Source organism: Chenopodium album, chromosome 14 (genome assembly GCF_948465745.1).
Source record: "Chenopodium album chromosome 14, dcCheAlbu1.1, whole genome shotgun sequence".
NCBI classification, from domain to species: Eukaryota; Viridiplantae; Streptophyta; class Magnoliopsida; order Caryophyllales; family Amaranthaceae; genus Chenopodium; species Chenopodium album.
Genome location: NC_137847.1, coordinates 19,316,823 through 19,388,911, shown reverse-complemented (window position 1 = coordinate 19,388,911; position 72,089 = coordinate 19,316,823). Strand labels below are relative to the sequence as shown.

Here is a 72,089-nt window from a genome sequence, read left to right as displayed (position 1 = left end):
GATAGGCAACAATGATTGACCCGTGAAGGTTACACCCCATTCATAATCCATGATATTACTAACTCCATATGGTTCGGAACCACGAAAGGAGGATCGGGGATGATGGTACGAAGCGAGTCATGGAGTCACATTCGTCCGTATTGGCCTCTACTCGATTCTTATAGTGAAAAGTGATTCCTGCGATCTCCAAGGCATGCAAACAAAATATTCAATTTGCTCCAAACTATTATTAGGCTAAATTGGTTGAATATTAATGCAACACATAATTCTAAAATATTAGTGATCACTTGATTTAATAACAAGATTAAAAAGGAACCTAAACCGGTTGTCCAAATTATCTTATTAGGCGTGATTTTCAATTACGTATTCCCTTTAAACATGCAATATGGTGATCAATAATAATATAATAGAATTAACATTAATATTGGAAGCAATTCAACAATAAATTGTTAGTCAAATCAAATATAAATTAACCTAATCATGATACTAGCAATATAAAAATAAAATAAGTAATTAAAATAATTAATTACTCACATTAAGTACGCGCGTTCCTTAAAATTGCTACATCATGAATAAATTGTTAGTAACTTCAATAGAATATAAATCAAATGGAAATTAAATTAAATTAAAATAAATTAAAAATAGAGATAATTTGATCCAAACCCTCAGTCAATTATACCTTTAACGCCTTGGTTTAAGGACAGAACCTCGGGTTAAGTATGGACTCCTTGGAGTGCTTAGGGAAGGAATGATGTAAATAGGAATATAGGTTTAAGATTTAGAATATGAGAGAGAGAAGAGAATGATTTTTGGTGTAGAAGAGAGGAAGATAAAATGATTTTGTGGTGTAGAAGAGAGGAAGAGAGAATGATTTGGTGCCCCAAACTGTAGAAAGGAGGGGGGTATTTATAGAGAAAATGAGCTGAGTGAACACACGGAACCCTAAAAAGATAAAACCCTAAAAATAAATACCGCAACACGTCAGCATATTGCCGTGACACGGTATAATTTAGTGTGACGCGGGAAAGCTGCAGCCCTAAAAAGGATAAAACGCGTTCAAGTTTACGCGGATAAAACACGGGAAAATCCAGTGACATGGCGCATGTACCGTGACACGGCAGAAAATGTCGTGACGCGGCAAAGTCCACCGTGGCACCGTGTCACAGTGTTTTATTTTTTCAAAATGCGTGAAGAATTGCGGAATATACACGAAAAATGCAACGTGACATGGTGTGGAGCACCGTGTCACGGCACCAAGCACCGTGCCACGTAACTTCTTGCCGCGTCGCGGCATTTTAGCTGCTGCGCGGTAATTCCAGTTTTTTACGCGTCTTAAAAACTACGATAAATTTTGATCCGTAACTTGGAATAAGGAATATAATATATCATTGGAAAGCTTATCAAGTCTACTTTCCAACCCAATTTGAATCAGGTCAAAATGATTTTTATATTTTAAGATATGGCTATTTTAGTGAAAGGGTGTAGGTTTTGGGCCGAGTTTAGTATTTTGCTCATATCTTCTTCGTTTTAAATCGGAATTGGGCTTATGATATATTATTGGAAATCTTATTTCAATGCCTATCCAACCAAATAATAATTGGATCAAAATTATAGGGCCACAAAATCAGTTTCTCTCGATTTTGTGATGTGGACACGAAAAGAGGAAAACAACTTATGGTGTAGGGAAATGAGCTAGGAAATGGATTGGTTTATGAAATGTATTGAATGGAAACATGGATTTAAGCACTCCAAATATTAAATACTCAACTCGACCAATAATGGCGGTGAAAGGTTGTTCATCATCGGGTTTGGTTTTGGGGAGACATTTTTAGGTGTCTACAGACCTCCATTTTAACATGATAGTCAATAGTATACTCCGAAAGTAAGGATGTTTTCCTGGAATGACTTTAGGAAAGAAGAAAGGAGTAGCAACGCAAATGGGATCGCCTGACCTTCCTAAATTAGATACTTTTGGACTTGGTTTCGAACCGACTCCGAAAGACTATAAGCAAGCCCGGGAAAAGGTTAATGCACGAAGGAATACTCATACTCAAAAGAAAGTAATCCCAATGGACCACTATCCTCTCACTCTAAATGGTCAATTCATAAGAGAAGGTGAGGACTACCCATGTTACAAATTTCCTGAGCCCTTTGTCAAAAATGGGATAAGATAACCTGGGTTCGAAATCTTCTTGGATTGCAATTTCTTAGATGATATCCCAACTCATTCATAAGGAGAAAGCACCTCCATGATTTGACTTTAATTTCATGGGATTACTCTTTGGCTACGAGAAAAATGAGCCTAAGCGTATCGACGACAATTCTGCTCTTATTCAAACAACCTTGCAAAGCGAAGATTTTGATCCCACAAAGCTCGTTACTCCGGCAGAGGGATTAGTTCAAGGATGGCGAAAGATTGTGAAGGTGACTACACCAAGTGGAAGAAAGATTTCCATAACAACAGGATAAGGACCAATGTTCGACGAGTCTGAGTCATCTGAGTCTGAGTTAGAATTTGAGTCTGAATTCAAGTCTTCTGTAGTCGAGTCCGCTAAACCTTCTGTAGTAGCATCTCCTTCTCTCTCTTCTAATTCAAAATCTACTCCTAGGATAGTTAGTAGTCAAGTCCCAACGGACATTTCCTTATTTGATATAATGATTTCTAAATTTAATAACATGTCTTCTTCCGCTTACTCCTCGTGTCATTCCCTTACTCAAGATGATGAGCATTGATTAACTAACAATGAAAGTGACAAAGAAATAATTAAAGTAATGGAAACACTTGAGAATAAAACACCAGTAATTGAAGATACTGAAACGGTTGATATCTCAAAAGATCCAACCATTAAAAGAGAAGTTAAAATTGGTCTAACTCTTAGTGAAGAAGAAAGAACCGATTTAACAAATCTACTAAAAGAATTCATAGATGTGTTTGCTTGGTCATACGAAGATATGCTAGGAATAAATAGAGAAATAGCTCAACACACAATACCACTAATTCCAAGAATGAAACCTGTAAAACAAAAGTTACATCGAATGAAACCCGACGTAGCTCTTAAAATAAAAGAAGAAGTTCAAAAACAAATAACAACAGGTTTTATAAGGGTATCCAAATACCCTGAATGGGTCGCAGATGTGGTACCAGTCCCTAAGAAAGATGGAAGGGTAAGAATGTGTGTCGACTACAGAGATCTAAATAAGGCAAGTCCAAAGGACGACTTCCCTTTACCACACATCGATATTTTGGTAGATAATACAGCGAACCACGCACTTCTCTCGTTTATGGATGGGTACGCAGGGTACAGCCAGATTCTTATGGCAGAAGAAGACATGGAAAAGACTACATTCATAACACCATGGGGCACTTACTATTACATGGTAATGCCATTCGGGTTGAAAAACGCGGGTGCCACTTACCAAAGAGTAGCGAATGCCTTACTCCATGACATGATGCACAAAGAGGTAGAAGTCTATATGGATGATATGATTGTAAAATCAAAAGATCGTCCAAGACACCCAGTAGCATTAAAGAAATTCTTCGAAAGGCTAAAGAAATACAACATAAGGCTAAACCCATCTAAGTGTGCTTTTGGAGTCATCTCAGGAAAACTTTTGGGCTATGTCATTAGCTCTAGAGGAATAGAGATAGACCCAACTAAGATTAAAGCAATCATGTCAATGCCGCTGCCCAAGACCGAGAAATAAATTCGAGGATTCATTGGTCGGTTGCAATACATAAGTAGGTTCATATCCAAGCTAACCACGATATGTGAACCAATATTCAAGAAAATAAAAAAGAATGTACCAGTAATATGGGACGATGAATGCTAAAAAGCCTTTGAAAAGATAAAAGCCTATTTTGCTAATTCTCTTGTATTAGCACCAGCGCTTTCAGGAATTCCTCTTCGATTATACCTGACGGTCACCAAAGAGACAATGGGAGCTATGCTTGTGCAAGAAGTAGAAGTTAAAGAGAACGTCATCTACTACTTAAGCAAAAAGATGCTCGAGTATGAAGTACGCTACACACCACTTGAGAAATTGTGCCTCGCATTAGTGTGGGCCACAACCAAGTTAAGACACTACATGCTCGTTCATACAGTCTATGTAGTATCTCGAATTGACCCACTAAAGTATCTCTTTGAAAAATCTACACTTAACGGGCAAATATCGAGATGGATAGTCAACTTAGCCCAGTTTGATGTAAGGTTTACGCCTCAAAAGGCTATCAAAAGATAAGTAGTGTCGGACTTATTAGCAGATTTCCCAATAGAAGATTCGACACCAATGCATGAAAATGATTTTCCAGACGAAGATTTGATGGTTACAGAAGATGATACTTGGACATTATACTTCGATGGAGCTTCAAACCAAAAAGGTTGTGGCGTAGGGGTATTACTAGTATCACTTAAGGAAGAACACATCCCAATCACCATAAAGTTAGACTTCGACGTTACCAACAATGCTGCGGAATATGAAGCTTGTGTGGTAGGCCTCGAAACTGCTTTGGCATTAGGAGTAAAGAAACTTCGAATATTCAAAGACTCTTCTTTAATCGTCAATCAGATTTTTAAAAGATGGAAAGTAAGGAGTGAAAGCTTAGCTCCTTATCAAACATACCTGGAAACTCTTATTAATCAACTCGAAAAGGTGGAATACACATATCTACCAAGAGAGGAAAATCAATTTGCTGATGCCTTGGCAAGACTAGCCTCAACGGTTAGAATTCCTTAGGAAATTGAGCAAATGCCTCTAACAATACAGAAAAGGCATAAACCAGCTTACATCCAAGCTATAGAAGATGATGAGGTAGTTCAAGAACAAGAAGAAGAGGAAGAACCTTGGTATACTGACATCCTCAACTATGTCACCAAAGGAGAATATTCACTTCACGCTGACAGGAGAGCGAAACGAGAGTTAAGACTTTTGGCTTCCCAATATGTGCTCATAAATGACGAGCTATACAAAAAGGTACCTAAAGGTAGAGCTCTCCTATGCGTAGACAAAAAGGAAGCCCAAAGGACAATGAGAATAATCCACGAAGGAGTATGGAACCCATATGAATGCAAAATGTTAGCCCAAAAAATAATGCGTCAATGATACTATTGGACTACCATGAATAGGGATTGCCATCAATATGTAAAAAGATGCCCTAAATGCCAAATATATGCTAACTTGCAGCATGTTCCTCCATCACTCCTCTACACCTATACATCACCATGGCCATTCTCAACATGGGGTATAGATATTATTGGAAAAATTACTCCTCCTGGGACAGGAGGTCATGAATACATCCTAGTAGCTATTGACTACCTCACAAAATGGGTTGAAGCAGCATCATATGCAAACCTCACCGCAAAACATGTAGCACTCTTTATCGAAATAAACATAATATGTCGGCATGGAGTCCCACATGAAATGATAAGTGACAATGGAACTCACTTTCAAGCAGAATGTGAAGAATTGCTTCAAAAGTATGGTATTCAACATCATCATTCTTCCCCATATAGGCCTCAAGAAAATGGTGCAGTAGAGGCAGCCAATAAGAATTTAAAGACTATCATCGAAAAAATGACAGAAAATTACAAGGATTGGCCTGACAAACTCCATTTTTCTCTTTGGGGTTATCGCACGTCAATTCGCTCATCCATAGGAAATACGCCATTCTCCTTAGTCTATGGGATGGATGCCATACAACCTATAAAGTTAGAAATACCTTCCCTACGCATCGCGTTAGAAAGTATGCTCGATGAAGTTGAATGGACTAGAGCAAGATATGAAGAGCTAATTCTACTTGATGAAAAACGACTAGAAGCTCTACATCATACTCAATACTATCAAACTCGTATGGCTAGACACTTTAACAAGAAGGTCAAGACAAGAAACATCAAAGTCGGAGACTTAGTGTTAAAAGCATTAAGGAAATTTGTTCTAGACCCAAGAGGCAAATTTAGGCCTAATTGGTCCGGACCATACATTGTCAAAACTATCCTATCAGGAGGTGCCGCAAAACTAACTGATATGGATGGCAATGAATTCTCAAATATGACGAATCTTGACCAACTTAAGAAGTTCTACCTGTGATAACTTGAGTAACATACTAAAGAGAGCTACGTTTGGCCTGATTCCTTAGGAAAGGATACATAGGCAACCCTTTATAGGGCACGACCACTTTAATTTTTACAAATCTCGCATCCCCGCATCAGTTCACCAACACAGAACAAACAGCGCAGAATTCAAGTCCAGCGCAGCACGACAATAGCTGTCGCCCAACGACAGGATTCAGCGCACCGCGACAGGTTCGTTGCACTGCGACAAGTTCAAAATTCCAGCGCCAATATTTCTTCGTCGATCTGGGCGAATTTCGGTGTATTTCAAGAATTTTCGGCTTCTGTACTCGAATAATTTTCGAAATTTAATTCAAGTCGTTTTCATTGCTTTAATAATTAATTCAATGTAAAAAAGTCAATTTAAATTAAAAAGCTGGAAATTGCATTAATAAAAGTAAATTACATTATTGATGGAATTAAAAATAAAGGCTTAAAAATAAAATTGAATTGAAAATAAAATTGACTAATAAATTGATAGTAAAAGCAATGCTCTAAATTCTTCATCATCCATCTCTTTCACCAATAAGGATCCCTTAGAAGATCTGCACAAAATTTTAGTATCAATAGTTTCTCCAATAGTCATTACACCATGTTTCTTTTCAACCCATATTTTCTTTCCTATAGAATAAGTTTTTCCTTTCTCCTTGCCCTTAGTAGTACTTTTCTTCTTAGGCATAACAGGGGTCTTGAGTTCAACTCTTTCACCTAAGCATTCTTAGGAGGAATTTTCTTATCTCCTAGGCGATCTTTCACATTAGTCATGCTCATCTTTCGGACTTTGTTCTTGCTTCACATCCCTAGATAAACAAGGATGAACCTTTTGGGTAACAACTTCCCACAAAGGTCTAGCACACCAATAGTTATCAAACCTTTCTATGTCTTGTGAAACTGGAAATTCATAAGGACGACGAAGATCTCCGAAAGGAATAATGGTTTGAGCAAGTCCATATTGTCTCTTCACTCTAGAAGGGCAATAAAAGGTCAACTTGGACAAACTAGGAAGACGGCAAAAAGGTTGGCTATTGACACCAACCATCTTCTCAATCTTCCACCAAGGAACAACCCATTTAATGGCAAAGTCGCAAGCTTCAAAGATTCTACTCCACTCCTGGCGGCCCATCTTTATGGAGAAACGCTTCCTCCTCCTTACAAAGCAATTTGGTGTATATTTTTCAACATTGTCAGGAGGGCTGATTAATTCAAGCCTCTCCATTAGCCATATCTGCAAAAAATTCAATGCGACTAATTAGTATTACTATAAAAAATTAAATATTTTTTATTTATGTAATTAAAAATATTAATTTTCTACCTGTAATAATATGGGAGAACCTCAAAGAGGTGCTTTCGGATTTCTTTTTAGCCCATCTAAACTAAGCATAGTTTCTCCAACAATTAATGGCATTAGATTTCTTCTTGATTCAACTTGCTCCATGACAAACACTAATATTGCTTGGCCCTCACGAATATTACCACTAGTGAGGAGATATTAGCTAAACATGCAAAAGAGGAAAGCCCTCCTCTTATAAAAATGAAAAGACTCCGAGCATGGTCTATAAAAAAAAACGTGCAAATTCGTTCAAATTAACCACATTCCCATGCACTATGACTTTTAAATCCCTATCCCTAAGGTTAGGAAACGCTCAAAATCTTTATAACAATATTCGCTCACCTTAGGAATTACCGCAAGATCTAAAGAAGGGAAGCCAAGAATGGCACTAAATTCTTCCGGTAAAGGGCAAATTTCATCATGACCTAATCAAAAACAATGAGTGTCTGAATCCCAATACTCTAAGGCGGTATGAATAAAGTCTATGCTAAGATCTACCCCCTTAATGCCAAACAGACCCCCCAAGTGGAAAAAGTCAAGCTCTTTCCTCTCTTTAGCAGTCAAAGACTGACACCACTCACGAGTAAAATCGCTAAAACTCTTACATATGATTACTTGATGGAAAATTAAAGCTAAAATTATTTTTTCAGTTCGGATTATACCGAAATCGACAGTTTTAGGGGCTATTTATAAACAGAACTGACGCAAACCAAATCCCAAAAGGATTCGCGAAAATAAAACCAGCGCGCCGCGACAGGAGCGTCGCGCCGCGACAACTTAATTCTTCCCACGTCGAGACAACGCGCCATGCTAACCGCGTTTTTTCCAACTTCGACTCGGCTTTATACTTTGACTTTACGGTTTTTACCTTTTCAAAGCCTTATCCAACCATATCAAACCTTATTTTTGGCAAATTTATTCCAAACACTTACCCCATATTTGATTATTTTGAGCTTAATAAAATTTAAGCTTATTTTTGTTTTTCATTCTTTTTTTTTTGGGGGCGAAAGTCGGATACCCTCCATTAATAATAAAAATGACGGAAATTTTTTCACACATTCACATATACATAAAATGAAAAATAAAAGTGCAAAAAGATAAAATAGACATAGTAATCATAGAATATATATACAATATGTCTAACATAAGTGTCGAGTCATATAATACAAATAAGCAAAGTCCTACAAAGTCAAAATAAAAAATATATACAGGTACAACTATGGCGGAGGACGCAACTCTAGAGGAACTCCAAATGTATCAAAGAACTGCAAAGTCCGAGGAGTCAATCCCTCACCAACATCAAGATCACTAGTAGTCGGAAGCAAAAGAGTAAGGCCAGCCCATCCTGGCTCAACCTGCTGAGTTCTCGGCTGCTGCGACGACAAGCCAACCTCGTACGTCCCACCATCCACAAAAGGAGCCGATGTCGCGCCTCCCTGGCCTGTCGGCCTCCTCGATGCACCCTCGGAAGAAGACCCGGAACCCTCCCGCACTGCAGTATGGTCCGACTCCGCTCGACCGCACTGGTTCCCGACCGAAGTACGACGACGCCTCGAGCCGGATCTGGATCTCTCCCTCTGATCCTCGGATATCGTACGAGTGCGTGTCAGAGGAACAGGATGAAACAGAGAAAACAAATCAATTCAAGCATGGGAAAATAAATGAATAGAGTAAGCAATATTGTCAAGTGAAATACCTCCATGCCGTCATCACCACGACGACTCGATGACTCAATCTCACGAGCTAGTAACGAAAGGCGTCCATGGCTCTCGCCATCCTTGTCATCACCTCGCGAGAAAACTTTCAAGCAATAAAGTTAGGAACAATATAAGAACATGCATGCAAACAAAGTAATGATAAAAGACTTACTGAGGTCTGGTTACAAGGTATCGACCTCTCTACCAAGCGCCAGGGCTCGGGGGCCAGAGGAATCATCTCCTCGACCGGGCCGAAGGACCCCTTATAGGTGATGGACAATGGTGGAGGTACAAACTCCGCAGCCGCTGTCGCAGCCTGTCAAAATAAAACCTAGGTGATTAAAATATGCTAGGGGGCTATTAAGGGAATATCAAAAGGCACAAAATGTACCTCCGCCTCCTCTGACAAGCAAGGTGGTGGAGCCAAACACGACAAATGACTCTCGCCATAACTCCGGTTCGGATGGCTATGATGCTGCCAATCCGTACCAGTTGACGATTGACCTATATGAACTCTCATACTCGTCTGGTCCAACATGTGCCATGGGGAACGAGCAGGAACAACAAAGGACTCTGAAGAGTGCTGAATTGCAACTCTCTCACCCAGATACACCACAACATCTTATGCTCCCTGAAAATAGCGACGTTGAGCTGTATACTGGACAGCCCGTGCAGGAAGGTCGAAATCGGCCCATGGCCGAAATTGGACCTCAAGTCCCAACAACACGAACATCCATGAGATAAGATCCTACTAAAAATAAAGTGTTAAGCAAAGCATACCGAGAGAAGCAACTCTCGAACACGGGCAGTAGCAGTCTGGTCACTGTAACAGCCTCCCCAACTAACAGCAATGGGGAGCCCTCGAGGCGAAATCCTCGCCGGTGAAAAAGATGGGAAGTACTCGTAAAACCAGACCAATAATAAACAGGAAGCGTCAGCAAATGCTAACACATATCTAAAGAAAACTTTAGTAAGGAGGAACAAAGTATACCTATATGATCCTCCGGAAACTAGAAAGCCTGACCTCCTCATCAAAGCTGCGATGGCGAGAAGCGAGTCACAATCCAAGGAGGAAGTCAGCATAGGCCATGCTGGCCCAATCATATGTCCCGAGCATACGAAGGTCACGAAGAGCAGACGGGTAATAGAGTAGCACTTGGCTACCCTTGTCAAGGGAGAAAGTCCCTGACAAAAGGATCAAAGGAAAAATGCGCACCCGCTGCTCCAGGGTGGTCGCATCATCTCAGAAAGCCTTTACGAGCATAGTCCGACGAATGCATTGGCTACTAATCTATAACGGCCGAGCCTCGCCGCATGCTCGAACAGCGATAGAACCGATCAACTCCTCTACCTCGGGAGAGAAAACAGTGATATCGCTACCAAATGGAACTGTAGCCGACCGGAACTCTAGTCCGATAATGAGAGTGAAGTCGACAGGAGTGATAGTCATCTCACCCTAAGGAAAGTGAAAGGTGTTGGTGGTGTCCCAAAAGAACTCCACCAAGGCTCAAATCAGGAAACGGATCGATGTCAAAGAATAGAGAGCCTGAGTGGCCTGCAACAATGGAGTTAGACCACAAGACTCCCATAGTCCACGCAACTCCTCGTTGTTGCGAAAATAAGACTCGTACAGCTGCCCGATGGTTTCGTTGCCCGAATCGTGGCAACAAACTCGCTCGCCGGTCATCCCGAGTCGAACTCGCTCCGAGATGTGAAACAGGGGCGCAAAGTACAACGTACGCCCATCCCACTCAGGGAACTCCCCTAGACTGGTAGAAGTACCCTCGCCGACATCGATAGGCTCGTCTTCTCGGTGAGCCATGCGAGAGCGCGAGCCGGAACCACGTCGTCGAGACATGCCAATTATGCAAGCAAACAGTAAAACAAAGTTTCTATAGTATCTAAGGTTCGCCTAGCCGTATGATACTATGTTCGCCAAAAAACAGAGTACGTAGTACTAAAACAGAGCATGTTTTTTATTCGAGCAGAAATAGCATTTTCGAGCAATCAAACAATTTCTTGCAATACTAGGACAAATATTGTGACAAATTGAGCATGAATAGCTAGCCAAAACATGAAGAACAAGCCACATTGTTCTCACGAACTCAAGGAGTTCAACAATGGGCAAATCGTTCATTTCTTCACCAAATTGAGTCAAACAAGTCTCAAAACACTCCCAAGATTATATACAAGCATAATAAAACAATTTCATGGCAAGAAATTCAACAAACAATGCAAATTAAACAATATAAGTTCAGAAATTTTTTAAATTTCGTGAGTAAACACGAACAAAATAAAGAGAGCTTGAGCGGAACTTACATAGATCGACAAACTAGAGATAACAAGCTTTGATTTGCAAAAGATTTGAGTGAATTTCATTGAGAAATGAAGAAGAACGAACGATTTGGAATTCGAGCGAAACCGAGCGTGAAAATGGAGCAGTAGCGAAATAAAGAAGGAGAAGGGGTTTAAATCCGAAAAAACTCGACTTCGTCGCGCCGCGACAATACATGGCAGCGTGCGCTGGCTCCCTTTCTTCCGTGATGCAATCTGTGGCCCACATTAGATTTATGTAGACCTTGTTCAACAATTTTGGGTTCCTTGGTACCCCCAATTAGCCCCTATAAGCAAATTGACATGATTAGTAGTCGGCTCGATTACAATAGCAGTAGGTGATCGACATGATGATGATCGTCTCACCTAGCTTAAGCGCCTAAACATTGGCTCATCGCAGGCACCAAGATATTGGTTCATAAAGCAAGCACAAACATCAAACTCACAGCAAAATTACAAGCAATGGCACAACAAGCATTCCAACAAAGCACCAGCAAACTGAGGATCAACAAGCGGTGATCTTTGATAACTTTCCTGAGATGGTTATCACGTAGAATTCTGATTCTTGTCTATCGTTTCCGGACTACTTTCTCTATAAATAGGGTCGATATTCTCCGTTTTTAAATCATCAACAATCATCCAATTCTTCTCTTCTCTCTTTTAAGCAATAACTTATTTTTTCTCTCTCTTTCTAGCCTAGCCTTTTTCAAACACAATTCCGCATTCACGAGTTTTAGACACACCTAGCCAAGCTCGAAGTTGCCTTCGCCCTAGACGTGAAAGGTTGATAATTTCTGAGGGTTTGGTCCCAAATCCCTATTTCAATTATTTAAATTAATTATTTAATTTAATATTTTCATTGAAGTTATTAACGTGTGTATTGTTTTGATATAAAGGGATACGAGATAACAAAGTAAGTTGTTTTATTGCTATATCTTTAGAAAGCATATTTATATTATTTTAATTCCTAGTATCATGTTAGGATGTTTTTATTTCTTTCTACTATCATGATTAGGTTGCTTTCTATTTCTCCTATCATGTTATTATCATGTTAGGGATAAAGCTTTGATCTTTAATGTTTAGTGACATGCTAGGATTTGTTATTAATCTTGTTAGTATCATGCCTTGGATCTTGCTAATAATATTATTATGCTTTATTGAATATATTATGATGAATGTTATTGTCATGTTGCTTGATATATTATTGTTATTGTTTGATCACGCCCTGTCTTGCAGGATTAAAGGGAATTTGTACTTGTAATCACGATTAATAAGATAATTAATAATCTTGTTTAGGCTAATATGATTATAATTCAAGTGATCGCCAATAATAGGTTTGTTTGTGCATTAATATTCAACCAACATAGATTAAACAGGTTTAGAATTGATATATATTGATTGTATGTTAGTCAGAAAGCGCACATGAATATGAGAAGAATAAAGTAGATGCCTATTATTAGGGCAGGTTCAATCTCTTTTAGGATGGATTTGTACCTTCATCCCCGAATATCCAGTCATGGTTCCAGACCACTATGGAGTTAGCGATCTCATGGATCGTGAAGGGGTGTAACCTTCACCCTGTGAACGGTTTACAAGTTCCTAAAACTTGTTGGCGACTCTTTTGCTCTAACTTCCTTCCCTTTGGATGCCACCATACTTAAGTGTATGATCACAGTGGGGCTCAAGTGTGGGATGCTTGAAATATTCCCTACAGTAACTAAGAAAAATTACAAAAGAGTATTAATTCTAAGCTTGAAGATTATCCAAAACGAAACTCCTAAACCGCCTGAAATTACGCACGCCCGATCGGGCAAAGGGTTGCCTGATCGGGCTCGCCTTTTTCCTCAAATGCTCATTTCTGGGCAGCCGCCCGATCGAGCCAATGGCCGCCCAATCGGGTCCGGCTTTCTCTGGCCGAAACCTTGAGCTTCTCTTCTAAATCTTTTGGGCTTCAAATGTCAAGGCCCAACTCCTTCTTCTCGGTCCATAACTCAGACCAATCCCACGATCCAAGCCCTTAGTCGCCGATACTATCGGTCTTGGGCTACGATCAACGGTCATAATGTGCTACAAACTCCAATATCCCGCAGTGGTCGGAAAATCATAGGAAAAACCGACAAATTCGGGAAATTCCTACAAAACAAATGCCAACTCTACAAAACACTAGAAACCACACATTAGTGCTAAAAGTAGCTCCGAAGAGCTCAAATAAGCATATAAATGACCGTGGAACGGGGGATAAAATAGCATATAAAACAAAAATATCAGGTACTTGGCTTGCTCATAATATCTCTTCTCACACTAAATGGGAATTTTCTTGGATTTGGAAACTCGATATATCTCCAAAACTGAAAATTTTTGTTTGACAACTTCTTCATAATGCTCTACCTACTAGGGCTAATCTTGCTCATCGTCAATTGGATATTCCTTTTGTGTGCCCCCTTTGTAATTGTTATGATGAAACTCTAGATCATCTTTTTCTATCTTGTTCATACACTTCTCAATTTTGGCATGCTGATGCTACTAGTCGTGGGATTGGTCGGGTCCCTTTAAATACTGGTATTTATTTGCTTTTTAAAGTTTTAAAGGGTAATTTCTCACTGTCTCTAAAAAAGGTTATAACTTCTTTATGGAGTATCTGGAAAACTAGGAATTTAGTGATTTTTGATGAAATTGCTTTTTCTCCTATGACTATTTTTTCTCGTGCCCAAAAAATTTATCATGAATGGCAGTTTCGTTCTTGTCTCGACTCTTTAGATACTCCTACTCTCGCTCTTCCTTTTCATCCTACCCCAAGGAGTATACGTGTCTCGTGGTCGGCCCCTCCTCCTGGTGTTATTACAATAAATTTTGATGGTTCTGTTCGAGATGGTTCAAAGGCTGTAGGCATTGTTCTAAGTGATCATTTAGGAAATAATGTTTGTAGCCGTTTTTTAATATTGGTATGAGTACTCCTCTTATTGCATAAGCTACAACCCTTCGTAATGGTATTCTTTTGGCGCAGGCTCATAATATTTCAAAAGTATTTATTGAAGGGGATAATTTGCTTATTATTAATATTTTGCCGGGAAAGGCTCAGTGCCTGTGGAAAATTCAGCTTTTAATGGAGGACGTTAAGGAGCTGATTCAAAATTTGACCTATGTTGATTCGCGTCACATTTATAGAGAGGGTAATAGAGCAGCAGACTATGTTGCTTCTTTGGGCCATTTTATGCAAGCTCACCAAGATATCGATCTATTTATAGATAGTAAATTTTCTTTTTTTATTTATTCTGATAAGTTAGGGTATAGTCTTGAGAGAAGATTATCCTGACTTCTTGTTCACCTTTCCATTTAAAATATATATATATATATATATATATATATATATATATATATATATATATATATATATATATATATATATATATATATATATATATATATATATATATATATATATATATATTAAAAGAAAGGAAATTTTGAATTTTTGTACTTCAAAAATGGACCCTATTGACTTTTCGTACCCGTTTAAAATTTTATATTATTTTGGTACCCATTAGAGCTGGTTATTGCACTACCCCCTATTGACTTTTCGTACCCGTTTAAAATTTTATATTATTTTGGTACCCATTAGAGCTGGTTATTGCACTACTAAAATTTGGCCAAATTGCGACCGCCTCTAATGGTCGCTGAAAATAGAAAAAACGGTCGCTAAAAATAGTTAACACCACCACCTTAGAGGAGAGAAACTGACGCCAACAACACCACCGACGCCGCCGCCTGCCGGAGAAGAGGAGAGAAACCGAATGCATTATGTATCAGATCCGAAGAGAAAAGAGAAGGAGAAGGAGAAGGAGAAGAAGCTTGGAGAAGAGGAAAGGGAAAGAGAAGGAGAATGGAGGAAAAGCGTGAGAAAAGAAAAGGGGAATGGAGGACAAGGAAAGAGAAGAGAAGAGAAGCGGCCGTCCTAAAGAAAAATTAGGGTTATAGTGAGTTGAACACCCTTTTTATACTTGTATTTATTTTTTTAAAATAAAGCTTTTGCGACTGCTTTTAGCGGTCGTAAAAGTTTTATTTTTTATTTATAATTATTTTTACCCATTTTTTTTATATTTAAAAACAATATTTTAATCCCTTCGCAAAACGATTGCAAATCTAGCCGCTTTTAAAACAATCGTAATTTTACGACTGCATACATACCGGTCGCTGATTTCCTATTTTGCGACCGTTTTTATGACGGTCGTAAAAAAACGGTCGCAATTTGACCGAATTTTAGTAGTGTTGGGTAGGGTAGCCCAATGATAATAAGGTCATGACCATGCTTAAAGGACTTTTAGTGAACAGAGCTTTTAACGGACATGACCCTTATTGGGTAAAATCAATATAGGGCCAAAATGTTTTTCCAATTTAATAGACAAATATAATATATAATGTAAAAGTAATTACATTGATAAATTTGCATTCATATATACTTAATAATGACTTTGCTCAATATTTATTTTAATTGATATTTAATTGGCCCGCCCATTACCGACCCGTTATTGATCCACGATCCGCATTAGCCCGATCCGCTATTGACCCTATAAAATGTGACCCTATTTGACCTGACCCGCATCGACCCTGACCCGCCTCGCCCAATAACCAGGTTTAGTACCCATCAAATTAAAAAATTATAGGTTTTGATACCTCCATCCATGTTCTGTTAACTTTTCCGTTAGTGGGGCCCAGCCATAAATCTGCCGTCTCCCAGCCACCCTTAGCCCCCCCTCCTTGTGCAGCTGCCGGCAACCCCGAGAACAACCGCCACCTCCCAGAGTCCCAGCCACCCTTAGCCCCCCCGTGCGGTTGCCGGCAACCCCGAGAACAACCTTCAAGCCACCAAAACATTGATTACCACACCGAAAACCACCTTCCAGCCACCAAAACACCGATTACCACACCGAAAACCACCTTACAGCCACCAAAACACCGATTACCAGGCACGCAACCCACCATAACAGCCTGCCGTCGTGGCCAGGCCGAAGCCCAGCCACTGCAGTCGACCCGCTGCGGTCATGCACGCAGCTTAGTAACCACAGTCGCCGACGATTGGGCTTCGATTCTAACATACTCCAGCCGCCACCACCACTACTCGAAACTCCGTAATTTACCTCCCCCACTCTCGAAAAACCCCAAACACTCATCCCCGAATATCGAAAACCCTAGCGCTAGAGTTTCGGGTAGAGGAAGGAGTGATTCGGGGTTTAAAGGAGGGAGGGATGGGTTTTTGTGGTGGTTTATGTAACACCCCCAATTTACTAACTAATAATAAACAATAAATAAAGGAAAAATAGAAAACCTTTAAATAAAATTTGCAGAAGCATACACCTAAAACAGAGGTATTATTGCCACACTCAACAACCTGTCAAGTATTAAGGCTTACAAAATCCCAATAATTACAACTCAATAAACTAGGTGAGCTATTAGTACAAATTTACAAACTCGTTATAGCATACTAATCGAAACACTTGAGCTCCTTTAGCTACGATCACTTAATTAACCTGGTTAGAAAATCTTGACTGCTCGCCATTAAGGACAAATTCCAAAATAGATCGTCACAGGGCCATCATAAGAAAAAGAAATGGCCGCAAACACAAGTAGCACAACAAACAAACAAACACACACGTCAGCAAAAAGCTGAGTAATCACCACATACCAGAATGCAGAGAATAATAGAATAATTAACACTATTAATTCAATTAAACAATGTAGTTCAAAACTACATTACACGTTATACTCTGAAAGTAACCTTTGTCAACTCAACCTCAAATACTAATACGATCTTTTACTCAATTAACTTATATATCTCATAAGTGTGCCACGCTCTTTGTTTTATACCTAGCCTTGGACATGAGTAATTCGAACAACAAACCAACAAGTATAAAACTTAAATACTCTCAATAACCAGAAAACACCTTGAACCAAACCACATACGGGAAAATTTCCACTAGAGGGGACCATTGAAAAATAAATAATAAAGATTGTACCTCATTCTTAACTCACGATTATCATACTCTTACCAACATGCCAAGGACTAAGGTATATAACGTCGAACCTCAAACCAAGAACAAAATAATAATACTCACCCTTTGATCTCGTGCAATCGTACTCTGATCAAATAATCATTCGCAAAATAATAATTTATATCTCAACAATGGCACAGGTACCCAAATAATATAATAATTCAGTTCACAAAATATCTCAACTCTTAGGGAAATAAAACTAGTTCCCAAAATTAATCAAATCTTAACCCAAAAATAATACTCTACATTAGTAATCCTAAAACCTCAAGAACAATACTCCCTATAACAACAACATTAAAGCCCTAGAATAAATAACACAATCAATTAATACCAAATCACATAATATAACACTTTAATCACATATATATAAATCTTGAACATACAAATAACAAATCATAAAATTTACACTTAATAATACAAAGTACAATTAATAGAAACAATAATTTATAATTAAACAACTCCAAGAATTAAGATTTGTGATTACAACTCTAAAAGATGATATTGTGATTACCTTTCGATAAATTACAATCAAACCACAATATTCAAGGCAAAGTATATTGAGCGCCATGGCAATTTGCGAGCTTTGATTATACAAATCTGATGGAGTTTGGAGAAAGTATAACTTTTATGAAGGATAAAGTTTGGGGTTGGATCATGGAGTTCACGCACAAAAGGGATACGGCAAACCCCTTTTTTTTCATTAATAAAATATCTTTTGAGGGTTAATAACAGTTTATGTATGCTTAAAATTGTAGAGTCTGATCTAAAAAAAATAGGGTTTTAAAACTTTCCGAACTCTAAATAAAAAATATGAGATTAGGTAAGTTATATAATAAATAAAAGTAAACTATTATTTTTATAAAATATATTATATAAAATCATAAAATATTCGGGTATTACAGTTTACGTGGTCGCGCTAGAGTTTCGGGGAAAGGGGAAAAGGGGAAAACTGGGGGTTGGGTAGAGATTGGAGAGGGAAAGGGAGGGGATAGGGTCGTCGGTGCCGGGGGAACATTAGGGAACCGGCAGCCGGCATAGGGAGGGGAAGGGTGGCTAACGGAGAGGGGGGAGGGGTGGTAGTGGCTGGTTTTTTTTTTCTTCTTTTTTAAGTTTTTTTTTTTAAAAAAGTTTTTTCTTTTACATAAATTAAATTATTAAATAATGGACCCCACCCGATTTATGTTAAGTGGTACCAAAACCTCTATTTTGTAACTTTGATGAGTATCAAAATAAAATAAACTTTTAGATGGGTATCAAAAATCAATAGAGGTCATTTTCGAGGTACCAAAATTCAAAATTAACTTGTGTTAGAATTATGAACATATATTTTTAAAATTGTGAACATTAATGAATATGAACATCCATCTCTTGTTTAACTTTACAAAATATAATGTAACTATGTGCTTTTTAGATTGAAAAAACATCTTTTAAAAGGAAACTACCTTGATTTGTTTAATTTTCTTGAATGAATGCGTTGCAATTCGATGAAATATACAATTTAATACCAATTAAATCAACAAAATAATTTTTAATAATGAACAAAATGCTAGTGTCTAAAACTATTAATGCTAATGTTGATTGAACATCTTTTACTATAAAAATGAACATTTTATACAAATGTGCCAACACAAAAATATGTATTTATTAAAAAAGAAAATGAACATTTATTTTATAAAAATGAACAACATATTGCATGAAAATGAACTTTTGGTTATTGAGAAATACAAATGTAATTGAACATTCGTAATATAAATGAACATCTAATTTCATATTGTTGAATATTTAAATTAATAAATAAATAATATTTTTTAATAACTTTATACAAAAATAAACATACACTTCTAAAATGAACAAAATTGTAAAATCTATAAATAATACTAAAATAACAACTGCATACATCATCGCTAACCCCAAATATACACATGTAACTCTTTCATGAAAAATTTTCCCGCCTAAATAATAGCATCACAATTTTATTTTATTTTATTTTTTGGTTAAAGCTGTTTTTATTGTTTGACTATTTTTTTTCTTGTGGATAAGTGTTTATATTACTCTAATACTATTTTAATTTTGAGTAAATTTATTTGGCATTTTTTATTGAATAATATAATACTTTCTCCTATATGGTTCAAAACGAAAAACCCTAGCCTCCTCTCTCTCTCTCTCTCTCTCTCTCTCTCTCTCTCTCCTAAACTCTAGCCTCCATTATTAATTTTGAAGGGGATTCCATCGGATTTCACCGGTGGAAAGTCCCAACCTTTATCTCTTTTAGGCATTTTATTTCTTAGGTTATTATAATGTCTCGAAGAAAAAATGTTCATCTCTTTCGAAAGACAAGGTTTTTTCATCTCCCTCAAAAGATAAGGTTTTACGAAGTCCTTTGAAAGACAAGGTTTTATTTGTGTTTAATTTGGTCTCCCGTTTTGCGGGGTTACGATTGATTATAGCTCGGATTCGGGTCACGAAATCAGCACAAGAATTTACTTTCTCACAAAATTGCGAAACGACAATAGATCCGCTCAAAAAGTTGTATGAGACAACGAATCGAGAATGTGTCGAATTGTTATATTTATGTATTTAGATACTTAACCCTTTCCTGATTAATTCTTGTTCGATTTTGTTACTTTCATTTTCATTATCGTTAATTATTGCCAATTGTAGATGTCATATGGCTTTATTAATTGATGAAATTTAGTGTCCTTTAGGACTTCTTTCAAAACACACATTCCCAATCTACATATCTATATATATACCTACACTAAAATAGAGTCTTTTTAGAGGGAATTTTCCCTCCTAAACTTTACTTTATATATATTATTTTTGTAATATTATTAATTTGCCTAGGAACTCTATTATTTGATCATTCTGTCTTGAACCGTGTGGCCACTTGTAAAAGAACAAAGTAACCTTTATAATATTAATTGAGTAACCCCTGTAGTACTGACTAAGTAATCTCCAGAACACTGACCGAGTACCCCTTTAACTGATGAAGTAACCCTTGTGTAACATAAACCAAAACCCCTATAACAATAACGAAGTAATCTCCATGGTGGCCAGCCATATATAAGAATTTTTGTTATTTGATGATTTATTGTTATAATTAATGTAACATTTGAGTTACATTTTTCTAGATACTTCTACATTTAAATTTCAAATACCAATAAAAATATAGTCTAGTCTATCAAAAGGCTTTCCTTTTAAAGGAACGGTGCCACGTGGCACTATTCAAAGTATATGCGCCATATCACTTTTTTTTAATTTTTATTTTTATGTTTTATTGATACATTTACCATCTCAACCAAGTTTTATTAATGTTTTAAGTTTAACATAAAATTATATTTATATATTTCTTTCAGTAAATTAGAGGTTATATTATTTATTTTTCACAAGATTAAAAAATAAATACTTACGAGGTAAAAAAAAAAAAAAAAAAAAAAAAAAAGTGACACTCGACGCAACGTCCAGACCACACTAGTTATACAAACAATCGAAAATAATCATATTTTATTATACACTAGTTTTGTGCCCCGTGCGAAGCCCGGGTTGATAGGAATAATGTCCTTCGAACAAGTGTATTATTCCGGTAGAGGGATCTGATTATTAGAAAGCTAAATATTCAGTAAGATCAAGTGATCGGAATGCCTAGGTGGAGGCCGCTTCCGATCAGTAATATTACTGTATAATTAATATTACAGCTTAATCTTGACTGAACCCTTCGGGTCACACCCAAGCAACTAACGATCCGACACGACAAATTAATTCCGAATGAATTAATGAGTCGCTCGAGTAATTAATATTTAGATGTCGGAAATCGAGCTAGGAGCGTCGAAAGTCGAGTCGAAATAATAAAAGACGAGACGGTAAAATTACTAATTAATCAAAAATTTACCAAAATACCCCTAGTATTGGAATGCCCCAAGCAAACCTAATGCTAGGGGCATTTGGAATAGCTAAGGTGGCTAGCATGCGCACCAAGCCAAGGCTGATGCATGCTAGCGCACCATCACTAGCACTGCTGCTGGCACATGGCCAGCAAGCATAGCTAGCATGCGCAAGCAGCAGCAGCATCTAGCTAGCAGCGCACTAGTGTGCTAGCACTGCTAGCAGTGCATGCGTGCTGGCGCGCAGGGCCAGCGTGGGAGAGCTGCGGCATGGTGCGCCACGCCCAGCAGCAAGCAAGCTTGCTGGGCTAGCGCCCAAGCATGCTCGCTGGCAGTAGCCATGACGCACTCACCAAACGGCCAGCAGCAGGCCTAGCCCCAAGCACCAAGCGCGAGCAAGGCGGCTTGGGTGCCAAGGCTTGGCTTGCCACGTGGCAGCGCCTCATTGGTGCCGAGCATAGTGAAGGGGCGGTTTTTGGGAAGCCGTGGGGATCAAGTTTGGTCCCCCTTCCCTTGGGTCCTTACCTAACCCCTCCTCTAAATGTGTCACATGTTAATTAATTAGTTGTTGGCTATTTTCTTTTGTTTCTTATTTTAAAAATAAAAGGAGAATATTAATTTTACCAACTCTCCCACATTGATGGGAGAGAAGATTTCACTCATGAGTTTCCCTATAAATACCCAACTTGGGGTATGGGAAAACTCACTTGAGTAAGAGCTAGAAAAGGCATCTCCATTTGAGAGAAAACCTTTAAACACACAATTACTCGAGTAGTTTGGTCGGACTTGGCTAACCTCCAAGTAATAGACCTAATCGGGGTCGTGTTGTGGGTGGATACAGTAGGAGGTTATCGCCCGTTGCGAGACTTAAGCTTTCTCAAGTAAGAGCTCGGTGAACGAGCGAAACACGCTTCAAAGGTAATTCTGTCTTTCCTTAATTCTTGTTAATTATGTCTTTTGATTATATTAATTGTGAGTTTAATCTTGGCTCGGGGTTTATTTTCCGCGATGAGTCGGACTAATCAAAATTCAACACGGGTCGTTTATTAAATTTCAAGATAAATTTTTAATCTAGATGTCAAATTTTAAAATATATCATTGATACAAAATTAGTTAAAAATTGATGTGTTTTTGTGACAATTTGCTATCTAGTAGGCATGCAATGACCAATAATAATGTTGGTGGAAATATTCGATTTAATTTAATACATTAAAAAGATAAAAAAAATAAAAATAAAAAAATAATTTAGCTAGGTCATTTAACTAATATATAAAGCTAAAATTTTAGCCAGGTTACAAGGCAGCGACATTTGGCGTTTTGACTTTTCGCCAAGTGTCACACCACATTGGATAGATTTAAATAGATTTCATAAGATTTAAAAAAGTTAGTTCAGAATTCTATTTGGATATAATTTTAGAATAAAATTGTTAGTTTAGAGTTTTATTTTCGATAAAATACCAATATTTCATATATACAAATTGAATTATAATTTTATTCAAAAAAATTATTAGATTATAATTCTCAAAAATTATCATATAAATTTATTTTTTATATCATAATATGTTCAAAGCGTAAAACATACATTTATAATACATATTAATCTCTTAAAATAATATACTTCACAATCTAAAAAGAATTTTATTACTATTTAGACCTGTCAATTAGGGTCGGGTCATGAGTCATCTCGGATTGGGTCACTTCAGGTTACGAGTCAAGAAACGTTCAATCCTTATCCAAAGTTTTGGGTTCGGGTCAACCCAACGAGCTTTGAACATTTATTTTATTTTATTTATTTTTTGCTAATTTTTTTTTAAATGTATTAAATCGAACATTTCCACCAACATTATTATTAGTCATTACATGCCTATTATATAACAAATCGTATCAAAAGCACATCATTTCCTAACTAAATTTGTATCAATAATATATTTTAAAATTTGATATATAGAATTATCTTATAATTCAATAAATAACCCGGACATCGCACGGGGCACAAAACTAGTAACTAATATATAAAGCTAAACTTTTAGCCAGACCTCGAGAAAGAGACACTTGGCGTTGTAACTTTTTGCCAAGTGTCGCGTCACGTTGGCAACAACTAAATCTTAGTATGACATGTAGGATTTATTTAGACATATTTTTTAGGAATAAAAAAGTTGTATTTTTTTAATAGGATAAAAACTAGGATAGATTTTGTAGGATAAAAAAAAAAAAAGGTTAGTTTAGAGTTTTATTTTCAATAAAATATGGATAGTTTTATAGGATAAAATTGTTGGTTTAGAGTTTTATTTTCGATAAAATATCTATATTCCACAGGTACAATATTAATTATTAGTTTATCTCAATCACGAGACAACAACACTTGCCGTTTCAAGTTTTAACCAAATATCGTACACGTAGACAACAATTAAGTAATTTATCACGAGTCATTTAGGATCGAGTCACTTCAGGTCGAGGGTCAAAAAAGGTTCACACCACCTTAAGTTTCGGGTTCTCGTCAGCCCAACGAGCTTATAACAATTTTTTTTTACTTTATTTTTGGCTAATTATTAGAAATTTCTAATATTTTAAGCTTAGTTTGCTTTTTTTTTTTTTTTTATAATTTTTGAAATTAAACATTTTCACCAATATTGTTATTAGTCATTACATGCCTACTACATAATTTAGATTGTCACAAAATCACATCAAAGCTTAACTAATTTTGTATCAATTATATATTTTAAAACTTTATACGTAGATAAAAAAAAAGTTCATCTTAAAAATTAATAAACAATCGGGGCATCGCATGGGACACCAAACTATTACAAATTAAAGGAGTACAAACTAGCAACCCGGCTACCCGGGAGATCGGTTGGACTACACCCTAGTGTTCATTTATAAAATGTTCATTTTAAGTTCATTTTTGTTGTATTAAATGTTCTTTTAACAAAGCACCAACCAAGGTCACAGGACTAGCCATTACTAATTTTTAGATTTGTGAAAAATTTGTTTTTCCATGTCTTATCTTTGATAAACGCCATAGTCCATATCACAATGATAGTATTCATTTTGTAAAATGTTTTATTGAATGCAATTTTTAATTAAATTTACTATTAGGGTGTTACAAAGTGAAAAATCTAGGAGTGTCAAAGTAAAGATCTATTGTGGGCGAAATAGGCACTCATGACTTCACGAGTATTTCTAGGAATGTCAAAGTAAAGATCCTTTCCACTTTTCATCTCCAATCATATCCCGGTCGTATGCTTTTTAAAGTGTCGCTTTTGCTGGCTTAATCATTTGACTTATGCATTGGTTTAGAGCATGTTCTCATTAACTGAAATGAGCTGAACTGAACTTATTAATTAGTGATTTTTAACTACGAATTAATAATTTTTGATTCTTTATTATTATATATATGTGTATATACAAATATACATATTAAAATATTTAAGAAAAATATACTATATAATTAAAATATTTGTGAAAAATATATTAAAAACATGTAACCCCAAAACATTTTAAAAACATATAGTATATAATTAAAAAAATATATATATTAAAATGACAAAAGAACACAAAAACTTTTTAAAAAATTCTCAAAATGAAAAAAATAAAATAATAATAATAAAAATAAACATTTGATCCTATTTTTACTTCTAGCTCGTCAAATAATGAAATATGGTATAATAGTCATTAAGTGACATATGGTATAACCGTATAATAGTCATTATTATTATTATTATTATTATTATTATTATTATTATTATTATTATTATTATTATTATTATAAGCTTAAAAGTATGAAATTTGGCTTTATATCATTAGCAATATCATTAGACATGAACCGAACTTAACTTAACTTAACTTATTAGAGTAGAGTTGAGCTGAACTGAAATTAATCTAATGAACAAGCCCTTAGTCTATTAACAAGATTTGTTTGACTCCATACCTTGTCTTTTACAAATTTTATGCCACACATTTATGTGTTCAATCCATGTAGGCAAATTATCATTCCTACAATAAATTCTCCCTATGATGAATTAGAATGAATTATCACTTCTTTGCCTCAAAGAACCCTAATAAGGTCCAAACACATTCTTAACTGCCAAACCTTAAGAGAGATGAAAATTCCATTAATCTAAGATAACATACTCGAGGTAAATAAAATTTTATCAATAAATACCTGCATAGGGATGACAATTGGAGGCCTCGATCTTTGTTCTTGATCCAAATGTCAATAGAGATCAAGTGCAAAAACTACTCTTGCACGAATCATGATAAATCTATATATGAAATCCTAAATAATGTTGTTTTTTGTAAGGAATTAGTCTCCACTAGACTCATTCGAAGAACGAACAAGAAAAGGCGGACTATTAATTAGATTATAGTAAAACGAAAACACAATATGCTTCAGCTTCATGCATGCCACTACAAATGAGAACTAAATATAATTAGCACTTGTTCTGCCATGACCAACAATATCACTGGTTGAAGCACATAAATAAACTGACATGCAGCAATTACTTGCGCAACATTTCACAAGTTCCATATTGCGAAGCTAATATAATGAATTTTTTCAAAGCATCTCCAAAGATAGGCACTACAGGCACTTTGCTAACATTACAATAGCTCTTACACCAATTCACCACCATGCACAAACAATGGAGTGCGCAAATAAGGGATTTAAAGAGTAATTTGAACCCAAATCTTTCATAAAAATCGACACTTATACAAAAGAATATCATTACTTGATGATGCTTGGTCTATTAGCATGTTGTTTACATCTGGACAAACGACTTCTCTTGGGCACTTCTGTGGTTAGTGCATACATCTTTACCGGAAAGAGTTCTTTAGGAAAATTTCTTTGATCCTGAAATAAGTTCAAAAAAGAATTGACTTTTGATATGGTTTTTTTTTTTTAAAATTTTGTTTTTTAAATATTAATAATTCGGAGTTCTGGGGCCAGGTGGTGGTGGTTGGCAGCTGGTGGCTTGCAATAAAATTAAAAAAAAAATTATTAATATTTAAAAAACCACCCACCAGCTGCCACCCACCACCACCTGGCCACCAAAACCCAACCCCAGCATCGGTGACCAATCACGTGGCTCCGGCCGCTCTCGACCCCCCTCCCTTGAACCACCAACCTTCCTCCCTCCCCCACGAAAACCCAGCAGGCTTGGAAAAGCGTCGGGGACCATGCCTTGAAAACCCCTTTTCATCCCGATCCCAGCTTCCCTCCCCCGACAATCTCCCCTTCCCTACGCCTCGATTGCGGCCCCCATCTCCGTCCCAAGCCTTGATTTTAGCCCCTCTCCCCTTCCCACACCAGTTTGGATTAAGTGGGTTCAAGAAAGTCAAAGTCAAATTCAAATCATTATAGCTATAAATCTATGGTAAGTTAAGTATTAAAACTACTAATTATCACAATACTTAGGGTCTGTTCACATTGACTGAGCTGAGCTAAGCTGAAATGAAATGAATATTTTATAAGAGAAGAAAATTAGGAGCTGAATTAAACTGATTTGATTGGAGCTAAACTGAACTAAACTAAACTAAACTAAAATTAAACTGAAGTGAACATGCCCTTAATCAAATTTAAAATTCTACAACTATTATAGGCTTTTTTTTTTTTTACAATACTTACCTTTAATCTATAGATTGTTGACTCGTATAATTGTATATTCGTTGAAATCTACAATTAGAGTTAAAATATAATTAAAATAAATCAATAAAATTTAAATCAATTGAGTACTCCGTGTCTCCATATCATATATTACCGCACAATTGCACAAAATCACAAACCACAAAACCATTGTCAAAATATTGTACAACTAAATATGGGGTATTTAATTAAAAAAATACTTGCAGGTTGCCGCACTCACGGTTAGGTCATAACATAAGAAGAAGGGAAAATTGAAATGGTTAGATAAAATAGCAAAAGGGAAAAATTGTGTCAGATTGTATATCTATTGATTTGATGTAGAGGGTTAAAATTTATAGGTAATTGAAGAAAATACGAAATATTTCATTAGTTTCCCTTTTTTTTTTTTTTTTTTTTTTTTTTGTGGGCTTTGTCGGTTTGCACAACTATTATTTTATTAACCAATGGCTAGAAACTTTTCCTTTTTTTTTTTTTTTTTGGTGTATAGTGGGTTCAATCTCTTAAGTTAATACAATTTTTTTTTTCTATGCCTAATAACAAATTGAAACCTGCACAAAGTTTTTGAAATCCAAGTGGGGTCATTTAACCTCCCCACTCTACTACATGAATCCGCCAATGTCCCACACCTTGATTTCAATAATGGCTGTGGTGGTTTAGTGACAACGGAAGGGGGTAGGGGAGGGTCAATGAACGGCTGATGGAGCTAGGATCTGGTCGCGGTGGGGCCGATAGTAGGGACGATAAGGTGGTTGGAGTCGCGGTCGCGGTGGGGCTGGCGACTATGGGCCGATGGTAAGGCGGGGAGGTGGCTGCCGCGGTGGGATTGGGGTCTGTTTTAATTTTTTGTTTATTGTTTTTTTTAGAATAAGTTAAAAATAGTTAATTACTCTTAATTACTAGTAATCATTTCTTAAAACAAAATTAAAATTAAAACTTATTTTTTTTTTACCAATCACGTGGTGACACGTGTAAATTAAACTTAATAAAAAAAATTACCTATTCAACCAGTTACAGGTCACTTGGGACTAGAGGTAGGCATCGTGTCGGGCCACCGCGGGCCGTTCCTAGTGGTGACTCGTGCCGTACCGTGCCTACATTTTGGCGAACGCCGTGTCGAGCCACCATTTCGCACACCCCGGCCCACAGCACGACACGGCCCACGTGACAAGCGTGCCATGCCGGGTCGGTTACCGTGGCGCCCATGTGTTTTTTTATGTAAAAAAAAATCAATGTAGTTTTTTGAACAACTTTTAAAATAGATATACTATTTAAATAATTTTATTAATTTATGTGTATGTTATTTTATTATTATATTATTATTGTTCTTTTTATTTATGTTATTTTTATTATTAATTTATTAGAAGCAGCGAATGAGTAGTCGTTTTGCACGGGTCATGCCGTGCTTCGTCGTGCTCACGGGCCAAAGTACCGTGCCGCCCGTGGGTTCGTGTCGTGCCCGTGACGAATGTTCAAAATCGTGTTTACAGCACAGCCCATGGCCCCCTCCTCGGACATCGTGCCGTGCCGCTAACGTGTCGTGCCGTGCCATTTTCGTGTCAGGCCCGTGCCGCTCGCAGGTCGGCCCGACCCATGCCTATCTCTACTTGGGAGCATTTTGAGTGGATTGGGTATAAAGGCCAGATAATTTAAAAATAATCCAAAGGTGGAATTATTTTTGGCGGACAGCCCAAAGGTGGGATTATTCCGGGAAATTTTTCCTAAAATCTTTTCATTCTACGAGCTAAAACCAAAATTGCCAACACTTTTCTTGTGAGTTTACAAACATCAATAAAAACCTTCCTACAACGAGGCGGTTTAACTTCAATGCTAAGGTAAGACAAGCAAAGCAACTTATGGATATAAATTGAGATTTCTTTCTAAAGCAACTTATGAATATAAAATGAAATATTTTTTTTAAGCAAGGTCCTTGTTAATCTAAACTTAAGTAAGGTCATTGTTTATCTAAACTTATTTACAAATTTAAACTAAGCTTAGTAAACATGCAAATCTTTAATGGCTTAATGCGGAGTACCATAAGGAATGCGCATGAAACGGTCTTGATAGTCACGGAAACCATTAAAAATCATAAATTCATCTGGAGTCCCAATTACCATTAAACATTTTAGGTCTTGAACAATGAAATTCCCAGCCATAATAGCCCAATTGGCAAGCAGTCAAAAGGAAACTTTATTTAAGTTTCAATTAATGGTCATCACTTGAAACCAGAGGTGAAGAGGATGATTATTTATTAGAGGATGAGTTGATATAGAGAAAGGGAGAAAGAGAGGGTGGGCATTCTGTGACAAAGTAAAGGGCTTATTTCATACTCTGGTTAAATATTAATTGTTTCTTAATCTTTACAAAATTGTATTAGTTTCTAGGCTATATATCTGACAGCCTGACATCTAATGATTACTTGAAAAGAGAGTTTTATTCTTCGTTAAGCATGAGGGTATGTAATACATTATACATACCTTATTTTTGTAGAGATGCAGCCCACACTTTTTGAAAAGTTCCTTGTAATATAAATCTGATCTTGTTATGCTGCAATCCTCCTTATCTAACACAAATCCTGAAAGCAAGCAACACAAAATTTCACTTTATAAAAACTCAATGGACTATGTGAAGCTACAAATAAAATGAGGCAAACCAGCTTTATATTTATAGCCCAAACTGTACTCTTGTCAATTTTTTACCTGTAGCCTGTAGGGCAATCACCCATAATCCAGTCTAGTACATTAGTAAAAAAAAATTGTGTCAGACTGACGGCCATTTAAAATTATCATCCGCTTAGGTGTTAGACTTTCAAAGACTATTTCAAATAAAGGACATGGCACTAGGAAGTCATATGGTTTGAAATTTGTGATGCAGGTGCATAAAATTTCTTATTTAGCAAAGCTTCAAATATAAGCTTCTTTCGATACATCAATGTTTATTTATTGTATTTTGCTAGGTTGCCAAACAAAATTAATTTCCACGTGCAAATGCTTTGTAACTTTATCTTTTAAATTCGCTTGTCTAGGTGGCACTCTGTATTTTGGAAGTTGTGAAAACAAGATGGAGATGTTATTTCCAGCAATTTTGCAAACTCTTTTAACAAAAAATGATGTGAAATTCTAGGCCAACATTCTCCTAAAACAGGAGCAAGTATTTAAAGATATAGAAGGTTACTTGAGTCTTAAGTTCTTCAATAATTCGCATAAGGTTTCTCAGGGGGGGCTAAGGAAGTAACTTAAGTAAGGAGTGGTTTAAATAAATTATTTGCATTGTTCTTATCCATTTCATGTATAATAGCTGGCACCTTCCAACTTGATTAGTTTTTGCTTTGGCGTGTACTAAGCTAGGTTAGGAGTTATCTTCAAAATATATTTAACATGATGAGAACAAAAAATATATGCTAGTAAAGTTTCCATCGGTTCTTGATATGCTTCAACTCTTTCAATTTGTTCTAAACCAGTTGCTGAAGGCAGAATTTTCAAAGCTTAAAACGGCATCTTTTTACATTATGGTTTGTGTTCTACGGATAGTAAATAGTAGTGGAAGATTTTTCCTTGATATGATATGCATGTGAAGCAACTTTTAAGGACCCTTATAATTCTTTTTGTCTGTTTGTTTGTTTGTAAGAGGGCCACTAAGGTCCTGTTCTGATTTGAACTGAACTTGAACTTTAACTTATTGGAGCTGAGATAAGTTGAACTAAACTGAATTGAATATTTTATGAGAGAAGGAAATTAAGTACTGAACTGAACTGAACTTACTAGAGATTAGAGCTGAGCTGAACTGAAAATAATCTGAAGAGAATAGGTCCTAAATCATATTATTAAAATGAGGTGAGGTGAGTTATATGCTTTTTGAAAATAAAGGTTTTGAAATTGTTTGAACGACATGAGAACATGGATATTACATAAAAAATAATGGTATTGGCAGGCACTGCTTCTAATATGATATTTCCCTAGCACTGTATCTTAAATAGGTAATTAAGAGAAGTCAGAAGCAAATCAGGCTACTTAAAAAGCATCAACAAGACCAAACAGAGAATGTAATGCTAGCAAGTTTCCAATGGAACTGTTTGTTAAATGTAATGCCTGAGCAACAAAGTAACTTAAATGTTACAGGTATTGTCCTTACCACTTCTGGCAGTGTTCTCCTTAACGATGAAATATCCACCTGGTTTGAGACCAGCCTGACATTAATTACAATAATATGAAAAAATTGTGTTGTGAGAACCACTTCATATATATATATATTTATTTATTCAAATGAGGCAGAAGAAAACATCAGTTACTAATACTTGAAAAACATATACTACCTCCGTTTCTTATTATGTGCAACATTTGCCATATACGGAAACTACACATTATTTGCAATAAACTGAAAAATTTCCTTTTATAGTAAGTTTTTTAAAATGAAATTACCAACATGCCCTTACTTAAATTCAATTAAAATCTTAAATCAATTATTATCAACTTATTAACCTAAATTAACCCATCCCTCATTAAAATCAAACCCACATTTCTCTCTCCTCCCTCACAACCATATCCACCACCACCGCATTTTCTCTCTCATCCCTACCAACAAATTACCACCACCACTACTTTTCTCTCTCTTCTCTCACGGCCAACACACACCACCACCACTTCTCTCTCTCTTTGTCACAGCCACCACACGCCACCACCACCACCACTTATCTCTCTATTCTCTCACAACTAACACACCACCCCACCACCACCAGATCGCCGCCTCCTCTCCCTTGTTGACTTGGTCCCCCTTATCTCTTTTTGACACGTTCCCTTCACTCCCTCGTCAACTTGTCGCCCACATCTGGGGTAAAGACAGGTGGCTAGTTTTATGGAAGGTGGGTTATTCTTTGATGGATTTTTGGGGTGAGCATGGGTAGAATTTGGTTGGTGTAGAGTGGATGGGGATGGGTTTTGTTGCGCTTGGGGTTTGCGGCGTTTCAGTGGTGTAGTGAGGTGGCAGTGAGGTAGTGAGGTGGCTGGGTAACTGGTGGGGTTGGTACTGTTGGTGGATTAGGTGATGTTGTAGGGTGGTCAGTGGTGGTATTGTGGTGATCGATGATCCTGTTCAAGTGGTCAATGGTGCTGTTGGAGTTGTTGGTGGTGTTATTGGGGTGGTCGGTGGTGTTGTGGTGGAAGGCTTTGATTAATTAATTACCTCACTCCATCTTAATCACATGTCCTTTTTATTAATCTCCACTTTAGAAATTTTGCATTAATGTGCAGATAATAGGAAACAAGTATATAAGAGTCCAAAGTCAACAATAGAAACAAATGGCATTGCCTCATGTCGCAGGCAACACAACCAAAACACACACAATAAAATCAAAGTAATGGCGAATAAACACATTAATTTGGGGGCGTTGACTTTGCGTTGACTTTCTCTCTTCTCTCTCCTCTCCACTGTTCTTCGATTTTGATGGTTTTTCTTCATTGAGACTGTTAGCAATGGCGAAAAAGAAGAAACAGGATACTCCTCTCCCCAAAAATGCTTCTAATAAGACTAATATAGAAAATCTGAGAAGTTCTGGAATGATGTTCAACCCAGCTGCGATTGATGAAAAGGATGAACTTATCACTTCAGTCCATCCATCGGTTGGATTATTGCCGCGTAGTGATGTTGAGACCATTGCTGCATTTCATGGCTTAAATTTTGGCTCGATTTCGAAGGATTCCAATGAAACAGTAACTAGGGTTTTCCCGGTTACTATTCCATTGGTTTCTGGGCTCGATACTGCTTCTACTGCAGATCTACCTCAGTCAGGGGGGATGAACCCAATCCAGCTCTTGAAGCTCAGAAGACTAAGCAGCAGTGGTCTGACAGTACTTACTGTAAGGGGTCAGCACTTTCCTTTGTTACCCCTGTCTGAAAGATGGCAAAGCTATTGCTCAATTACAGAGTGCAGATCTTCAAGAAGGTACTATTAAGTGGAAAAACTCGATTGTTTTTTATGTTATTGGATACTACCCTACTATTGCTGCTGTTCATAGATACATTGCTGATAATTGGAGTGTTGTTGTTAAACCTGATATCATTTGGCACGATGATGGGTATTTTCTGATTAAATTGCATAACTCTGATGATATGAATGCTATCTTAAGTGCTGGACCTCACATGTTTTTTGGGAAAGCAGCCATTGTGAAACCTTGGTATGAGAACTTTAATTTTCATGCTGAGGTGCTTGTTCGTTCCTATTTGGGTGAAGCTGCCTAACTTACCTCTTAACTGTTGGGGGGTGGGTACTTTGAGTAGGATTGGTAGCACTATTGGTGTTCCTTTATGTGCAGATGAGTGTACCTCAAAGCAGCTGAGGGTATCATTTGCAAGGTTGTTGATTGAGGTGGACATTACCAAACCTTTGCCTAAGAGTGTTTGGGTTGAAAGCCCCAATGGCAACATAATTGAGCAGAAAATTGTCTTTAAGTGGACTCCTCTTTTTTGTAAGAAGTGTAATAAAGTGGGACATGATTGCAATATTCCTGCTAAGGGCCAAACACAGGCTAAGAAACAGACTGCACCTAAGGAACAGACTAAGGTATGGGTTCCAAAGGCCCCCCCTGTTGTTTTGTTGCTCCAGCTCTGCTGCTAACCCTGGTGAGAATGGTTCAGTCCATGGTGCTGCTATTATTACCCCTGCTTCAACAGTGCAACAAGCAAACTCTGATAGAGACCGGAGAGTTGTTGGCAGGTTACATAGAATTCACAACAATACTCGAGGTCTACCAACAGTAACAAGTTCAAATCCTTATGTGGCTTTACTTGGAGATATGTCTGATGATAATGTGCCTATTGGGGGTGATGGTAATCCCCCTACAGTGCCATGATAATTGTTACAGTAGCTGAACTTAAGCAGCTACTTTATTCCCATTCAGTTGATGTGGTTGGTGTTTTGGAAACTAAAGTGAAAAATAAGAATGCTATCTCTATTCAAAGAAAGTTGGGTGCTGCGTGGTCTTGGAAATGCAATTATGAACACTCTGGAAAGGGAAGAATATGGATTGGGTGGAAAGTTGGGTGCTGCCTGGTCTTGAGGTTAGGGACTTTTCTTTCTTCATTGATGACATGGATTTTGAAGAGATCAAGAGCAAAGGTTCATGAAGGTCCTAGAACCTATACTAGAATTGATAGAGGGCTTGGCTTGTGAACCAAGCTTGGTTGAATATCTATGGACATGTTGAAGCTGTTTACTGTCCCCTTGGACTCTCTGATCATTGTCCAATCTTATTTGAAGTCTCCCCTGCTCGTCCTGCCAAGGAAGACCCTTTAAGTTTCTAAACTGTCTAGCTACTCATGCTGATTTCCAAAATGCTGTGCTAGGAGCTTGGAATGGTGCAGTTGCAGGTAATGGGTTTGGCATAAATTGAAAAAAGTTAAAGTGGCCCTTAAAACTTTGCATTCTCATGCTTTTGGGAAAACTGATGAGTATCTTGAGGCAGCTCATCTGTTTGATATTCAGACTCAAATGGCTAGTTCTCTAGATGATCAGGCTTTGTGTGTAGCAGAATATGAAACTATACAAAAAGTCAAATACTTGAGAAATGTGCAAGAGAGCATTTATAAGCAAAAATCCAGAATTGAATGGATCAAGGAGATGGGAATAATCATTATTTTTTCTCTGCTATGAAGAGTAGACAAGGGAAGAATAGGATTGATTCAATCTTTACTGAAAAGGATGTTTTGCTTGAGAATCCTAAAGAAGTCTCTGCTGAAATCATCTCCTTTTATAAGAAGCTTTTGGGAACTAAGGCTGCTATCCTCCCTGCTGTTGACCTGGTTACTTTGAGAAAGGGAAAGCAGCTAAGTGTTGCCTCTCAAGACCTATTAATAGCTCCAGTTTCTGATTCTGAAATTAAAGTAGCTTTACATGGTATTGATGATTCTAAAGCCCCAGGTATTGATGGGTTCAATGCTTATTTCTTTAAGCAAGTTTGGCCTATTGTGCAGGATCATATCATTGATGGGGTAAAGGAATTTTTCAGCACTGGTAATATGTGTACAGCTTGGAACTGCACTACTGTTACTATGGTTCCCAAGATTCAAAATCCTTCCTATGTGAAAGAGTTCTTGCCTGATGTACTGTTTTGTATAAGATTATTTCAAAAATTTTGACAGCTAGGCTAGGAAAGGTGATAGGGGAAGTTGTTGATAATGGTCAAGCAGGTTTTATCCCACGGAAGCATATAGGGGATAATATTTTGCTAGCAACTTAGCTAATGAAGGGGTATACTCACAAATTCATCACTCCAAGATGTATGGTGAAGGTGGATTTGAGAAAGGCTTATGATTCTTTAGAGTGGAGTTTCCTCAAATCTGTCAGCTTAACTTTCCCATCAATTTCATTGATTGGATTATGAGTTGTTTAACTTCTGTTTCCTTCACTATTTTTGTCAATGGATTTCCTTCTAAGCCTTTCAATGCTCATAAAGGTCCTAGGCAAGGTGATCCTATTTCACCTTTTCTGTTTGCTTTGGGCATGGAGTATTTGTCTAGATGTATGCATGAGCTATCTGGGAAACCCTGATTTCAATTTTCATCCTAGATGTGAAAAAATGGCTCTTACTCATTTGATGTTTGTTGATGATTTATTGCTTTTTGCTAGAGCTGATATTACTTTTATTCAATTGTTGTTCAAAGCTTTTAATAAGTTCTCAGTTTCCTCTCTATGCTGTCTGCTAACTTGGATAAAAGTGAAGTGTATTTTGGTGGAGTGGGGATAGATGATCAAGAAGAAATGAGGCTTTTAGTGGGTGTTTCTCTTGGCTCTATCCCTTTCAAATATTTGGGTGTGCCTCTTTCCTCTAAGAAGTTGACCATTAACCAATGCAAACCTTTGGTTGACAGGGTCACTTCTAAAATTACTGGTTTCACAGCCAAACAACTGTCGTCTTATTCTGGCAGATTACAGTTGGTCAAAGGGGTTCTCTTTGGTGTGCAGACTTACTGGGCCCAAATTTTTCTCTTGCCAAAGAAAATCTTAAAGGAAATTAAAGCCAGGTTCAGATCTTTTCTTGCCTCAATTTCCAAGAGAGCTTTGGTTGTCTGGAACACTGTGTGTCTTTCCTAGAGTGAGTGGTGGTTGGAATGTGCTAGCCCTTGCTGACTGGAATAAATCTGCTATTACTAAGTTGCTATTGGATATAGCTCATAAAGCTGATAATCTATGGGTTAAATGGGTTCATACCTATTATTTCAAAGGTAGAAACTGTTGGGATGTTCCTGTTCCAAAGAAGAGTTCTTAGGGCCTCAAAAGAATTCTTAAATGTAGAGAAATTGTTGATAATGTTGGAGGTTGGGGGTCCATTGTTCAAGATGGGAATATGAAGATCAAGAAACTGTACTCTCTGATTAGACCTCAGCAACCTAAAGTTGGCTGGAAAAGGTTGATTTGTAATAACAAAGCTACTCCTAAGAGTGTCTTTATTTTGTGGCTTGCAATCTGGAACAGAATGGGCACTAAGGATAGGCTCATTCAATGGAACTTGCCTTGTGACCCTTTGTGCAGGATGAATCTGTCCAGCATCTTTTCTTTCAGTGTAATTATGCTCAGGAAATCTGGAAGACTGTTCTGCAAATTTTCATATAGGTTATGCAATTTGATGATGAGATTGAATGGGTTAAAAGATACTGCAGGAAGTCTGGTGTCAAAAGGAAGCTACTACTAATACTAATGGCTTTTACTGAGACTGTTTACAGTGTTTGGATCCAGATAAACTCTGCCATGTTTAATGGTACTTGTAAAGTTGTGAGAGCTGTGGTGAATGACATCTTGTTTAAGATAGCTTGTAGGTGTAATGAGGCTGATTATAAGCTTTTACTTGTTTAGTTCTGTTTGGGTGTATGGCTTCTGTTGTCCAGTCCTGTTGTAAGGTTGACTTACAGCTGAGTCTGAAAGTTGCCTTTTTGTCTGCTATCTCTTTCTTTGGCACCCTTCATAGAAGGTGGTCAGAGTTCAGGGATAACTCCTGCTCTTTGGTGAACCCTTCCTAGAAGGTGGCACCACTGTACCAGGAACCTTTTGGGGTGGTTGGTTGCCTTTTTGGCTGTTGTAGTTTGAGTTTACAACTTAGCTCATTGTAAGTTGTAATTTTTGTTCCTTTTTGGTAATAAAAATTTTCATTTACCAAAAAAAAAATAAAAAAAAAAATCAAAGTAAATAATACAATCTACATTTTCATGTTAAAAGGTATTGTCTCTCATAGTCTAATGCAAATCCACGGGGTACCCTCTAATTACAGATGTAACATATTCCACATAGCTCTATTTTCACCGAGAAATCCGTTCATTGAAATTAAGATATAGGAAGCCAATTGGAATCAATGCTTAAAACCACATGAGAAAGAAATCCAATAGCTTATTTTCTAATTATGTGATATAGAAGCATCTTCTTATCAATCTTTACTGATCTATTATGATAGCTACATGGATTTACTTGCTCCTTAAGGGTGAAGTTCTACTTGTGAGAAGAAATATGTCTTAAATTTAGTAGGATTATTTGTAGGAAAAATGTGAAAAGTTAGTTTCTAATTCTCATTAGGGGAGTTGATAATTTTCCTAGGTCATTTAGGAGTTCAGTTCTGTAGCTCAAAAAGAGGGCCTAAACTAGAAAAGTAATCATACATATTTAAGTTAATAAAAAATGATAGCATTTTGGTTGTTATTCGATTATGTTAAAACCAAACACTTACTGCAATTTGTTTTCATCTTGTTAATTGTAATCGACAAGAGTGATGCTTATGCTTCTACACCAGCTAGAAGCTATTTTAGGGTCATTTAGGCTTCTAGAAAATTGTTTCTATTTCTGCAAAACCCCTAGTTTGGCCAAATTTCAGCTTCTCACGCTGAGAAACACTTCCCTCTTGGCCAAACACTACCTTAATTCACAATCACATGTGGACTACCCCTTGACTTTGATAGTTTGGTGAGATATTGCCATTGTATTATTCTTTTCATTGCGACGACATACATATATTTGTTGCTGAGTTTCAAACTTAGTTGGCAATTTGGCATGAAACCTATTCTTGATAAATTTCTTTCATAATTGCTACATAGTCATTAATATGAAAATTGAGGCCAATGAGAAAGCTATTCTTGATGTTGGTAAGCCTAAATTTGCAAATGATATTGATCCACCTAGGTCCAATTATCATAATTTTGATTAGAATAGAGGGTTAAACATCATCTTCCACTATTTTACAGTGATAAAAATCCACTAACAAAATTTGATGGGTAGAAAATTATAGAACATGTTCGACGGGGCGTAAAGTGAAGATTGAAGGAAGTATAGAAAAATTCCCTTCTGGGGTATTCCGAAGATGTAACCTAGGCAAAGGTATAAAGAATATGACGAAAACAAGAGTTACAAATTATGTGTCTTTATGGTCTATTGGTCTGAATTATTAAATCTTAAAGCAGAGTTGAGAAACCAAGGATTGATACTTGACAAAAACATAAGAACAAATAGTAAGATGTTTTCTTCCAAAAGATTATGGCATGACAAGTAATTTAAAAAATACATGAAGAGACATTTTCTTGCAAATCCATTTCTCAAGGGGTGAAAACTTTAAATTTCAAAGGATTTGTTGAGGTTGCATATCTAGCTACGAGATTTAAAAAGTCGGAAAAAAAAGAGAGGAACCTAAAACTCCATACTCTAACTCAAAATCTTTTAAGGGGTTTACTCTTAATTATTTATTTTAAGGAAGAGAAGGGAAAAAAAAATAACGATTACACCTGAACGATAGGCTATGAAAGACAATGGTAATGAGATCATTGCTACGCAATGCCCCAAAAAAGATCATTGCGAGCCTTGCTGAATGCTAATTATCATGCACTTTAGATGTATCACATGGAGGGTAAAGTTAAGAAAAATCATGCCTTCATTATGAAAGAGCAAGAAGAAGTAAGTGGTTCTGAATCTAATTATTCGAAACATTACAAAGGTCTTACATTTGAGGCTGCCCCATACCACAATACTCTTTATTATTTAAAAATATTCCATATTAGTACATCACCAATTTAAGATCAAGCATACGTGGAATTAATTTTTGTAGAATTAGTACATCACCCATTGAAGATCAAGCATAAGTGTACTATTCTTAAGAAATTTATTACACACAAGGTGTTTGGTTAATATTAGTTGTTTTTCTCTCATCATTGATGATCGTACGTGTACAAATTTGACTTTTAAGAAATCGTTGATAAATTGGGTTTGTAATCAAAACCCATCCTAGTCCCTTCAAGTTGAATTGGTTGAATGATGAAGATGATCTATAGAGTAATTTGGGTATATAACACCATCCTACTCCCTAGAAGCTTAATCGATTGCATGATGAAGGTGATCTTTAAGGTGAATAAGCATGCTTTAGTTATTCAGGAAAGATGAGCTATGGAGTGTGGCTCATCCATGGCAATAGGATAGGGATGGAGTTCATCTTTGTAAGAAAAGCATCAACATGATTTTTTATGGACACAAAAACTGGCTTACAACCACTACCTCCAATATTTAAGCGACCTACACAAGTTGATAGCACAACTAGTGAACCTAATTCCATTTTTTTGGATTGATGGAAATGAAGGGAAAGGAAGGGAAGGGAAATGGAGGGATGGAGTACCTTTCATTTGGATAGCAAATAAATAAGGAAGGGAATTGGAGGGGAGAGAAATAGAGGGATCAACTTGTAAGAAATTGATTCCTCCAACACTGAAGATATATAGAAAGAAAACTCATCATATTTCCATCCCCTTTCTCCCCTTCTTTTCCTTCCCCTTTCTCTATCTTAGCACACTCTTAGATTTTGATGATCTATGAGAAAGAAGGAAAAGGGGGCAGAAAATCAAGAGCATCTCATAAAAGCTGTGCAAATATGTCCATTTAAAATTGGTGATTATGTACAACTTTCACATAGTGCTCAAAAGCTTCAAAACATTTCGAAGGGGAAGAATAAGCTAATTGAAGAAGGTCCATTCAAGATTATGCATAGGGGGAATCACAACACATTTCAACGCCTTCTCGACAAAGGCATTTATGCTACTCTATTAATTGTGAAATAATTCCATGTCAAGAAGAATCTCGAAAACATTATTTCAAGAAGGGAGGATTGATGTGAAGCATCCCTTAATTTATCTTTATGGCTAAAAGTTATAAGATTTTACTCGCCCCTTAAAGGTGAAATTTACATGTAACAAAAAAGATGCCTTAATTCTAGTAGGATTAGTTTTTGGAAAATTATACTACTTCTGTTTTCCTAAGTCTTACTTTTAGTATTCATCCATATTTTTAAGTTTTACTCACTTTTACTTTCATATTCTTTTTATGACAACTTTTTCTTCATTTTTATCATCCACAACCGCACTTGGTGGGACCCAATTTTATTGAACAAATTTCTTACTCACGATCTTCAATACAAAAGTACCCACATGCATGGTCTCCATTTTTACTTTCCTAGATTTGCACAGCTATAGTAACTGAGTAACACTTGGCAAAACAGAGGTAGTAAACAAAAAAAAAGCATAAACACCAAGAGGAGTGATTGGGGGGGGGGGGGGGGGGAGTAGAAAATGACAATTGTGTAAATTACACATCAAAAATTATAATGGAAAACTAGGTCATAATTAACCACTAAAGCTTATTTCAAAACAACCATATTGTGCCAAATTTTTTAAAAGACCATGATTTAAGGGGATATTTTAAAGTAATCCTTAAGGATAAACGGCCTTGCTGGACTTATTTAAGTCATTAGCCTCCCTTACCCTTGTGGTCATGCACCTGCTTTTTTTTTTTAACTCTTTCCAGGGACCTAAAGAATCCGTGAATTACTATCATAAGAACCTACTTCACTAAACCAGCACAGCAGCACTCCTAATCACTCCATTACCACCATATCCAAGTACAAGTCCTAAAAATTAACTCACATGTGTGAAGTTCTAAAAATTAACTCACATGTGTTGACATCACCAAAATTTGTCCATCTCCAATACTTAACAAAAAAGTTATCATCAATATGAGAATAACAAGCACCAACTAACCTTGGCTCGTTTAAAGAAAGATACAAAGTCATCATCAGTGAGATGCCCAATGCACCATTGTACCCATATCACATCGTATCTTCCAGAATTAGGCGTAAACTCCTAATACAATACAAATTCAAATCGTTAAAACATTACAAACTCATATTGTTGTTAAGAAAACTAACAAATATTTTTCTACACATCCAAATCAATATAACTGGATCTATCTTCTCTTGCTAAATATAGGCATATCAATATCAAACCAAAGGAATCCAAATAATCCTACATTTGCTAGAAAGAAAATGGTAATGAGAGATTGTTTTTAAGGTGTTTGTTCAGTGTTCAATTTGGATATAAGCCAGACAACATCTGATCTGAATGAAAATAAACCACCATTTCTTCCAAGCCAAGTGAACCATTATTGTTTGAACGAAATTAAAAAATAGAAAATATTACAAATTGGTCTACATCGATTCACAATCCCAAAATATGTCATACGGAGGATTATGATAGCTTAGCTGTGTTATCTTATTGTGTATTCTATGTTATCAAATTCAAGTAGTTTTAAAACTAATATTGGAGTCCTAAAATAATTCCAAACCCCTTCAATTCGATCCAATCTGAAATCTAATTTTTCCAAAAGTTTAAATCCAATTAGAATTACTGATTTGGTTTGGCTTGGATTAGATTTCGATTTTTATCAAAAATATGGAAATCTTTAAATTTTGAAAACAATTAGAAGAGAATCCTGAGAATAATTTGTTAGGATAAAGAAGACAAAGCAAGGATACCCTGGTGAGGTGGTGACATTTAAAAAAAAAAACTCATTGTTTAATATCTTCAACTCCAGCGTAGCAATTGGAAAGTGGCTGATGATTTTCTTTGCCAAAGGATGCCCTGGAGGAGAACACGTCACAAATGGGTTCAAAGGATATAAGGCAGTGGGGAGGACATTGAAGGAATAAAAATTAACAAGCTACATCCACCTCTCTTTGGATTACTTCAATTTTAAGATGAAGTGTAGGCTATAATAGTAGTGTTGGAGGAGGAGGCATTGCTCCAGTTTCAATGGGATTATATCCGAGTATACCAATTAAGCTTTATCTAACAGCATTGCACTCTCTAAGCAAGGCAAAACTTTAATTTATATAGATTTTTAATCATGTTAATGCTTTTATGTATTCAGAATTAAATGCTTAATTAAAAACAAATTTGGTGGGGGCACATTTCTAGAAAATTACTAAATCTGAAAGGTTATTTATCACTTCATCAATAAATATGTATAAAACATTAAAAAAGAAAAGGCCCTTAAATTTTAATTATAAGTGTTCAAAGAGAAGAAAGTTTTTCTAAAAAAGGAAGAGAGAAGAATAAAAAAAATGACACAAAATTAGAGAAGAGAAGATTGAAGGGAGGATGAAGAACAGGAAATTGAAGAAAAGGAGAGTGCTTACCTTGAAAAGCTTAACCAACGATGACACTAGCAGTTTTGAAGCCTGAATCTGCCGGAGAATGCTCAGCGGCATCACAGCCACCAAGTCGGCAAATGTCATTGCAAATCTATTGAAAATTTGGGGGGTTTTTTATCGAATTGGGAATTTTGATTTTCTCTTGAATTTAAGGATAGAGCATGTAATAGATTGTGGGCTTTTGCTCAAATTGCATTGTAAGCATTGGTAACATTTAATTTGAGCGTCTGAATAAAAGGCGGCCTAAGTGCACGGCCTTGCGAGGCGAGGTAAGGCACGTGCCTTGGCTCACCACGTCTCTCATGTTCAAGGTGATTATCTCCAAGCCGCCCAATGCGCGCTTTTTAAAACTAAGCTGTGATTATGATAGCTAAGCTTTGAATCAACAAAATTCGATTTATCGGAAAACCAAATCTTTCACCCAAGTTCTAACCAAAGTCCAAAACAATTACATTATATTTATGCTGCAACATAAGCATGGCAGCTTTACAGTATGTTATAGTTACTAAATAGGCCGATATCAAACAGTAACAAAGCCATGCTGTATGCAATGAAGTGGTAAAAGGGTTTGCTGATGCAACAATCGCTAAAAAAAAAAGTCAAAAAAACCAGAGTGCAGGCCCCCAACTCTACCTTGTTTCACTCCCAAAAAAAGCAGGAGAAACTGCCAGTCTCAATCATACAAGTATCTATGTTCATGAATGCTCAAAAGATTGACAAAGTAATTTAGTTCATGACAACCTAGTTTTAAATTTCATAGTTGAATTTTGATATGAAAATGTATCTAATTCATACTGGAATAATTAAACAAGTCAGTCCAAAACTAATATTACCTGGAGCGGAACACAATAGAAATTTGTAGCTTTGTGCTCATCAGCGCCAATTTTACCATCAAACACCAAACTCTGTCGTGCTGCTTCTAGAAAATGAGGCACTGGCTCAAGAAGATCAACCTGGAGTAAGTTGAAAATATAAAGCTTAATTACTTACAGACAAAGAACTTGAATCCCAAAAGACTAATTCAACAAGTAAAATATTGAAATTACAATAAGAAAAACCATTTACAAATTAGTAACTCAGATTTTCAGTTTTGCAATTTAGTAAGTCCAACAGTTTATTACATATTTTTTCACTGTATTTTGAAAGGCTTACGAGTATACAATATAGATTTCATGGTAGCATTTGAAGAATGTTTTAACTCTTTAACCCACAATATAAGACACCATAGAAATAGTAGATTATGAAGATATGTTTTACAGAGAGCAAATAAGTAATTTGAGAAGATGGTAACACTAATACAACAAAGTAGGATACTATCCTATACCCCAAACTAATTACAAAGGCAATAACAAAGGAAGTCTGATAGACTCATAGACGTGTGGCATACGGTGACTAAAACTGATCTTGCAGTTGCTTAACAAATGAAACTAAGCTTCCCAGTTCTACAATCAATATCACTGGAGTAGAAAAGTAAAGAGTCGGCATATTTAGCAAAGAACCAAGAGTCACTGAATTTGCATATCCATCACATTTGAGCCTCAGTCATAAGTCAAAACTCCAATGGTTGGCAATATTGATTCACTTCACTTTTTAAGTACTCTAGACCAAAGTCTGAAGGGAATAAATAAATTGATAAAATAAGATAGCTCATCGGTCCATTTGAACAAACAAAAATTGCCTCAAATATTTATTACTTACAACACTTATCATTCCACGTTTTAATCATTTATATCTCTTATTATTAATAAGTAATCTAACAAGATCCCATATGACTATTTTTTCTTTAATATAAATCATCAAAGCTATTCAAAGTGACTAATTCACTTCTTAGAAAGTCATTATGAAGAAGAAGGTCACACAAGTTCTTTGGTTCTCTTGAGGATAATTTTATTTATTTATTTTTTTTTAAATAGGAAAAAAAAAACACCCACATGCAAGAGTCACCACACAGGTAAGTAAGTAAAATATACCTCATTAAAATATCTTATAAGGAGATTCTTAGTCACTCTACCAATGCCAGAGCCACAATCTGCAGCAAGGATACCCGCTTAGAAAAACCAATAGTATTCCCTAGTTGCAATTATTGTGCGTATAAAATGCAAGAAAGACATGAACTGTATTCTAGGCACCACTCACTGCCTTAAATTAATACTCCCACAAGCTTCTTTCAAGAGTGTTCTCTTACTTTCACACACGAGTTAAATTTAAAAATTGCTAAGGGAACTCTTTTTGAAGAGCACCCTTTCCGGAGTATCTTTTAAACATATTGTTTCCTAAAATCCTAACCACAAGTCACAATACTCCAAGAGAATCTATGCACCTAAATAACACCCTCTACCCCAAATGTATTACGAAGCATAGAGTAAAGTAATAATAAAAAAATCATCCTATGATGCAAAGATAGTTCAATAATGAATTATCGGCTTATTGACGAAGTAATTAGAACAAAAACATACGACAAAATCTTCCTATAACTCCAATTTAACATAGTACATTATTCCACATTTTCTTAAGAAAAGTCCTCGTGATTAGCGTACCACATTCCGTGTCTACAACCCTTTCAAAAGCCCCAAGATGTGTTAGTATTTGAAATCTATAGTGTGCTTCCATTTATATCCTCAAGCTATTTTAATTTTCGAAATTGCCCTCCATACTTGTTGACACTAGATTTCAGCATTTTGTGTTCTTAGTCGTCCTTCAGTCTTACTCTTTCCCTTTTTCATGCTCCACCATTCATTTCTTCCGGTTGTTTTGTCTCTCCTTTGAACCGGTCTTTCTCACTCTCACTCCATCTCTCCTTTTTCTCTTTCTCACTTCATTTCTCTCTTCACTCCCCACTCATCTCACCTCTCTCCATTTTTTCCCGTCTCCGTAGAGACCTAAACCCGAGAATAGAAACTTACAGAATATTAGGGTAAATTCTTCTCCATTGAAGCGTATTTCATTGAAGTTGAAGTATGATATTTAGCTTTTTTTTAATAATCATGGAATATAAATTTGACAATCTAGGGTTTGGTTTAATTTCACAACTATTTAATTGATAGTATAGACTGGGGATGGAATTACTTCAATTTCGCACCCTTTTTACTCGATGCACCCTAGGTGACAATTAGTGTGATGGTTTTGCAGAATTGGGTATAGTTTCATCTCGAAGAAAAGCCAATTCTGGCGAGGATTCGAATTAGGAGAACCAAAAATCCCAGGAATATATATTGGTATATAATTTCAGAATTTTCGTCAAAGTAATACCTTTTTATTGTATTTATAGTAGAAATATGTTTATTGGGCCTTTCGATTTTGTTTTTTAGGTGTTTAAATTCTCTGTTTGGTAAGGGAATAACAAAGTGATAGGACTGCACATATTTAATGAATCATTTTTCATTATCTCGGCTCTATTAAAACATTACCCCCTTAGTTTCTAGCCGAATAAATATTATTAATTAGGACTGAGCAAAACTATCTGATAATCCGAAAATCCGATCCGTATCCGATCCGAAAATTAAGATAACCAATGCGAAAACATTTTCGGATCGGATATCCGATCCGAAAATTTCGGATATCGGATTGGACATCGGAATTTTGGATTTCGGATATCCGAATATCGAAAAACATCCGGAAAAAAAAAGTCAGATATCGGGTCAGATATCCGATCCGCAATCCGAAAAAAGAACATTTTTTTATCATTTTAAAATATTTCATATTTTTGAATGCCCTAAAGGCGAAAACTCGAATAACCCCAATTTTCCATCTCTTTTCTCAGATCCGCCTCTCTTTTCTCTCTCCTCTCTTTTCTCCCTCTTCCTCTTCTCACATCCGCCTCTCTCTCCTCTCTTTTCTCCCTGTAACTCAAGGCCTCACTCCTCCACCAGTCGTGACTTCCCTCACTCCTTCACCAGCGACGGCAACCTGAGTTCCCTCACTCCTCCACTAGCAGCGACAACCTAAAGTTCGTTCCCTTGCTCCTCCACCAGTGGCGGCTTGTGCCGCAATGCTTTCCTCTTTTGTTATTACCACTAATTTGAATCAGTTAATCGGGTTTTTAGGTTTGTTTTGGAAACCTATTTCTGGGTTCTTTTTTTTTAAGGAAAAATGCCAACCTTTATGCGATTAGCTCAAAATAAGTCATCCTTTTCGGTTAACTAAGAATAAGTTAACTTTTAAAGGGTATTTTCGGTAAACAGGTCAAATGACCTTTAACCTACCAAACAAGTAACCTTCTTTCATTTTTTTTTTCAATTATTAACAAAGTTTTAAAACAAAAAAATAAAACTCACCGACACTACTAACCAATCCCCACCCCTGCTAGCCACCACACGAACCACCTCCCCATCCCCGGCCCCTTTCTCTTCCCCTTACTGGAACGTCAACCTACCCCTCTCCCTAAACTCCGACCTTTGTCAGCCAAGATCAACCCAAACCCACACCTGAAAACCAACATACCCACCTCGAAATTACACCCTAACAACCAAATATCACCATATCTACCCCAAACCCAACCGAAACCATAAAAACGCAGCCATCCACCCCGAAGATCCAACATAAACCCACCTGAAAAAACCTTGAAAACTACGTACCTTACCAAGAAATTCGAAAAAAAAAAAAGGTGGAGATGGGAGGAGCACATCGAGGCGGCGCCTGCGATGGTGGAAGGGGATAAAGAGAGGGATCGGCGGTGAGTGGGGGAATGGTCGACCGGCTAGTGTGTTATGGCCGACGTGGGGGTGGGGAGCTGTTCAACGATGAAGGAAGGGGAATTTTTTTTAAAAAAATTAATTTAATTACAATTAAAAAAATTTGAATGAACCAATTATTTTGGGAAGATATCCTATAAAGTTTGACTTATTTTTAGTTAATTAAAAAGTTGGCTTATTTTGAGCTAACAGAATAAAGGTTGACTTATTTTAGACAAATTTTCTATTTTTTTTAAGCAAATATCTGGGTTTTTATACTCCGTTGTTGTTCATGTTTTAATTTTTCTTACAAATAATGGGTTTAAGTTTATGATTTTTGAAATGTTAATTAAGTGTTGTTCTACTTTTTCTCCGTTAAAAATGGGGGGAAAAAAAAAAAAAAAAAAAAACAATTTTGCCATTAAAAAAAACCTGTAATTAAAGTAGTCTGATATAGGATAACTATCCGATCTAAAAATTTCGGATATCCGAAATTTTCAAATATCCGAAATTTTCGGGTCGGATACGGATATCAGATATCCATATTTTCAGATATCCGATCCGAAATCCACTTTCGGATCAGATCATCAGGCCTATTATTAATTTTCTTACTTTAATTCGTCCCAATTAAAGTAAGCTTTACTAATTGACATTTTGTTGGGTTTAGCTTAATGGTTAATGTTTGTGTATAAATTGTTGGAATCAATAAGGGGGTAATGGACAAATTAGTGGATAAGCTGCCTTTAATATGCATTAGTAGTTGTTCTAGACATTGCCATGATAGCTATGAGCAATGAAAAGGGTCTTGCCAACACCAAATGACTACTTAATGAATTTTTTGATATATGAAAACCATAACGTAAAAAAAACGGTTTCTATGGTGCTCTCTCTTCTATGCATATCAAATCCAATTAGAGCAAATTGAAAGGAATGGTGTCCTTTGATAAGTGTATTATTCCGTTAGAGGGTTCGGAATTATTAGGAACCTAATTATTATTAGGTGAGATCAAGTGATCAGAATGCCTAGCTAGTAATATTAATGCATAATTAATATTACAGAACCCTTCGGATCACATCCAATCGCGTAATCGAACTGAAACGACGAATTAATCCGAAGGATTAAATGAGTCAATAGACTTTTACGAACAAAGACGTCAGATTAGTCGATTCAACGAATCGAGAAGACGAGAAAATAAGTCAAATGACAAATCAATGTGTAAAGACCTAGCTTCACGTAGGCCTAGCCAAGCAAGGGCTAGGCGTGCAAGGCTAGCTGCTAGCCATGCGCTAGCCTCGACCGCTCGCCTAGGCTTGCTGGTCCGGCAGGCTAGCTAGCAGCGCTAGCCTACAAGCACACAGCACAAGGTTGTTGCCCACCATGCTTGTGTGCGCTGCTAGCCAGCGAGGCCAGCCGGCAAGCACCGGCAGCTAGCCAGGCTTGCGAGGATGGCCCAACCGAGGGCCAAGGATGCCGCGTGGCATGCCTTGAGGCCCAAGGTGTGCCATGCACATGGGGTTAGTAGGTATATGCTTGCTCTCCGAGGATGGATTTGTGGTCCTTACCTACTCCCTCCCTCCCTCATGTTGACACTTGTCATTTGATTATTGCATAGCTAATTTAATTTAATTTGGAATTAAATTAATTGCTTATTTTTCTCACTTTACCAACTATCCCACATCGAAAGATGATGGGAATTCTTGAGGAGACTTCCCTATAAATACCCATCATGGAGTATTGGGATTTTCACTTGAGTTGATGAACTAGGAGGGATCTCCAAAAGCGAGAATACCTTTGTTTTAATACTCTAAATAATTTTGGTCTAGCCCCGACTAAGCTTCGGGGTAGGGGCCGACTCGGTTCGATAGCAATAGTGTTAGCCATTGGAGATTTGCGCACTTGCGGGACTCGAGGCTTCCAAGTCCGAGCTCTAGTTAGAGCGAAGCACGCTTCGAGGGTAATAATTCTTACTCTCTTCTTGTTAATTATGTGATTAAGGTTTTAATGCATGCTTAGTTGCTTTAATCTATACACGAATTTTGGGCAGGTATCCTTCTGCGTGGTGTTGGACATCAAGATTTGACTTCTATAATATTGATGGTAGCTGTCGTGGCATCTTTGGCTCTCGATATTACATCAGAGATGAACCTAAGGCCTTTGCATTTTGTAGTTTATTGTTAAGAGAATTCCCAACAATGAGCAAAAAAATGCTCATGAGCAAAACTTTGGGTGAAATTAAAACAAAAATGACTTACATCAATGAGCAAAAGCAAAAATGCTCATGAGCAAAATGAAAATTGCTCATAAGATGAGCATTTTTAAAGATGAATAGTAACCATGTAGGGTCCACAAGGCAAGTAAAAAAAGAATTAAAAATAATATAGTAGAGAGAAATATAAGAGGGTATTTAGTAAAACTAAGAGAGAAGATATAGTAAAGAGAGAATGGTGAAGAAATTTTTTTTTGATCATTGATGGGATAAAAATATGATCACAAAAATACTCATGAGTTGAAGAGAGAGAAAGTGGGTAGAGAGAATGAGGAAACTAATTTTTACTCATTGTTGATAGTGCTCTAATTAAATAGAGTTTAGGAAAAGGAGTATTGGTCTATATGGTTCTGTTATTATATTTTTCCACACATTGGCTACAAGTCTACAACTGCTTTAAGGTAATATTGGGGTTATGAACCCCAAGAGCTATTGTTTTAAATTAGCGTGCCTATAATTTTTTTTTTCAAATTAATTTTCCATTTAGGCAGTCCTGTAGTGTTTCATTTAAGTGTTCAGGCTAAAGAGAAATGCTCTTTGGTTTTAAAATTTTAACTCACAAAATTTTTTTTAATCATTAATTGATGGGAGTGAAGCTCACTTTCTATTGGTACTATCAGAAAATTGGCATAATACAACTCAAATTAGACATGCATAAACATGTACTTCCTCCGTTTTTATTTAGTTGCAACACACCCATTCGGCACGCATTTTAAGGAAGTCTAGGTAAACGAATAAATTAATTTACAAAATTTTGCCACCTATAAGAAGAAAGGGATAAGTTGTTATGGTTTAAAATTCATAGCTTAATTCATTCGTTTACCTACTTTAATCACCTCCTCGAAAAGCGTGATAAAAGGTGTGTTGCATGTATAAAAAAACAGAGAAAGTATATTAAAGCTATACACCATTGACAATGGCTGAGATAGAGAGGAATAGTTATAAAGAACAAATACTGGACCAAAAAACAGCATATAGGGACAATGGCTGAGTAGCATACCTTTCTACCAAGCTAATTTATGAAAAAAAGGTTGGACCAAAAAAAAGTACAAAAATATAACAAATTGCAATCTTGAAACTAAGGGCTACCCTTTTTAATTGTCTGATCAATGATGTACTAGGGTAAATCTTCCTATAACTCCAATTTACACATTATTCCACATTTTTTAAAGCTAAGTCCTCATGATCAGCCATACCACATTCCATATGTTGAAAATAATGACTAAAATGCACATGTAACAACATTCCATTCCTACTTCAGCATGAATCATGCAACCAACCAAAAAAACCAAGTTAAACGACGAAAGCCGGTTCAGAGCATACCAAGAGCAACACGATGACTATTCCCGTTATTGAGCAAAGGGTCTGACAAAAGAGAGTTAAGAAACGCCTCACTACCCTTTATATCGGGTTCGGTCACATGCCCAAATCCACCCAATACACCATCCACTGATGCATCCACTTCCTTCAACACATATCAATCCATTCAACCAACATTACAAATTATAATTATTGTTTAAAATTGATAAAATTAAACCAAAATTGAGTAAAAATAAAAAGCAACTGACTTGCCAATAAGCAACGCCATTGCGATACCAATCGACTTTCTTGTGAGAATCGGCGCCATCGCCGAGTTGTTCTTTCCACATCTCGGCAGCGCTCTTAAATTCGCGCCCTTGATTGTCTGAACCCGCGACCTCCATATTTAGCTTTAAACCCTAAAACGCAACCCTTTGAAACCACCCTCAGTCCCTCTGTCAGTCTCTAGTGTATCGGCTTATGGGAGACGAGACTGATAAGTGACGACTGCTTGTCTGCTTGTCTTGTATCGCCTGTTCCGTAAAAAAGGGCTTGTTTAGTTAAGTGCACGATAATGTATACTGAAAAAATATAATAGAGTAGTATTAGATTCGTAGTAATGTCTATTTTATTACTCGTAATATGTAATTTTTAGAATTTCTTTTGTTATAAAATTATATAGATTTTTAATATTAAATACTGCACATATAACTTTGATTTGAACTTATTTTTTTCTGATATGATTTGATCTAAAATAAGGTCTGTTCATTTCACCTTATTTTTGCTGAACTGAATTTATTTTTACTGAACTGAAATTAATTTTACTGAATCGAAATTATTTTTGCTGACCTGAAATTATGTTTACTGAATCTCTATTATATTTCTTCTGTACATTTACTGAATTTTATTGAAATGAAATTATTTTTACTGAACTGAAACTATTTTTGCTGAACTAAACTTATTTTTACTGAAGTGAAATTAATTATACTGAATTTTATTTTTTTTTAAGGTGAAGTGAACAGGGGCTAAGTAAAAATATATTGAACTAAACAAGGCCTAAGTACGTGTTTGTATAATTCTGAATTAATTTCTTTCTTACAAAAAAGGAAATTCTTTTAGTTAACATCATATTTCCTCTACTAGTTCTTTGCCCGAGCAACGCTCAGATATTCACTGAAAAAAAAAACAATTATAAATTACTCTAAGTTTGTACTCCGTATTTGTTTATAGGTTTTGTATACATTGTTTACGTAATCAAATTAAATTATTATAGGTAGATGAGACATGTTAATACATAGTATCTCTATTTTTGTAGTTCGCTGACAAATTATAAATTTAAAATTGAGTTATAATCTTTTTTTAAAAGGAAATGAACAATTCATTTAATAGAATAATGCAGGAAGATTTAAGGGATTATAGAAGGTTTTCTAGTATTAATGTATAATTAAAACCTTTTTAGTTTGATGAGTTTTCTATTTGCAACAATAAATTTTAGTTGAATCGATTTTAGAAATAAGAATTATAAAAAGTCACTAATTTACTATGACTTTACATTGTTCATTATTTTTAATCTTTTCTAATCATTTATCTCACTTTTCTTATTATTTATAAAGCGAAGAAAAAAATTTATTTATTTAAAGTTGTTGTTATTGTTCTATTTTTGGGGTGTTTAATTTGTATATTAAAAAAAATTAACTTTTTTTTAAGGAACAAAAAAGAGGATAAATAAATAAATAAAAAAAAAAGGTTTTTGGCGGAAATTTTTTTAATGAGGACGCGACACGTGTACTTTAGGGATAATTCTGGATATTACTTTAGTATATAGTATTGATTTCATAAAATCGCAATGGTAGGGACTAGGGAGTGCACATAGTTTTAAAACATATAGGTAGACTTGTAGGCTTTAATAAACTAATGCAAGTGGACAAAGTTTTTTTAATTTTGCCAACAGCTACCATTTAAATGACCACTTTTAAGAACAACTACCATTTAATTTTTTTTTTTTAAAAAAAAAAAAAAACTACCACAAAAACACAAAAAATTTGAGTAGTACTACTACATTTATTGTTTCCGGCAAGAATCTCCGTTTTGTGGGCATATTTTATAAAATTTCCCTCTAAAACCCAAATTAAATGACAATATTGCCCCAAATTCCCCTATTTCGTAAAGCCCTTAATTCAATTTTTTGACCATAAACCCTAATTTTGAGATTTAATTGAGAAATTAAATCAACTATATTGTGAAATTAAAGATAATTGACCTATAATTGAATCCAACTATCGAAATATCTTGTTTTCTAGACCACAATTGATTAAAATTTTGTAAACTAGAATCTCTCAACCAGAAATTCTTGCCAGAAAATTAAATCTGGTAATGCTACTCAAAATTTTTATGACTTTGTTATAGTTTTTTTAAAAGAAGATTTTAAATGATAGTTGCTCTCAAAAGTGATTATTTAAATAGTAATTGTTGGCAAAATTTCCAAGTTTTTATAATAGAAAGTATAGTTAGTATGAGAGATAAATAATAAAAAAGTAATGTAATTGGGGGGTGATAGAGGAGAGAAACAATAAAATCTAATACATCATATCATACCATCATTCCTTCAAAAAAAAATCATATCATATCACTAATAAATTAAGCCGGTATCGCAGCTAGGTCACAAGACAACAACACTTGGCATTCCAATTTTTCGCCAAGTGTCACGCCATGTAGGTGACAAATGGGTATTATTGTGACATATATGATGCTATATAATATGTAGTGCGGCTAGCCACAATTTTTATTTATTTTTAAGAAAAAAAAATATTTCACTAATCTTCTATCTCCTCTTGTTTTCTTCTCCAAGTGAACATTTCTATTTGTGGTCCTCATCCAAGCCACAATTTTATTTATTTATTTTTTTTTCAAAAAAATCTTTCACTTACCATTCAAGCCTTTTCTCTCTTACCTCTTTCCATTGCACTTTCATCTTCTTCAATTCTTTGAATTTTTAATTTTCACATTTTTGTTGGTAATTATTGAAGAAAATGCAAATGTGAGGCAAACCCCCTATATTCGAGCAAATCCGAGCAACTGGTGGCGATTTGGTGAATTGCGGTGTGATTGGTGGTGATTTGGTGAATTACGGTGGTTGAGCTGGTTATATTGATGTCTGGTCGTGTTTGTGGCTCATCGTGTTGGTGGCTAGAGGCGGGAAACTAGTCGTGATGGTGGTTGGAGGCGCGCAACTAGTCTTGGGGAGATGGTTGATTGTTGTGGTGGTTGGAATTGGTGGTTTGGTTGCGTGCTTTAGCGATGGAATTGGTGGTTAGGTCAGGGGTTACTAGGTCAGTTAGGGATTACTAGGTTTGGGGTACTAGGTCGGAGGGGTTACTTGGTCATGGGTTACTAAGTCGGTCAGGGGTTACTAGGCCAGTTAGGGGTTACTCGGTCAGGATTTACCAGGTCAGTCGGGGTTTACCTTTGTCAGGGGTTACTTGTGTGTTAGTTGGCCACACCGTGTGGCTGGCCACATACAAAACCTGCTGATGATGCTAAGTAAGCGAAGTTTGGATAGATTTCTAAAGATAAAAAATTTGTCTAGAGTTTTATTATCGATATATTTTTCTAATATTTCATATACAAAATTAATTGTAACTTTTAATAAATATCGTATAACTCAGTAATATTTCTATCATAAAATTCGTACTAAAAAGTTCTATAAAATAAGATCTATTTATAATATATTTAATTTATATACAAAAATAATAGAGAATCATTGGAAATAAGCTTTAATCGGGAAAAATAATTTTAGTTTTGGTAAAAATAATTTTAGTTCAATAAAATATAATTTGATTTAGTATGTCTAAATATCATGCGTTATCAAAAGGGATTATATAACCGTATTTAACATTCAATCCAAAAAGTTTATCCTAAACTTTTATCAACCATCTAGACATCGCTCGAGTACAAACTAGTCACTAATAAATAAAGTCGGTCTCGCAACTAAGCCACGAGACAGCAACACTTGGCATTCCAGTTTTTTGCCAAGTGTCGAGCCATGTAGGTGACAAATAGATATTATTGTGACTTATATGATTATAAGTAAGCAAATTTTGGATAGATTTTTCAAGATAAAAATATTGTATAGAGTTTTAATATCGACATACTTCTAAAGTTCTAAAAGTTCATAAATACAAAATTAGTCATAACTTTTAATAAATACCATATAACTCGATTGTATTTCCATCATAAAATTCTTTTTAAAAAGTTCTTTAAAATAAGATCCATTTATAAAATATGAAATTTATTTTTAGTTGGGCAAAAATATTTTTCGTTCAGTAAAAATAATTTAAGTTCATAAAAATAATTTCAAGTTAATATAAATAAGCGATATGATATCATATACCTAAATAATTTTCATTTTCAAAAGGAATTATATGACTGTATTTAATATTAAAACAAAACGTTTTTTCCTAAAATTTTATCAACAATCCGGGCATCATCCGGACACAAAACTAGTTACTAATAAATAAAGCTGGTCTCGCAGCCAGATTGTCAGGCCACGAGGCAGCGACACTTCACAATCCAGTTTTTCGCCAAGTGTCGAACCACGTAGGTGACAAATAGGTGTTATTGTGGCACATATGATGCTAAGTAAGCGAATTTTAAATAGATTTTTTAAGATAAAAATATTGTATAGAGTTTTATTATCGATATACTTCTAATATTTCATATATACAAAATTAATCATAACTTTTAACAACCATCTTATAACTTAATTAGTTCTATTTCCATCATAAAATTTGTTTTAAAAAGTTCTTTAAAATAAGATCCATTTATAATATATTTTATTTAATTATAAAATAGTATAGAATAAGCTAAAAATAAGCTTTAATCAGTAAAAATAATTTTAGGCAATGTAAAAAAAAAAAAAAAAATTAAGTTCAGTAAAAATAATTTAAATACAGTAACAATAATTTCAAATCAATAATAGCATAGATTTACAAACAAAACTACAAAAAATACATTATTCTATAAATAAGCGATAGGATATCATATGTCTATGCATTATCAAAAGGATTACATGAGTGTATCAATGAACGTTCAAGCCAAAAAGTTTATCTTAAAATTTTATCAACAATGTGGGCATCACCTTGGCACAAAACTAGTAACAAATAAATAAAGTTGGTATCGCAAACAAGCCACGAGACAACGTGTAACACCCCCGATTTACTAACAAGTAATAAACAAGAATTAAAGGAAAAATAAACAACCTTTAAATAAAAGTGCGGAAGCATACACTTAAATAGGAGGTATTATTGCCACACTCGACAACCTGTCAAGTGTTAAGGCTTACAAAATCCCAACTGTACAACTCAATAAATGTAGGTGAGCTATTTATACAACTTTACAAACTTGTTATAACAAACTAATTGAAACACTTGAGCTCCTTTAGCTACGATCACTTGATCAACCTGCTTAGAAAATCTTGATTGCTCACCATTAAAGACAAATTCCAAAATAGATTGTCGCAGGGCCACCATAAGAAAAAGACATGGCCACAAACACAAGTAGCATAACAAACAAACACACGTCAGCAAAAAGCTGAGTAATCACCACATATCAGAATAAAAAGAATAATACAATAATTAACATTTCTAGCTCAATTAAACAATGTAGTTCAAAACTACATTACACAATGTATTCTAAAAATAACCTTTGTCTGACTCAACCTCGAATAATAATACAATCATTCACTCAATTAATTCATAACCAATAAGTGTGCCACGCTCTTTGTTCTATACCTAGCCTTGGACATGAGTAATTCGAATAAATAAACCAATAAGTATAAAAATTTGAATAATCTCAATAACCAGAAAACACCCACATACGGGTCAATTCCCACTGTAGGGGACCATAGAAAAATAAATAATAAAGATTGTACCTCATTCTTAACTCATGATTATCATCCTCTTACCAACATGCCAAGGAATAAGGTATATAACGTCGAGCCTCAAACCAAGAACAAAATATAAATACTTAACCTTTTGATCTCATAAACAAATCAAATAATCATTCACAAGCTACTTTATAATATCTCAATAATGGCACATGTACCCAAATAATACAACAATTCGATTCATCTATCTACTTTTGTAGGGCAAGAATACTATTAACCCAAATTTAAGTAATTCCCAGCCCAAAATAATACTCCGGATTAGTATACCTAAAACCTCAATATAACAATACTCCCTAGAGCAACAACATACATTAAAAACCCTAACATAACAACACAATCAATCAATACGACAATTAAATCATATAATACAATACACTAATCACACACACACACACACACACACACACACACACATATATATATATATATATATATATATATATATATATATATATATATATATATATATATATATATATATATATATATATATATATTAATCTTGGTCATACAAATAACAATTCATAAATTTTGCATACAATAATACGAAATACAATCAATACAAACGATAATCTATAATCAAACAACTCCAAGAAATCGATAGTGTGATTACCTTCCGGAAAGCGAATCGCTGATGCTCCTTGTAGAATACTTGATTAGATTCGCACAAAGAATTACAAGAAATATGATGACTTATAATTTGCATGAATCATTGAACGAAGGCTGCGGTTATGACTTTAGATAAAATAATGGGTTGGGTTTCTTGATGAGTTGACTTTGTTTGTGCTACAAAGAGTTATAGAATGATGAAGATCAAGGTATTTATGATCGTGTGATGATGGGTAAAAGTTTAGTTGAATCATGAATCAAGATAAATTTAATATAGGTTTAGAGGTATTGCTTGGTAAAGAAATCAAGGTGTTGGCTGTTCCAAACACAAAAGATACGCAAACGGCAGAAGTAGAAAATAAATCATGAAGCAACAAAATCAATTAAAATAATTAGGGTTTAATAATATATATAGATGTTGATAAAAAGAGTTCTATTTAAATTAAAATAATAGGGTTTTAAAACTTTTCCAACTCTAAATTAAAAATATGAGATTAGGAAAGTTATTTAATAAATAAAAATAAACTATTTTTTTTTTATAAAAATATATTATAGAAAATCATAAATATTCGGGTATTACAATCTAGCATCCTTAAAACAAGTTTCGTCCCCAAAACTTAAAATAGAAAATTTTAAGGTATTACAATCTACCCTTCTTAAAACAAGTTTCGTCCCCAAAACTTAAAATAGAAAAAGATTATCACTTGTTAATTTAAGAGAAAGTAAAAATTAAATCTTTTCTTTATAGATAGACTATTAAGGGTATTACACAACGACACTTGACATTCTAATTTTTTGTCAAGTATCGAGCCACGTAGGTGCCAAATAGATTTTATTGTGACTAGATTATATGCCACGTTAGATTAGATTGGTAGAGTTGCTTATGATAAAAAAAAAAAAAGTATACATAAAATAATTTATAATTCTTTTGAAATTTTTTTTTTTTTTTGAAACAAAAAAAAAAAAAGTAATAATTTATTTAAGAATTGAGATCATGTGAGAACAAAAGTGAATAATGAGAATTGAGAACTCATCCGAGCCCTCCATCGCGCTTCATCTGACGGCCTGTAGTTCACCCGCGTCATTAAGGGTAATTTCGTAATTTTTATCAGTGAATGACCTTCGTTCTTATTTTCTGTTTTCTTTTTTCCTCTTTCTCTCTCTTAATTATACTTTCTCTCTCTTCCTTCGTCTTCTCTCCTGCGATTTTTTTCTCTGTTCCTTTATTATCAAATTATTGATTTTGTTGTTCGATTTTCATTGCTAGTTATTTCTGGGCAAGTAAGTTGTTTAATTTTGTTTATCTTTTCTCTTTTGTCCAATTGTGGTTTGTATTTTTTTGATTTGATTAATTCGAATTTGAAATTAGGGTTTTCGCTATATTTTGTTTGATTAATTTGTGTTTTGTCATTTTTCCATCAGATTAATGATTAAATGTTTTCGTCTTTGTTTTATTATGATTCAAAATTTTTTTAATTTGTTTGATTGAGGATTATTGTTTTATCTACTTGAATGAGAGTTTTGTTTAAATAGTTTGATTTCTGTAAATTATTGTACTGTTTGATTCTCTAAATTAGTGTATTGTTGTTGATTGATAGTCTGCGTAATTAAGCCAATTTGTGGTTGAAAATCCATAAAAGCCTTTGATTAGATGCTGCCCTCACATTGCAATTCAAGTTTCTGAGTTGATATGCAATGAACAGTGTTTTCAAGCTCTTTTGTTTCTTGTTGTAGATACGAATGTGTTTGCTAATTTTTTAGGAGGAAATGTCGAAGTTGTTGCAGCTGGAGTATGAGTTGTTGTTGGTGTTGAGGGGTGCTTCTTCTTTTTGGATGGGTTGTTGGGATATTATGGGTTAGAGTGTGTGAGGTTGCAATGGGGTGAGGGTGACATGTTTTGGTTTTGGCTATATAATGTTGATAGCGGAGGATGCGTGGCAGAGCTGTGGCAGTGTAGGACAGCTATTTGGTGAAAGTAGCAAAAGTATTGCGAAGTTTGTGGCATTATACTCTAAGCTATAAAGCCATGATGAAAGATTATACTTGGTGTGAATAGCTCAGAATACATTCAGCCAGAATACATATTTTGAGCTATATTGCAACTTAATGAATGCCTACTGTCCGTAAAAGCTATGAAGGTGGCTTTAGTTTTGTGGTGACTTCAGTTTATTTCTGTCTTCTATTTGAGGCTACTCGTATTATTGTTCGACAAGTACCCACATTAATATAAATTTATGTGAATATTTGCTACTGCAGGACCAATTATTTTGTTATATTTTGATTTACCTTAGTGTGATTTTTCTTTACTTTGATACGCTAACCTACTTGCTCAATGGGTAGAGCATTGTGCAAATGCACAAAGATGTGGGTTCGAATCCCACGTAGGTTTATTTGTGTAATGTGGCTACTAAACACAATCTATAAAAGCCGGAGGTGGTGGCATTTTAAGGTGTGATAAGGGTATTTGCAAAATAGGTTATGCTATGAATTTTATTTCTATATCTGCAGCTTCAGCTGAGCCTCTGACTATAAGAGAGGGGGCGGGGGTCTCCTTACTTCCTAGGACAAAGAATCAAGTTCTTGGAACTAGAAACTAATGTAGAGGCTTTAGGGAAAGATGTGGGTTCAAATCCCATATAGCCGATATAGGTTCATGCGTATTTACTTTAAGAGAAATTTTATTTACTACAACTTATTTTGTATCTACTTTTATTACTTACAAACTTAAGCTCACTAATCCAAGGTTAAAGGTATGACAGAAGGTTCTATCACTTATACTAGTTATTTAAGCATTCATAGCAATTAGAGATTGTCAATAAGTATTTCTTCATAGCATATTCATTATTTAATTTAGAAGTAGAAAAGGTGAATTTCATTTCTATTTACTTTAACTTATTTTGTATCTACTTTTATTACTAGAAACTCATGGTCACTTATCTAAGGATTAAAGAGTAGTGTTTTAATCTAACACTATTACAAAATATAAATACTAATAATAAGTTATTTTGAGTTTTTAACACCACATAAAATCAAGAATTTGATTTTTTAACACTACAAAAAAAAAGTTTTATTTTAGTACAACCAAAAATTTTAAAAAAAATTAGCTTTTACAACCACTTAACTGATTTATGGACGAAATCCGTTAGTGGGGAACACAATGCCTACTGTAGGGAATATTTCAAGCATTATCCCAAATTTGAACCCCACTATGATCATACACTTAAGCATGGTGGCGTCCAAAGGGAAAGAAGCTAGAGCAAAAAGAGTCGCCAACAAGTTTTAGGAACTTGTAAACCGTTCACAGGGTGAAGGTTACACCCCTTAACGATCCATGAGATCGTTAACTCCAATAGGTCTGGAACCAAGACTGGAAGTTCGGGGATGAAGGTACAAATCCAACCTAAAAGAGATTGAACCTGCCCTAATAATAGGCCTCTACTTTATTCTTCTCGTATTCATGTGCGCTTTCTGACTAACATGCAATCAATAGGTTTACCCTAAACCTGTTTATCTATGTTGGTTGAACTTTAATGCACAAGCAAAACTATTATTGGCGATCACTTGAACAAACATCAAGCAACATAATAATAAATCATCATAATCATAATCATAATCATATCAACGCTAAAGCATAACAATAGCAAGATCCTAGGTATGATACTAACAAGATTAATAACAAACCCTAACATGTCACTAAACAATAAAAATCAAAGCTTTAGCCCTAACATGATACTAACATGATATTGATATGATATTAGAAAGCATAGGAAGCACCCTAAACATGATACTAGAAAGCGATAATAACATCCTAAGCATGATTCTAGGAATTAATAAATAATAAACATGCTTTCTACAAGAATAGAGCAATAAGACTACATACTTTGATGCCTCGTGCCTCTTTCTAATAACAAAATACACGCGTCAATAACTTCAAGGAAAAGAATAATCAAACAATTAAATTAAATAATGGAAATAGAGATTAGGGACCAAACCCTCAGAAATATCAAACCTTTCACGTCTAGGGCGAAGGCAACTTCGAATTTGGGCTAGGTGTGTCTAGATCTTGTGAATGCGGAATTTTGTTTGTAAAAGGCTAGGCTAGAAAGAGAGAGAGAGTATCAAGAAATTCTTGATGAGAGTTGAGAATTAATGATTAAAAACGGAGGTTTAAGGAGCTATTTATAACGAAAATCTGCCGGAATATGATAAAAAAGAATCAGAGTTCGAAAAGGAATAAAACACGACGCTGTCGCCACACAAACCTCTATCGCCAGGCGACAGCCTGTGGTGCGTTGCTGCAGACAGTTTTTCCACACGTTTTCATATTTTGATAAAATTAAGCCCACGAGGGGTAAAACTGTGATTTAATTTAAAACACTTCTTTTATTCTAAATAAAACTCAAAAAACTCAATTATCAATGCTAATCTCATTAGGACTCAAAAGAACCTTCTAGAAGATTCTAGAAGACTATAACCAATCCTAATTGCATTAGGAATGATAAATCATAATGGGCCCTCCTCTAGATCATTGGGCCGTATATAAAAGTCAAACCGGGCCCAGTTTAGTATTTTAGCCATAACTTCCTCATTACTCATCGGAATTGGGCTTATAATATATCATTGGAAAGCTCTTTTTGAGCCCAATCCAACTACACTATTATTGGACCTTTACCATGGACCAAACTAAACTGGATTGGCTATTTTCATAAAATAGGTTTTCGAAAACAGAGAGAAAGAAAAGAAATAAAAAACTAACCGCAACACTAGACTTTCCACACTTTCACTTCATTCGATTATGATTCGACGTGAAAAGTATTCATCACCGGGTTTGGTTTTGGGGAGACACATTTGGGTGTCTAAAGAAGCCCCCACTTTGACTGAGTTTGGAGAAACGCAATTTCAAAAATGAAAGTCAAAGTAGCGATAGGGACGGAGAAGGATTCAGAACGTTATGCGATCCTAAATCATTCTTGTAACGCCGATACCTGCAAACTATCGTTAGTTAAAACAGATAAAAGAGTTAAGAAACGCGTATCTTGCACCGTCGAGCACACGTCTCTGTAGGTAACCGATTTGTTGCTGCATTTGCTGTTGTGACAACCTTCCACAAGCTAGGGAACGCCATCCTGCTGCTTTTGACGATCTCCCTCTAGCTAGGGGATACCGCCTGAAGACTGCTACGCTTGTAACTGCCTCCAATTTCCGCTGTGATAGTCTTCTGCAAGCCAGAGAACACTATCGAAGACTGCTTCGCTTGAAACAATCTTCATTGCTTTGTGACCATTTTCCGCAAGCCAGGGAACATGATCGAAGATAACTTCGCTTGAAGCGATCCTCAGTTGTTTGTGACAACCCTCCGCAAGTTAGGGAACGTCGTCGACCAATGCTGTTACATCTCGAGCCTTTTCCTTGAATCATAGCGACGACCTTCCCAATCATAGCAAAAGTCGTCGAAGACCGCCTCATCACGAACCGCTCTTCTCAAATCTGGGTGACAACCTCCACAATCTTAGCGAATGCCTTCGAAGACCGCCCATCTCGTGCTATCTTCTCATATCTTGGTGACAACCTCCACAATCTTAGCGAATGCTGTCGAAGACCGCCCATCTCGTGCTATCTTCTCAAATCGGTGACAACATCCACAATCTTAGCGAATGCTGTCGAAGACCGCCCATCTCGTGCTATCTTCTCAAATCTTGGTGACAACCTCCACAATCTTAGCGAACGCTGTCGAAGATAACTTCGCTTGAAGTCATCCTCAGTTGTTACGATAATGTTCCAAAGAAAATTACCAAAGACCAACGTTTGTCGATCTTAAAGCTCGCTTGAACTTTGCTGTTGCAAATTTTTTTTTTTGCTGTAATTTCCACGGCGCCAATACGTCGGCGCATTTTTGACGTTTGTGAACCATTATGTCGGTGCCTTCTGCTGCTTGTGAACCATTATGTCGGTGCCTTTGTGATGAGCCAATGTTTAGGCTCTAAAATCTAAGTGAGACGATCTTTCATCAGGTCGATCACCTATTGTGATTGTAATCGAGCCGATTACTTAATCATGTCAAATTGCTTATAGGGGCTAACTGGCATACCAAGGAACCCGAAATTGCTGCATAAGGTCCACATAGTCACTTATGAGGGCCATGTATCCTGTCACCGCACCGGCGCACACTGGAAATTACTGTCGCTGTAATTCTGCTCTGTCGTCGGTTGACAGATGTTGTCGCCAGGCGACAGCCTTGTCGTCTGACGCTGGAGTCAGGTTTTCATTCGCGGTTTTTCGAAAAAATCCGGGAATGTTCTTGCTCATTGAAATGTACCTGCATTTATATTTTGGACTATAGGACTTTGCTTATCTTTCTTTAGGGTTGGCCTAAGATTTAGCGTTGCTTGACTCATTGACTTGACATGACTCAAGGTGTAATACCCCGAATTTTAGAAAATATTTTGGAAAGTTCCTAATGTATTTAACTTGGAGCCAAAATGAGTTTTAAATTTTGGCGCCAAATATAAGTATTTAATCATTTAAATAACTAATTATTTTCGGATTTATAAATTAATAATATAGGTTTAATTATCTTTTAAAGGTCGGTCCATATTTTATACTAACTATTTCAAGAGAAATATCTAATGTACATTAAGTATTAACTAATTTTGATATTATCTAAAATATTTATTTAATTATATTATTATGATTTTCGATTTTATTAAAAAAAAAAAATAAATAAATAAAATAAAAGGATTTGGCCGTGAGAATTAAAGGTAGTATTATCTTCAACTAACTTTATATGATAAAATCTCCTAATCTTCTTACTTCCTTATTTCCCTAAACATTTAACACTTATCTTATTTTTTTCTCTAATATCTTTCATTAGTTTCTTTTCCACATAAATTAACCTAGACTAAATTTCACTCATATTCATTTAACAAACTTACATTTATCATGTTCCCATGTTAATCTCAACCCTCCTTTAAATCTATCTTACTACCCCTTAAACACTATAAATAGACCCTCAACCCTTCACAAGTCCTCACACCAAAAATCAGAAAATTCTTTACTCTACTCTCAATTTCAAGCCCTCCTCTATCCCTTTCTTGTTTGCTCAATTAAACACTACAACCGCACCACCATTTTTGCCGACCAAACATTACCTTTTTCCGCCACCTTTTGTTGCCTCTAAACCATCCTGCTGCCGTGACTTGCTTTGCTAGAAGGTGGACTTAGCATTTTCTTTCTTTCGCCTTCTTTTTTTTTTTTTTTTTTTTTTTTTTTTTTTTTTTTTTGCAGCAAGAATTCTAGTATTATAATGATGACTCTTTACTCCCTTACACCATCATCATCATGAGTATTATCATTATTTTCAATATTATTAATTTAAGATACTAATGATACCAACGTTACACTTCCATACTAATTTTATTATTCTTAGTAATAACATAAGCTATTTTTCAATTTGATAAAGTTAATATTTCGGTAGTTTATGCACAAATAGAGTATTATTTATAGTTTTGTGTTAGTTTTGTTAACCTTATATTAATTAAGGTTATTTTAATTGTGTAGGAGGAGTCCCTCGATCGTGGTCAAGTTTAGTGATCGTACCTTAATTATTCTCGTGATCAAGGTACGTATAGGTGGCTAGGTTCTTGATACAATGCGTGTTTTGGGTAAATGATTGTTTGAATAAACGTATGAATTTTTAAGTTAACGATTTTCATAATAAGTTGAAATATAAAATTTTACGGTTTAACGGTTTAACCTTTAAAAGTGTTGATCGATTTAATAAAAGTTGTTGATTTATAAATTACTTGATTCAATTAATTTGCAGCTCATTATGGGCTTGAGTATTTGGTATTTTAATTGTCCCTCTACCCGGGACTGGTTAAGTAAGACCATGAGCTTTGTATGATCTGGTCTTTCCTCGAGTATAGTATAACTTGCTTGGGGGGGTGTGCACACTTAGGTGAGGAAAATTGGTTTAGAAATATATCAAAAAACTGAGAAGTTTATAAATTGGAAATCTATTGGTTTGGAAAGCTTTTATTGATGAATATTACTACCCATGGAAGGTTTAATTATTTTTGAAAAGTTTAATTTTGGAAACTGACTTGTGACAGGTTTAAATTTAAATGGTTATTTCAAAAGCATGTTTGTCTAATAAATGTATTTACATGCCTTGCACTTATTCGTACTTAGCATTTTTGCTAATCTGTTTTCCTTTTGTTTTGGTTCGCCCTGTTTACCATTTTGGTAAGCAGTCTTGATTTCAGGTGTGAAGTTGTTCGTGCGCATACTAGAGTCGGGATTGGGATCACATAGTTAGGAATTAATTTTATTTATATATGGACAAGTTTTTATTTGTTTACTTTGAAACAGTTATTATGGTTATTCCTATTATTAATAAAAGTTAGTTATTTTTCCGCTGCAATTTGAGTAATTAATTAAGCCTTACGTTTTCACGTGGCGGTAATACGCCCAAGTCTATCTCTACGGTATTTGTATACGTATAAATATAGTATTTACGTAGAGGGAGATTTGGGGGTGTTACAAAGTGGTATCAGATTTCCGGGTCTAAGAAAGATTAAAACTGAAAATAAAACTTATGGGTAGACTTAAGATGGGCATATAGGATAGATAGAGTTTCGCATTCTTCGAAAGTAAAATTATTTTCTATAAAAACTATTTTCTTATTTGTAAAGATGATTGAGAAAGGATGCTCGAGTTCTCTTCGGAGGCCTATAATGGGTACGACTCTCTGTCTAGGAAAGACTCTCCTCGACGCTGTAGGTAACTTTCCTGGGAGACGCGGGCTTGACCGTCCAATATCAAGAATCGAGTACATTATTATTTTTGAAAATAAAATGAATTGAAACTATTTGATTTGTAAACAGCTAATGTGCATTAGTCTAAGTATAAATTGGGTCGTCTAGTTATTTGTGTGTTTATGGAATTTCAGTTCCATTGGTATTCATTTTGGATTTATCCTTGAGGAAATTTGAATTGCTTACTTAAATAGTTTGTATTATCTCAGATGATGGAAACTGTTAGAAGACATTTCTTTGATCAAAGGCTAGTAAAATCGGATGCTATCTCTGTGCGTGACTTTATAACAGACATTGTTTGGCATGCTACTGATATTAAAAGACAGAGGAATATGAAATTTATGATTGAGGAACCATGGATCATCCTACTGGCCTTAGTTCACTTACCCAACACACCTAAATACGATATATTAATAATAAAGTATAAGAATTTAATTAAACCTAATGGGTTGTGGAACATAGATGCCTATATGCATGAAGGAAAGTGGCTAGGAACTTTAACCAATTTTAAGGCAGACTTACATTTTACTGAAGTTGAATGGAGCCAACCCCCAAGACCAGTAGTTGCTGAAATTCCGCTTTAACTTACACCTCGAGAAATACAAAACTTGAATAATCTAAACCATGATATGCCACCCTTACCACCTCCATGTTTGCACCTCGACTATACATCATCAGATGACTCAGAAATCCCTCACCCAAGTGACTTTGAATCTCCACCTCATTTCCCTGAACCCCCTATCCCAAGAGGTCAAGTATCTAGTCCAAACCACAGCACAAACTGTAAACTTAACCCCTATGTTAGCCCGAACCGCAATTCTAGCTATGGATCTTGTCGTAGCCCAACTTACAGTGAATATAATCCCACCTTTTTTCTTGAACCAAACCAAAATCCAACCCACATGGCTAAATTTTTAGATCCTGATTCCCCTCAACTTTCCACAGGAAACACAGGTGACGTGGCCAGAAAAGATGATCCAGCAAGCTAAGACCAAGAGTAGAACTTCAGAATAATAATTGACTGATTTCTTCTATTAGTAGCAAGTTGTTTTGTTTTGTAAGCCAAATAGTGGCCCTTATGAATTCCTAGTGACAAGATTATTTGTTTTAATAAGCCTATGTGGCTAAGTATGAAGTTTCAATTATTAATAAGAATTCAATGAATTTTTTTTAAAATGTGTATTTGTTATTCTAAGTTATTCAGGATGTCTTTGAGAGCCGGAAGTAGTAGACGCACTGGTTCCAAAATGAGCGCTACTCTTAGGAGGCTAACTACCATTGCTGAGAACATGAGCCAACTGGTGAGTCAAGGGAACCGTAGCAACGACTTGGATCAGTTTGGGGAAGTTTTTAAGAGGGTAGCAGCTGCAAAGCCACCCACTTACCTTGGGAAGGAGGATCCTGCTAGTTTAGAGAATTGGATAAGGGAATTTGACAAACTGTTTGATGCTATTAACTGTCCTGAAAAATTAAAGGTTAATAATGTTGTGTATTACTTGAGGGAAGAAGCTGATCTGTGGTGGAGTCAAAATAGGGATAGGCTTTTGGAAACCCCTAACTTTGGATGGAAGGAACTAAAGAAGGCAATAAGAGACAAGTTTTACCCTGCGTATCTGAAGAAGCAGAAATGCATGGAGTTTACCAACCTGAGGATGGGGAATATGACCATTAATGAATATTATAATAAATTTATTGAGTTGATGAGGTTTGCACCAGAGGTAGTACCAACGGAGGAGTTGAAAGCCCAAAGGTTCGAGCAAGGTTTGACCCTAAGTCTTCAGGGAAAGTTGGGAGGGGTAACCTTTGAAACACTAGATGAAGTCTATGGGAGAGCTGCCCACCTATATGGGATCCGAGGGAGAGAGTTAGAGAACTCAGCTGGAGGGAAAAGGAAGAGTGATGGGGGTTCACATGGAGTTGATAAGAGGCCTAGGATTGGGGAGAGTTATGGGGGAAATGGGCAATCCAACAGGAGGGACAATAGGGGAAACCTTGGGAAGGGAGCTAATGGACAGGGAAATAACAATCATGGGAATGGAAATAACACCAGGCCTAAGAGAAGTTATTTTTGTAAGAGATGTGAGAAAAACCACCCAGGGAAGGACTGTGAGGGAAACCTTGTGACTTGTCGTTACTGTCAGAAACTGGGGCATCGGGAGTATGAGTGCTACACTAAGGAGAAGGATGTTAAGATGGGGAAAGTCCAGGAGACCAATAACCCACCTAAACCACCCCAGACCAATGGATCAGCTCAGAGGAATGGAACCAGTAGCGGTGCAGGAGGGGCCCCTAAGGGTCGTGTGTTCGTGATGAATCGTCGTGAGGCTGAGGCTTCTAATGATGTGGTAATTGGCACTTTCCTTGTTTGTTCTTTGAATGCTAGAGTCATGTTTGATTCGGGTGCGTCTCATTCTTTTGTTTCAAAATCTCTAGTCCAGAGGTTAGAGTTAGAGAGTCCATTGGTAGTGTCTCTAGATGTTTCTATTCCAACTGGGGAGGTGAGAAATTGTTCTAAGTTACATAAAGGGGTACCTATCACCATAGGTGGAGTAGAATTTCCTTCAGATTTGATTGAGTTTGAGTTGCAAGACCTAGATGTGATTTTAGGGATGGACTGGCTAGGAAAGTATAAGGCTCACATAGATTGTGCTGCTCAGAAAGTGAAATTGTTGGCTCCGGGTAAAGTGACAGTGACTTATAGGAAGGAAGGGAAGAGTTTAGGGATCAAAATCATTTCTGCCTTGCAATTTCGAAATTGTGTGAGGAAGGGTTATCCTATTTACATGTGCAGTGTTCAGGAAGTGAGAAAGGAGGATGAGAAGAAAGAGTGTATTCCAGTAGTTGAGGAATTTCCAGATGTCTTTCCTGATGAAATACCAGGTATGCCACCAGTGAGGGATGTTGAGTTTACCATTGAATTGGTACCAGGAACTGGACCTATCTCGAAGACTCCATATAGGATGGCTCCGGCTGAGATGAGGGAATTGAAAACTCAGTTAGATGACTTGTTGGATAAGGGATACATTCGACCTAGCTCTTCTCCATGGGGTGCTCCAGTGTTGTTTGTGAAAAAGAAGGATGGAAGTTTGAGGTTGTGCATAGACTATCGTGAGTTGAATAATGTGACAGTCAAGAATAAGTATCCTTTGCCTAGAATTGATGATTTATTTGATCAGTTGAAAGGGGCTGGAATATTTTCCAAGATAGATTTGAGGTCAGGGTACCATCAGTTGAGAATTGCAGAGCAAGACATTCCCAAGAGTGCTTTCAGGACACGTTATGGTCATTATGAGTTCACAGTTATGCCATTTGGGTTAACTAATGCACCTGCAGTATTCATGGATTTAATGAACCGAATCTTTAGGCCATATTTGGATAAGTTTGTGGTGGTTTTCATTGATGATATTTTGATCTACTCCAAAAATAGGGAGGAACATGAAGATCATTTGAGGAAAGTATTGTCGATCCTGAGGGAGCACCAGTTGTATGCTAAGCTGTCAAAGTGTGAGTTTTGGTTAGAAAAGGTAGCCTTTTTGGGTCACGTGATTTCTAAGGAAGGAATTTCAGTAGATCCCTCGAAAATCAATGCAGTGAGTGAATGGCCAACACCGAAGAATGTGCCAGATGTCCGAAGTTTCTTGGGATTGGCAGGTTATTATCGAAGATTTGTGAAGGATTTTTCGAGGATTGCGAGGCCCATGACGAATTTAATGAAGAAGGAATGTAAGTTCGTTTGGACCCAGGAGTGTGAACAAGCATTCCAGACTTTGAAAGACAAGTTAACCTCGGCACCAGTGTTGGCTTTGCCAGATGAAAGTGGACACTATGAGGTGTATAGTGATGCATCGAAGTTTGGATTGGGTTGTGTTTTAATGCAGAATCGGAGGGTCATTGCGTATGCTTCGAGACAGTTGAAACAGCATGAGGTGAACTACCCAACCCATGACCTGGAATTAGCTGCGATTGTGTTTGCTTTGAAAATTTGGAGACATTATCTATATGGTGCAACTTGTAAAATGTTCACAAATCATCAAAGTCTAAAGTACATTTACACTCAGCAATATTTGAACTCGAGACAGAGTCGATGGTTGGAAAATTATAGTGTAAATATACAATATCATGAGGGGAAAGCTAATGTGGTAGCTGATGCTTTAAGTAGGAAAACCGGTCATTTGATGAATTTGATGATTTTACCAGACCAGTTGTGTGTAGAATTTCAGAAGATGAATTTGGAAGTGGTGGAGCATGGAGAGGTCAGTAAGATGTTAAATGCCTTGGCAGTGAAACCTTCTATTTATGATGAGATTAGAGAAAGTCAGTTGGGGGACTCGAAGTTAAAGGCAATAAAAGAGAAGATTGAGGGAGGGCAGGTTTTGGACTTTACTATTGCTGATGATGGAAGTATTCGATTTAAAGGGAGATGGTGTATTCCACAACATCGTGGGGACATTAAGCAGAGACTGATGGAGGAGGCACATAACTCTCCTTATTCAATTCATCCTGGAGGGGATAAGTTGTATAAGGATATGAAAAAGGTCTTTTGGTGGCCAAACATGAAGAGAGAAGTAGCAGAATTTGTGGCAAAATGCTTAACATGCCAGAAAGTGAAGATAGAGCATCGAAGGCCACAAGGAATGGTTCAATCCTTGGAAGTACCAAAGTGGAAGTGGGATTCGATCGCCATGGATTTTGTGGGGGCATTACCAAGGACCAAGGCAGGGAATGACACGATTTGGGTCATTGTGGATCAATTGACTAAGTCTGCAACCTTTATACCTATGAAAAACACTTGGTCTATGGATCAGTTGGGAAGGGCATATGTGAAATTTGTGGTGAAGTATCATGGAGTGCCTACAGATATCATTTCAGATCGTGATTCGAGGTTCTTGTCTAACTTTTGGAAGAGTTTGCAAAAGGCCATGGGAACAAAGTTACTGATGAGTACAACTTTCCACCCAGCAACTGATGGTCAGACTGAAAGGACCATAAAGACCTTGGAGGACATGTTGAGAGCATGTGTATTGGAGTATCAAGGTTCATGGGAAGATCACTTAGACTTGATTGAGTTTTCATATAATAATAGCCATCATGCAAGCATTGGAATGGCCCCATTTGAGGCCTTGTATGGAAGGAAATGTAGGAGCCCAGTTTGTTGGAGTGACATAAGTGAAACTGTTGTACTTGGGCCTGAAATGATCGAGGAAACTGTTAAGCAAGTGAAGTTAATCCAGGAGAAAATCAAAGCAGCCCAAGATAGACAGAAAAGTTATGCTGATGAGAAGCGCAGAGATGTAGAATTCCAAGTAGGAGAGAAGGTGTTGCTAAAGATATCTCCTATGAAGGGGGTGATGAGATTTGGGAAGAGGGGGAAGTTGAGCCCAAAGTACATTGGGCCATACGAGATTCTTCAGAAAGTTGGAAAAGTAGCATATAAGTTGGACTTACCCAACGAGTTGGAAAGGGTGCACAATGTCTTTCATGTGAGTCAAATCCGCAAGTATGTTCCTGATGTTGCACATGTGCTAGAACCAGAGACAATTGAGCTAGATGAGAGTTTGACCTATGAAGAAAGACCGGTGAGAATTTTAGATAGTAAAGTTAGATGCACCAGAAACAAGGATGTGAAGCTTGTCAAGGTCCTATGGTCAAACCATAAGGTTGAGGAAGCAACTTGGGAGGCTGAGGCAGAAATGCGTAAAAAGTACCCTAACCTTTTTCATGGTGAGTGGTTAAGTTACGGGGACGTAACTTCCTTTTAAGGGGGGTAGAATGCAATAGAGTTTCGCGCTTTTATTTTTATGTTTTTATTAAGTGAGTCTTTTGAGTCAAGTCCTTAGGTTGTGCATAAACTTACTAAATTTTAAATCAAGATAATTCAGTATATTAATTTGAGGTATTAAAGTTTCGGGACGAAACTTTTTTTAAGGGGGGTAGATTGTAATACCCCGAATTT

The 72,089-nt window shown here is 36.0% G+C and overlaps 1 protein-coding gene across 1 annotated transcript; it reads right to left on the bottom strand.

Moving 5' to 3' along the window:
* Nucleotides 1-25,729: 25,729 nt before the first annotated feature.
* LOC145579069 (alpha N-terminal protein methyltransferase 1-like) lies at nucleotides 25,730-51,287 on the bottom strand. The gene is made up of 8 exons (XM_081636346.1): nucleotides 51,037-51,287; nucleotides 50,792-50,933; nucleotides 44,502-44,560; nucleotides 43,365-43,484; nucleotides 41,081-41,182; nucleotides 31,166-31,220; nucleotides 29,512-29,609; nucleotides 25,730-26,245 (listed from the first exon to the last, which is right to left on the bottom strand). The coding sequence occupies exons 1-8, from the start codon at nucleotides 51,169-51,171 to the stop codon at nucleotides 26,120-26,122; spliced, it is 837 nt and encodes a 278-aa protein (XP_081492472.1). The 5' UTR covers nucleotides 51,172-51,287; the 3' UTR covers nucleotides 25,730-26,119.
* Nucleotides 51,288-72,089: the final 20,802 nt, after the last annotated feature.

Bases quoted from the DNA above. Each gene is read 5' to 3' on its own strand.
- LOC145579069 (XM_081636346.1), bottom strand. From the start codon at position 51,171: ATGGAGGTCGCGGGTTCAGACAATCAAGGGCGCGAATTTAAGAGCGCT. The intron at 44,561-50,791 runs GTATGCTCTGAA...TCCTTGCTGCAG, and splicing joins TAGTCATCGTGTTGCTCTTG to ATTGTGGCTCTGGCATTGGT. The intron at 26,246-29,511 runs GTATGTATAATG...AACTTATTTCAG, and splicing joins TGCATCTCTACAAAAATAAG to GATCAAAGAAATTTTCCTAA.